At 34.6% G+C, this 72,089-nt stretch overlaps 6 protein-coding genes and 1 pseudogene across 11 annotated transcripts; 3 read left to right on the top strand and 4 right to left on the bottom strand.

Moving 5' to 3' along the window:
• Positions 1-2,871: 2,871 nt before the first annotated feature.
• Positions 2,872-3,717, top strand: LOC145953389 (putative F-box/FBD/LRR-repeat protein At4g26350). Its single transcript, XM_083067329.1, has one exon. It carries the CDS (start codon positions 2,872-2,874, stop codon positions 3,715-3,717), a length of 846 nt encoding a protein of 281 aa, XP_082923455.1.
• An 8,482-nt stretch (positions 3,718-12,199) lies between these two features.
• On the bottom strand, positions 12,200-13,474 carry LOC145953388 (uncharacterized). Its single transcript, XM_083067328.1, has one exon. It carries the CDS (start codon positions 13,472-13,474, stop codon positions 12,200-12,202), a length of 1,275 nt encoding a protein of 424 aa, XP_082923454.1.
• A 955-nt stretch (positions 13,475-14,429) lies between these two features.
• On the top strand, positions 14,430-19,156 carry LOC145953387 (putative trehalose-phosphate phosphatase H; annotated as a pseudogene).
• Positions 19,157-23,234: 4,078 nt separating this feature from the next.
• On the bottom strand, positions 23,235-23,827 carry LOC145953386 (uncharacterized). The gene is made up of 2 exons (XM_083067327.1): positions 23,628-23,827; positions 23,235-23,553 (listed from the first exon to the last, which is right to left on the bottom strand). Exons 1-2 carry the CDS (start codon positions 23,825-23,827, stop codon positions 23,235-23,237), a joined length of 519 nt encoding a protein of 172 aa, XP_082923453.1.
• A 6,054-nt stretch (positions 23,828-29,881) lies between these two features.
• HAP2 (hapless 2) lies at positions 29,882-47,274 on the top strand. 6 transcript variants are annotated; one of them, XM_083066253.1, is made up of 21 exons: positions 29,882-30,022; positions 30,650-30,958; positions 37,717-37,929; positions 38,830-39,100; positions 39,190-39,333; positions 39,601-39,692; positions 39,793-39,832; positions 39,998-40,055; positions 40,138-40,198; positions 40,928-41,006; positions 41,722-41,856; positions 42,493-42,687; positions 43,229-43,309; positions 43,400-43,500; positions 44,119-44,236; positions 44,750-44,782; positions 44,889-44,982; positions 45,085-45,173; positions 45,766-45,881; positions 46,486-46,586; positions 46,674-47,274. In XM_083066253.1, exons 4-21 carry the CDS (start codon positions 38,915-38,917, stop codon positions 47,156-47,158), a joined length of 2,208 nt encoding a protein of 735 aa, XP_082922379.1. In that variant the 5' UTR covers positions 29,882-30,022; positions 30,650-30,958; positions 37,717-37,929; positions 38,830-38,914; the 3' UTR covers positions 47,159-47,274. The 6 variants fall into 6 exon arrangements, 5 of the variants coding, with proteins under 5 accessions (XP_082922379.1, XP_082922380.1, XP_082922382.1 ...); XM_083066254.1 differs by lacking the exon at positions 30,650-30,958 and having other exon boundaries at positions 29,883-30,022; XM_083066256.1 differs by lacking the exons at positions 29,882-30,022; positions 30,650-30,958 and adding an exon at positions 36,496-37,028 and having other exon boundaries at positions 45,766-45,877; positions 46,674-46,810.
• Positions 33,111-33,776, bottom strand: LOC145953385 (uncharacterized). Its single transcript, XM_083067325.1, has 2 exons — positions 33,663-33,776; positions 33,111-33,569 (listed from the first exon to the last, which is right to left on the bottom strand). The coding sequence occupies exons 1-2, from the start codon at positions 33,774-33,776 to the stop codon at positions 33,111-33,113; spliced, it is 573 nt and encodes a 190-aa protein (XP_082923451.1).
• Positions 47,275-49,607: 2,333 nt separating the features above from the next.
• LOC109792739 (protein SRG1) lies at positions 49,608-53,062 on the bottom strand. Its single transcript, XM_083066257.1, has 4 exons — positions 52,353-53,062; positions 51,898-52,144; positions 51,270-51,595; positions 49,608-50,203 (listed from the first exon to the last, which is right to left on the bottom strand). Exons 1-4 carry the CDS (start codon positions 52,608-52,610, stop codon positions 49,946-49,948), a joined length of 1,089 nt encoding a protein of 362 aa, XP_082922383.1. The 5' UTR covers positions 52,611-53,062; the 3' UTR covers positions 49,608-49,945.
• Between the last annotated feature and the right edge of the window lie 19,027 nt (positions 53,063-72,089).

Below are 72,089 nucleotides of genomic sequence, written 5' to 3'. Positions count from 1 at the left end.
ATTTTTTTGCAGGAAAATTCGCAGGACAATAACATTTTCCTAGTAGTGAACTTATATATGTAATAATATTATTAATTTACATACATATTTTTTTTTAAAAAAATTAGTTATATATAATAAACACTTAACTTAAGTATCACACAAACTAAAATACTAGTTTATTATAAATTTTGTTATATATAATAATCATTTAGCATGTACAATACACATTCTAAAATACTAGTTAAACACACAATTTAAGATACTATTTATTTACTAGTATTTTAGTCTATATAATGCACAAGTTGAATGTTTATTATATATAACTAAAATTTATAATAACTTATATATATAAATAAATATTATACTCGAATATGTAAATTATATTTAAAATTTAAATAAATAGATATTTTAAATATATAAATTATTTTTTATTTATGATAAATATATTTTAGGTTTTGATAATTTATTTTAAAAGTATCAATTCTTTAATATTAAACATGAAACTTTATTTTGTGCAAAAGTATTTTTAAGAGTTTTTCTTTAAAAGAGAGTTTATAGGGATATTTTTTGACTTCTTATCTAGTTTGGTTGTTATTTATCATAATTATTATTGAATAAAATATTAATATTTCAAATAAATTATCATTAAATCAATCTTATGTATTAAACATGAATATCTATTCTACGCGAAAGTATTTTTAGGGATTTTTCTTCAATGAAAGAGTTTGTAAGATTTGTTTTAACTTCTTATCTAATTTAGTTATTATTTATCATGATTATTCTTGAATAAGATATAAATATTTTAAATAAATTATCAATAAATAGATCAATCCTTATAAATTAAATATGAATCTCTATTTTAAACAAGAGTATTTTTAGGGATTTTTCTTCAACAAGAGTGTTTATAAATTTCTTATCTAATTCGATTAGTATTTATCATAATTATTCTTCAACAAAATATTAACATTTGTAATAAATTATCAATAAATAAAATAATTTTATGTTACAATATAAATTATTTGTCATAATATGTGTAAAAATATCTATTTAATATTTATACAAATCTTACATATAATTTTATATTCAAACATAATACTTATTTATTTTGAATTTATTATAAATTTTAACTATAGATAATTAACATGTTTATTCATTACATATATTAAAATATTAGTTAATAAATAATTATAATAAATAAAATCAAATTAGGTATGAAGTTAAAGAATCTCTAAATACTCTTTGTTGAAGAAAAGCTGTAAAAATCGTTATCCAAGATTATTTTTGTTTATTGATAATTTATTTTAAAAATATTAAAATTTAATAAATAAATAATTATGATAAATAAAAATTAAATTAGATAGAAGTTAAAGAAATTTCTAAAACCAATTTTGTCAAAAAAGAAAGTCAACCCCTATATATTAAATATGAATTTCTATCTTACTAATAGTGTTTTTAGAGATATCTTCAATGAGAGAATTTGTAGAATTTTTTTTAACTTCTTATCTAATTTAGTTCTTATTTATCATGATAATTTATCAACACCTATATGTTAAACATAAATTTATGTTTGTAAGAGGATTTGTAAGATTTTTTTTAACCTCTTATCTAATTTGATTTTTATTCATCATATAAATAATAATTTTTTAAAATAAATTATCAATAAATTAAACTAATTTTTTATTCAAAACAAATTATTTATATATGTATGACTTATTATATATTTGAATTTTATATATATATATATATATATATATATATATATATATATATATATATATATATATATATAAACATACATGTTCATTACATAGATCAAAATACTAGTTTCTTAAAAAAACTCTTGCATAAAATAGATGTTTGTATTTTATATATAAGGTTGATTTATATATATAATTTATTTAAATTTTAGTTATATATAATAATTATTTAATTTGTGTATTGCACAAATTAAGATACTAATAATGAATATATAAATAAGAGACAATTTTCATTTTATAAACTAACTTTATCCTCTAAATTTAATTGATTTTTTTATTGAATGTTAAAATTAAGGGATTTTCATTATTCTTTGTTAGAGAGAATCACTTTGTACCTCTCAATTTGTTTTTAAAAAATATAAAATAAATATCATGGACTGAGTGATTATTGAGAGTGTTGATTGATAGTTATTAAAAAAATTAATATTTTTCTTATTAAATAAAGATATGATAATCTAATTAAAATTTGTGAAGATAAAAAACGGTTAAAAAAAATGTGAAAACAAAACTTCCATTAAATTTCTTAAATGCAAATGGAGTTATTGTAGATCTGATGGATATACATTTGCAAATATGATAAAGATAAAATTCTAATTCTAATTAATTAGATAATAATTTTATCTATACATAAGATACTATATCTAAATTTTTGTTAAAAAATATTTATAGATATAAATATAGATAATATTATAAAAAAAATATTTTATATATCTTAATTTGTATGTCAAGGATATTGGTTAACTTTTCCTTTTTGAGAAGCTTTCATCCTTCAAATTAAGTTCTGAGTTTTTGAGCGGCGCACTACAACCCAACCTTTTGCATATGCAAAGTACATTCGTTTATTAATTGACTTCAAATTAAACGCATCTCAATCACCACACCGGTAAGGATTTGAATTCAAACTGTCCAATTTAGCTGCTATTAAACCACTCTTCGCTCAAAATTAACCTAAATCTCTTTTTCTGTCTCAAAGCTTCTAATTTCCACAATTTGCGAATCAGCAGGGTGAGTGTGTCTTCACCGTTAACTCACTTTTACCCTTTTTTTCAATCTTTCATTGCTTAAGTTATTAGACAATGTTGTGTGCACCTAATTGATTTTCACTTCTTCTTTGTAGAATCTCAAAACCAACATGGACCCAGAATACTCAACTTTCCAAGATTCTACAACCATGATGCAAAAACCTAATTTTGACATGATTAGCAACCTACCCGACTACATCATTGGTCACATTCTCTCTCTTCTTCCAACCAAAGATGCTGTTATCACTTGTGTTTTATCCAAGAGATGGATATGTCTGTGGACATTCATGACCAACCTACACTTTGAAGATTCATCACCAAGCTTTTCAAAATTTGTGTCTAGGGTACTATTTCTTGTGAATGCTTCAAGCATCCAAAGTTGCTCTCTTTCTCTCTCAGAGGTTTATGATGCTCACCATGTTAATCACTGGATATCTGATATCATAAATAAGAGAGTCAAAGAGGTTTCTATTTACTCAAAGAATAGAAACTACATTTGGAACTACCTTTGGCAATGCAAATCCTTAGAGAAACTGGTGCAGAATATGAATGATTGTAAAACGGTCATAGTTCCTTCCTTTGTTTCTCTTTCATCACTCACTGTCCTCAAGTTGATCCGAATCGCGTTTCACTTTGATGATCCTGATAGTTATTATGACACTATCCGAATCGCGTTTCACTTTGATGATCCTGATAGTTATTATGACACTGAAAACCCCATCACCCTTAAATTTCCACTCCTTAGAGAGTATGAGACCAAGAACTGCATTTGGTCGAATGTAAAGCGTGTCACATTTGATGTGCCTATGCTTGAAGTGCTCTTTATAGAGCATTATACAAATGCATTCCTATTTGGGGAGTCATCACAATCTATTATCAAGTTTTGTGCCCCGCGTCTTAAAGAATTTGCTTTTAGTGGTGTTCCTGTGTTAGGATACACACTTCAATTATCCTAGTTGCAGTAGGTCTGGTCTTGGGTCTCGGTCTTCTCGTTCTGCCCGGGTGTCCGAAGTGAGGGGGGGGTTGCCTGCAAAGACACTCCGACGCTCAAGTGAGTACTCGGCGTAATAAATGCGGTAGGTCAAAAGTAGTTACGTACCTCTCAGGAGTTCTATTTATAGGTGTTCGTATTGGGCCTGATTATGGGATGGGCCCCGGGAAATTAGGGGACTAATCCGAGGTTTAAACTAATTAACTTGTCCGTAATTAAGCCGGTAATGACGTTGACCTTGGCCGACCGTACCGACAAGTTCCGTACATTCGTACGGGGTCGGTGGTGTCGGGTATTCGGCGGGTTCGGGTACGCCGAGCGTTCGGATAGCTCGGCCTAGTCGGCACCATACGGTATACAACCCCCGCAGCGTCGAGGACAGAAGAGACGAAGACGATAAAGAAAACTTAACCATTGAACGCCTGATGTTCGGTCCCGGCCCCTATTTCTCGCGAGGCCTGAATTCGGGGGGTTTAATCTCCTGAAGTAACGAGGCACCGAGCACTAGGCGTTTGTGAGCCGAACCCTCCTTAAATTACGTGTTGTGGAATCGACGTGTGGACTCCGATGGAAGGTTCTTAGAATTGACGAGATGGCCTGAAAATGCCCGAATTTGAGGTCGTGTCGAGGCCTTTTTAGATGTTGGTAGCCAATGCCGAGATCGCCGAGATGAGTGGACCTCACATGTTGGAGTGAATTGTTGTGCCGAGGCCTTTTCAGATGTCGGTAGCAAATGCCGAGATCGCCGAGATGAGTGGACCTCACATGTTGGAGTGAATTGTTGTGCCGAGGCCTTTTTGTTCGTTGAAGGTCATGCCGAGTCCTCAAATGCTCGAGTGTGACTTGCCATGTTGGCCTTGGCGGTTACCGGTCCAACGGTTATTTAATCTGGACCGTTGGATGTTCTAGATCGAACGGTCCCGGTCTCGCTAAGGCTTTTCACCTTCCCCATTTACCTTACCTATAAATAGGGGGGCGTGTGAGAATTTACTTGCTCTAAATTCTCCGAGCTCTCTCGTAATCAGATTCGACCGAGCTAACCGAGCAAGGTAATTTTTGTATTCGTTATTTTTTAGCAATAAATGGATAAGGGATATTCCTCGGCAAGGAGTTGGACGTCCTCGGAGGGTTCGGACACTAATTCCAGTAGAGAGGGGTCGGGGTCAAGTGAGATATCTAGGTTGCCGCCTCTGCAGTGCGAGGTAGTGTTTCCTTCCGACCACCCCGAGCCCGAGGATAGCGGGGATGAGGTGGTTGAGATCTCGCCACCGACGAATCTGGGTGTGGCTCTGGCGCGAGCTGTCGAAGTTGACATGAGGGGGGTGAGTTCGGTCGGGGTAGAGCCTGCCGACGCGGAGATTCAGGGAGGTGTAATGGAAGTGACCGGTGTTGGTCGAGGTAAACGTAAGGTCACTTCGAGACCTAAGCCGAGAGCGAGGATTGATTATGGCTCTCTGGAGATGCCGGGGTATGAATGGGTAGACGGAGAGGTCGGCATATATTTCTCCAAGTGGTCGGACCAAGCCATGCTAGACACCTTTGTTTCTTTGGAGAAGTGTTTTGGCAGCGGAGATGGCGAATTTCCCTTGCTTCCCGAGGCGTGCGAGGACGATGGGCCGAACACTGACTTCGTCTTTCTGGAACCAAGTGGCGACGAGGCCGACTACTTCTACGCCTACATGTGCTGGTTCGAAGATCTCGGGGTCCAACTGCCGTTTGATGATTTCCAGATGGGTGTGCTCCGAGTGCTAAATGTTGCGCCGACCCAATTGCATCCGAATGCCTGGGCGGCAATGCAGGCGTTCCGAAACCTCTGTCTATGCTTAGGACTCACGCCTCGGCCGTTGGCGTTTCTATATTTTTATACGTGTCGGCCGAGTAAACCGGTGAAGTGGGTATCGTTGTCTCGGGTACCGAAGCGTGAGTTTCTTCAAGCCTTTACCTCGTCCTACAAAGGGTTTAAGAGTGGGTTTTTTAAGGTTCGTTGGGGGTCGGACATGAGAGATTGTTTTTATGATCGCGAAAACACTCCCCTATTCCCCTTCTACTGGACGAGGCGTCCGACTCGTTACGAGGCTATATCGAAATCAAAACTCCCTGCCGAGGACATAGAGATTGTGGAACTCCTCGAACAATTGCCGAAGGAACTACCCGTCCGAAGCCTCCTGGATATTTTCGAGACGTCTCATTTCGAGATGGTCTTGCTAGGTATGTACCTTAGGCTTCGGTAATGTAGCGCCGTTTTTAATTGATGTTAAAATTTGCTTTGTTGTAGGATTGATGGCCGGAGGCAAACTCAACGTGGTCGCGATGCTCGCCAAGAGGGCAAAGGAAGCAAAGGAGAGGGGAAAGGTGCCGCCGGCGAGATCGGCCCTCAAGGCGCAACGAGACAAGCCTCCTCATGTTCTGATTCCGCTGTCCGATCCCAAAAAGAAAGGGGGGTCGTCTAGGGTTCGGGTTGCCGAACAAAACTTGGAGTCGGAACGACCGAGCTCTTCCTCCAAGCGGCCGAAGCAGCTATCACTGGATCAAGCCGGGTGTGGGGCCTTCGCCATTCCTGCTGTTGTTGCGGGGTCCAACTTCTTTGCTTCGGACGTGCAGGCCGAGAACTTGGTAAGTCTTGACGTTACCACCGGGGGAGGACTTCAATACCTGGAGGGAATGTCAACAGAGGCCGAGTACAAGCTCTTCTGTGAGCTTGATGCCCGGACTTCCCTTGTGGCCAAGCACGTGATGATGAGGTCGGCGGTCTCGGCCGAGAGGCTCCAAAGCCGTTTGAAAGATGCTGAGGCGACGGTGAAAGATGCCTTGAGTGCTAATGCCAAGGCCACTGAATCGGCTGAGGAATTGAAGAAGGCCGCTGATGCGTATCGCAGAGAGGCCGATGACCTCAAGCTGACCGTGCAAAAGATGAAGGCCGACGCCGCTGCTGCTGCAAACGAGATCACTCGGCTTAAGGAGTCGGCTGCGAAGTTCGAGGCCGAGGCCACCGAGCAAATTCTCTCCCAACATGACGCCGGCTTCAACCATGCTGTTCGGCAGGCTTACCACTTTTGCGACGTCCCGGCTGACTTTCAGTTTGATGTTAGTCGGGACTTCTTGGGTGGCAAGTTTATGAGCTATGCCGAGTTCCCCCAAGGGGCCGAGCCAGATGCCGAAGCCCCGCGCCAAAACATGTCCAGTCGGGCCCCGGTGCAATCAACTGGGGAGGATGACCAAATAATTGATGTTGTTGGAGACGAGAACCTGGTGGAGCCGGTGGTTGAATAGGGTCGGCTTGTATGGCCTGCTAGGGTTAGGGATTACTTGTAATTTGGCCGGTAGCGCCTTTTGTTAGCTCGGCCTTAGGTGTCGGGGGTGTAGGCTGATTTAATTTTTGTAAGTAGCCGTTTTGATCGACAATATATTTTTTTTGTAAGTGTCCGTTTTGATCGGCAAGGATTAAATAGACTGAATTTCAAGTTAAAACGAACCGAACGCATTTCAACCGAGGGTTTTTTCACAACGCGTTAGAAACGAAACCTTTGCGAGAAATCGGCTTAATCTGCCGCTATTAATAATGAACATTTGAATGGTAAGTTAAAATGAATCGGCCTCGGCTTAACCGAGGGTTTTCTTTTTCTCAACGCGATAGAAACGAGACCTTTTCGAGAGGTCGGTCTAATCTGTCATTATTAATAATGGAACCATTTGAATGGTAAGTTAAAATGAATCGGCCTCGGCTTAACCGAGGGTTTTCTTTTTCTCAACGCGATAGAAACGAGACCTTTTCGAGAGGTCGGTCTAATCGGTCATTATTAATAGTGGAACCATTTGAATGGTAAGTTAAAATGAATCGGCCTCGGCTTAACCGAGGGTTTTCTTTTTCTCAACGCGATAGAAACGAGACCTTTTCGAGAGGTCGGTCTAATCGGTCATTATTAATAGTGGAACCATTTGAATGGTAAGTTAAAATGATTCGGCCTCGGTTTAACCGAGGGTTTTCTTTTTCTCAACACGATAGAAACGAATCATTTTCGAGCGGTCGGCTGGATCGGCCATAGATGATGACGTCGCCGTGTTTGGTGCATGGCGGGCTCTTCTACTTACGCAGGTGGGAGGTAGCTTGGCCGAAGCGTGTTGGGCCCGACCCATCGGGGGTCGGGGCGTTGTGCTGGGTTTGAATGTGCCGATTCCTGGGGCGTTCTTAACCGAGGGGATACTCGGCAGGGAGACCTGTTGGGCTCGGTAGAACGTTGAAGTGGTCGGCCGAGGGTTGCTCGTCGTCGGTGCGTAACGTTCAGCCTAGGTGCATCCTTAGCCGAGGAGGGTACTCGGCAGGGAAACCTATTGGGCTCGGTGGAACGTTAAAGTGGTCGGCCGAGGGTTGCTCGGTGTCGGTGCGTAACGTTCAGCCTAGGTGCATCCTTAGCCGAGGAGGGTACTCGGCAGGGAAACCTGTTGGGCTCGGTGGAACGTAAAAGTGGTCGGCCGAGGGTTGCTCGGCGTCGGTGTGTAAGTGACGTTCGGCCTAGGTGCATCCTTAGTCGAGGAGGGTACTCGGCAGGGAAACCTGTTGGGCTCGGTATAACGTTCAAGTGGTCGGCCGAGGGTTGCTCGGCGTCGATCCGTGTCGACCGAGATCGAATCCTGCACAATTGCGGTTCACACATGCATAATATTGGATGAGGAAAGGTAATGAAATGAGTTATTTTATTAATTGAGTGCCTCGTTAAAAACCTTGCCGACCCAAAACCCTCCTTAGGGAAAAAAGAGTCGGTCAAGGAAAAGAGTGCACTAGTACATCAACTGTAATACATCTTGAGGTGAGTTGAGTTCCAAGTTCTAGGGATAGGTTTTCCGGACAGGTGCTCCAGTTTGAACGCTCCGTTGTTCATGTTGTGTCGGACTCGAAAGGGCCCATCCCAGTTTGGGGCGAGCTTCCCTTGCTTCGGATCTTTCCTCGCTTCGCCCGTGGCTCTCCAAACGAGATCTCCTTCTCGGAATGCTCGAGGCTTCACCTTGTTGTCGAATCTTCTCTTGTATCGTTGTTTGGTGGCCTCGGCCACAACCAGCGCTCGGTCTCGAACCTCCTCTATCGCGTCCAGGTTTGTTCGGAGTGCGGCTTCATTGTTTGCCTCCTCAAAGTGGGTTCGGCGGAATGACGGTTCCCCGATTTCCACTGGGATCATCGCATCAGACCCGTAAGCCATGCGAAAAGGGGTCTCCCGCGTAGTCGATTGGGGGGTACACCGGTATGCCCAGAGCACCTCGGGTAGTTGCTCGGCCCATGCTCCCTTTGCTTCCCCGAGCCGTTTCTTTAATTCTGCCAGGATGACCTTGTTGGCCGACTCGGCCTGCCCGTTTGTTTGTGGGTGTTCTACCGAGGTAAATTTGTGTTGTATTCCTAGGCCAGCCAGGAACTCGTTGAGCTTTCGATCGGTGAACTGAAGGCCGTTGTCGGTCACTAGTGTATGAGGGACGCCGAAGCGGGTGATGATGTTTTTCCATAGGAATTTTTGGACCTGGAGGGCGGAGATGCATGCCAGGGGTTCGGCCTCAATCCACTTGGTAAACAAATCCACAGCTACAATGAGGAACTTGCATTGCCCCTTGGCGATCGGAAATGGTCCTAGTATGTCGGCTCCCCAGGTAGCGAATGGCCATGAGGGGGGGATGCAATGTAGTTGCTCGGCCGGCTGGTGAATTAGGTTCCCATGTTTCTGACACGGCAGACACTTTTTCACAAACGCCGCACAGTCGGTGTTCATGGTCGGCCAGTAGTATCTGGCCCGTAAGAGCTTGGAGACAGTTGTCCTCGCTCCTGACTGCAAGCCGCAGATTCCCTCGTGCACCTCTCTCGTCACATAATCGGCTTCATGGAGGTCGAGGCATTTTAGCAACGGGGTAGAGAAACCACGTTTGTACAGTTGCCCGGCAATGATAGTGTATCTACTGGCTTGAGTTCGCAAACGTTTGGCCTCGGCCGGATCGTCTAGTGTGACCCCGTCAATGATGAAAGCTTTGATTTCGGCTCGCCAGTCTGGGGGATCTTTTGGTGCGGTGTGGTCGGCATCGACATTTGCTACCAATTCCGTGTCGACACTGGGGTGGTCGATCTCCTGCTGGATGATGGTTCTCAAGTGACCTGGTTTTTTGGTTGTGGCTAGCCTAGCCAACCGATCGGCTCGAGTGTTGTTCTCGCGTGGGATGTGCTCGACCGACACCTCCTGGAAGTTTGCCTTCAGCCCTTGATAAGTGTGGTAGTATTTCATCATCACGTGGTCCTTGACCTGGAAATTACCACCTACTTGTTCGGCCACAACCTTGGAATCGGTCAGACATTTGATTCTCGTCGCGCCCATGTCTTCGGCTAATCTGAGCCCGGCTCTCAGGGCTTCGTACTCAGCCTGGTTGTTGGAGGCTTTGAATCGAAAACGCAGGGATTGCTCCAATGTAATGCCTTTCGGCCCCTCTAAGATTACACCTGCTCCACTCCCCTGGCTGTTTGAGGAGCCGTCCACGTGGAGGGTCCACCATTGTTCTTCGAAGCGGCCAAGGGGGTGTAATTCGTTCACGAAGTCGGCCAGGGATTGCGCTTTGATCGGCCCTCTCGGCCTGTACGCAATGTCGAATTGCGAGAGTTTGACAGCCCATGCCATCATTCTCCCGGCGAGCTCGGGTTTGCCTAGGACCTTGGAAATTGGGCAGTCGGTGTGCACGACCACTCGGTGACTCTGAAAGTAGTGTCTCAAACGTCGGGAGGTATGTACCAATCCGAGAGCGACTTTTTCAATTAGTTGGTATCGGGTCTCGGAGTCCTGAAGAAGTCGGCTAACGAAATAGACGGGAATCTGAAAGCCTCCTTTTTCTTGTACCAGAATCGAGCTGATCGCTTCGTCTGATACGGCTAAGTATACCAGCAGTGGATTCGAATGGTCCGGTCTCGTCAGGGTCGGAGGGGTCACCAAAGCTGTTTTCAATGCTGCGAAGGCCTCTTCGCATGCTTCGTTCCAGGCAAAAGCCGACGCCTTTTTCAAAAGCTTCGTCATCGGGCTGATTTTGTCGCCTAGCCGAGGGAGGAATCGGGACAGGGCAACCAGTCTTCCAGAGAGGCGCTGCAATTCCTTCGGGCTGCTCGGGCTCCGCATATCTATTACAGCTTGGCATTTGTCTCGGTTAGCTTCTATGCCTCTCGATGATAGCATAAAGCCAAGAAATTTACCTCCCTTAACCCCGAAAGTGCACTTCTCGGGGTTGAGTCGCATGTTATGTTTACGCAATGCTCCGAATGCTTCGGCGAGGTCGGCCGCGTGATCTTCCATGGAATTAGATTTCACCACCATATCGTCCACATAAATCTCGATGTTGCGGCCGATTTGATCTCGGAATACCTTATCCATCAACCTCTGATAGGTTGCCCCAGCGTTCTTCAAACCGAACGGCATTACCTTGTAACAAAAATTGGCGTTTTCGGTGATGAACGTCGTTTTTTCCTCGTCGGCCGGGTGCATTTTAATTTGGTTATAACCCGAATATGCATCCAGGAAGCTGAAGATTGCGTGTCCTGACGCGCCGTCTACAAGCCGATCAATACAAGGGAGCGGGTATGCATCCTTCAGGCAGGCTTTATTGAGGTCGGTGTAGTCGGTACACATTCTCCATTTGCCATTCGACTTCTTGACCAAAACTACATTCGCCAGCCACGTGGTGTAGGTAACTTCTCGGATGAACTTTGCTTGCAATAGTTTTTGCACCTCGACATTCGCAGCCCTTCGTTTCTCGTCTCCCATTTTTCTTTTCTTTTGGGCTATCGGTCGGGCGTCTCGGCACACTGCTAATCGGTGACACAAGAAACCAGGGTCTATCCCAGGCATGTCTGACGCCGTCCAAGCGAACAAGTCTTTGTTGTCTCGGACAGTTTGCTTGACTCGGTTTGCATCAGTTTCGCTCAACTGGGATCCTACTTGGGTGGTTTGTTCAGGTGATCGGCCGAGCTGGAAAGGGACGAGGTCTTCGGCAGCCTCAATTCGTTCCACTTCCCCTAAACGAGGATCGAGGTCGATGCTCTCGGCTGTCTCTTGTCTAACCACGTTTACCCCTCTTACTGTTGCGGGTGGTTCGGCCAGAGGCTGTACCTTCAAACTAGAGAGGTAACACTCCCTTGCAGTTTTTTGGTCGGCATGCACGGTGATCACCTCCTGCTTATCCCTCGATGGGAATTTCATGCACAGGTGGGGGGTTTAGACAATGGCCCCCAACGTGTTGATCGAGGGTCGGCCCAATAGAACGTTGTACGACGTGTTGGCGTGTACCACGATGTATCGGATCTTGATCTCCCGGTAAGTCTTTTGGTCGAACCCGAAACGGGTATATAGGTCGATGCACCCCCTCGTCATTACTCTTTCGCCAGAAAAACCGACCAGGGGTTCGTGATATGGTTCTAAGCTCTCCTCGGGAATCCCTAGCTACACAAAAGTATTCCAGTACAAGATGTCGGTGGAGCTCCCTTGGTCGACCAGGGTTTTCTTCACGATGCAATTGTGCATCTCGACTGAAATCACCATAGGGTCGTCTTGGACGGGGTCGACACCACGAAAATCTCGGTCCGAGAATGTGATCGTCGGCATCCTCGGTGCTTTTTGTCGGTTCACGGTATTTACATCTCGGACTGCCCGGAGGTGCCGCTTTCTAGCCGAAGAGGTGGAGCCTCCTCCGGCGAAACCCCCGGCGATCGTGTTTATTACCTTTCTCGACCGAGTGTTGTCTTCTCTTGAATTTCGTGAGTGGTCTTTCCTTTCGGCCGAACGAGACATGTGACGTCGGTCTCTTGGTGGTGACGTTCGCCGAGTGTATTCATCTCTCCCTCTTGGTCGATGGTCTTGCGGTGAGACAAAGTTCTTCAGGTGACCTTGCTTGATAAGGTCCTCAAGCTTGTCCTTTAGCGCCGAGCATTCTTCCGTCGAGTGCCCCCTGTTTCGGTGGAATCGGCACGCTTTCGCCTTGTCCGCTCTTGGGGGCGTGTTCGCTCTTTTCGGTATTACCAAGATTTCCGACGAGAGGGCTTGCTCCAATATCCTAGCCCTGCTAGCGTTGAGGGGAGTGTACGTTGTGTATCGTGGTCCTTTCGGGGGACGGGAGTTTGAGGGGTCGGCATTGATCTTTTTTGTTGGTTCCCGGCTAGATTCCTTCCGGTTGTAATTCTCCTCGGCTCTAGCTTGATTCCTTGTTTCGGCCAACTCCTCCATTTGCATGTATTTTTCAGCTCGGCATCGGAGGTCATTCATGTCCACAGGTGGCTTTTTACACAAGCTATTGACGAATGGTCCCGGCCTGAGGGCAGTGCTCAATCGGTCCAGCGCCACGGCCGGGTTGAGATCACCGATCTCCATGGAAATCCTATTGAACCGGTCCATGAAACATCTCAGACTCTCCTTCTTCTCCTGACGCACTCCCGCTAAAGCCAACGAGGTCGTCCTGTACGGCTTGCTCGTCGCAAACTGCAAGGTGAACTGGGATGACAACTCGCCAAACGAGTCGATGGAAGAATTCGGCAACCTGGTGAACCAGTTTAGAGCTCTTCCTTTCAGTGAGGTGGGAAATATTCGGCACAGGGCCGAGTCGTCTTGGGTGGAGAGGGTTGCCTGCGTCAGGAAAACATTCAGGTGTTCGTCGGGGTCAGAAGTTCCGTCATATTTCTCAATTGGGAGGTTTTTCCAATGATCCATGAGGGTTGTTTCCATTATTCTCCGTGAAAAGGGGTGTCTTAGGGAATGGACGGTGGTTTCGGCCCTGTTCGCTACCAATGAGGTGCTAGGCGTTCGAGTTACCGGCTCAGTCGGGGCGTGATAGGCAGATTCTTCCACGGCTGTGGGGTAGACGGCACACAAGTTTGGTTCAGGTTCCGGAGTTCGGCATTCTGCCGCCGCAACTCGGCTAGCTCCCGGGCATCGGCTTCTCTTTGCCTGCGTATGGTGGCCATTTCTTCCCGCAACGCGCGGAGGTCGTCTTGTAAATTTGGTTGGGTTTGATCAGTATTCGGCTGGACCTGCTGTATCATGGGTTCCGGTTGAGTTTGGAGCATTCCGTACGGGTAACGCTCCTGATTAGTCATGGCGGGGTTGTCTTCGGTATTAAAGTTGTGAGTCGGTTGGGTCGTTGCTGATTGTCCTTTACGGGTCACTACCATATCTTGGTCTCAGTCGTAGAGTTAATAAAAGGGGCTGAAAACGTCTCTTCGGCCCCACGGTGGGCGCCAAATGTTCCTGTGTTAGGATACACACTTCAATTATCCTAGTTGCAGTAGGTCTGGTCTTGGGTCTCGGTCTTCTCGTTCTGCCCGGGTGTCCGAAGTGAGGGGGGGTGTCTGCAAAGACACTCCGACGCTCAAGTGAGTACTCGGCGTAATAAATGCGGTAGGTCAAAAGTAGTTACGTACCTCTCAGGAGTTCTATTTATAGGTGTTCGTGTTGGGCCGTGATTATGGGATGGGCCCCGGGAAATTAGGGGACTAATCCGAGGTTTAAACTAATTAACTTGTCCGTAATTAAGCCGGTAATGACGTTGACCTTGGCCGACCGTACCGACAAGTTCCGTACATTCGTACGGGGTCGGCGGTGTCGGGTATTCGGCGGGTTCGGGTACGCCGAGCGTTCGGATAGCTCGGCCTAGTCGGCACCATACGGTATAAGTGGTATCATGCTAGACACCATCTTGTTCGATTTAGACGTGTCTACAACACGTATTGCTTCAGCTGTTATTGATTCTGACGAGTTTTTCGAGGAACTTACTGCGTTTGTTTCCATTGAGCTTGTGAAACAATTCAATAATAATGTTGAATTCCTGAAGCTGGTGAATTCTGAGGTATGCTTCCTTGTTTCATCCTTTGCTAGCCATGATCCATATAGACAATAATGAAATTTAATGAGTTCTAAAGTGTGGTTATAGCTATTACAATTGTTGTGATGTGAGTTATGACTTAAAATTATTATATATTTGCATAGAAGATAAATGAATAATTCTATAATAATAAAAATCAATCAAATCACTATTTTTTAATATTTTATTCAAAATTTCTCTATATTTTAACATTAACATTTTATGCGACTAAACTTATTAGATTAATTAAAAGACGTATTTGTGTTTTTTTACAAAAGAAAAGTGGAATAAATGATGTTCTGGTCGTATTATGAAATTTTTAATGATATAAAATCATACCGCAATTATGAATTATTACCGTTGGAGAGAGTACTGCAACAATATTACAACAGGATTTGAGAATCATAATTTAGAATCTTCAATGACATCAATATATATTTTCCTGCTTCCATGTATATGTAGAGCATTTTACCTTATTAATGGTGTATTCATATATAATTATGTTGCGGCTTTTAATTTTATGAGAGTCGATCTGGTTGTTGTTATTAGTGTAGTTTATGTTTTACTTTGTTGCATTTTATACGTTAAATGTTTGCAACCGTACTGACGTATTTTTGTTTCTTGTTACTAATTAAGCTCCTTACAAGAGTGCAAGATGATCTTCCTGTATTTAGAATGTTAAGTCGTCTGGAGCTACGGTATATCACAGATGAATGTTTGTTGATGCTCCTTCGAAACACACCTTTTCTTAAGACTCTTATTATCAACAAGGTTAGTAATTGATTGATTAAAGCTAATGATGCATGTGAACCAATAACCAATGTGGCAAAGTTTGAATCGATGAACAACTCTGATAAGCAAATTACTTATATATTAATATAATGTATATTATATTTTTTAATTACGTGTTATTTGTTTATTTGTTTATTATCGAGCAATATAATTATTTATCTTTGACTGATAATCAGGCCATACACTATGGTTATGAAGAGTTCTTGAATCTCGAAGAAAACATGGCTTCAAGTGTTCCATCTGAATATGTGCCTTTTTGTTTTATATCTAACCTTAAAGTGGTAAATTTTGGAAGACTTCATGGTTCTTATCGTTATGAGCTAAGTTTCGTGAAATTTGTAATGGAAAATGCTCAAGTCTTGGAGAAGGTCAGTTTCATTCGTAATGATCTGGAGGCATCAATTTTTGAAAAAGCTAGAGAAAAGATACACTCCTTCAATACAAGTGTTGAATTGCACTTTACAGATTTTTAATCCTTTCGGAGTATGTTACAGAAGCTTGTTTAGAGGGTCAGATCTGCAAATGTCAGCATTTATGTATACCCTTTTATCCTTTTTTGATAAGCAAATTGATTTTCTTTAGAATGTTCGGATGAGCTTTCTTGTGCTTATGATATGAAACTTGTTTTTATGTATTTAATGTGATATGTTTCAACTTTTAAGATAATTTTCAGCTTATTTCTGTGAATCTTAGCATCATAAACCTGATATGAAAATAGTGTGACTTAATTTCTAATTTAATATTGTAATTACAATATGATAATACTTGTTAAATAATGCTTACATTGATTGACAAGTAGTAGTAATTTGTGTCAATTAATTAAGTTGTATAAGATTTAAAAATAATTATTTATGGTTTTCTAAAAATAATTTTTACACTACAAAAATGTTACATATAATAATATATAAAAATGTTATTATAAACACAATATATGTAGTTTTAAATCAATGACATATAATTACATAATTTTAATATTTTAAATGAGGTTCATAAATATTGTATGTCATTATAATTTATACTTATATTTTTTAATAATATATTAATATGTATTGTATTTTATAGTATAAATAAAAATAATTTTTAGAAATATTCAGTGTATCACTATAATGTGTGACACTAGTTACACAACAATTCCTTTTTTAGTATTGTTAAATAAACCTTGAAATAAATTAGTATTTAAATTATTTAATAACGACTCTATTTGGAGGATTCGATAATTAGAAAGAAAAAGTTCATTATGTCCAACAAAATGATACAATTAAACTCACCGGCATAAATTAGCAACTGAAAATATTAATTTATTTTGCTAGAGGCTGATATAATGGAAAGTTGATACACACTCTTCCAACTTCAAAAAGAAAAAAAAAACAATTGAAATGTAAATTAGGAGTGTAAGGGGATATAGATAATTTACAAATTAGAATTAACCAAAATTAAATTAATGAATTTAGATTAAATTTTTTTAAAATTCAGGTTAGATCAAATCTAATTCGATTAAAATCCAATATTAAATATATTTATATGTAAATATAATCAATCAATTCTTATATAAAAAATACTAAAATTTATTTTGTGTAAGAAACTTTTTAAGAGATTTTTTTATGAGAGTTTTTTAAAAGAATTAATTTTATATTTATATTTATTTTTATTTATCATAATTATTTATAAATTAAATTTTAATATTTTAAAAATAAATATCAATAAATAAAAATAATCTGCACTACAATATAAACTATTCAAATTTTAAATATAATTTATATATTCAAATATAATCTATATTAATACTAACATATAAAAAGGATATCATTTTTAGTAATTATCTTGGTTTCCACTTTTTTAGACTATTATATCCTTTTATTTTAAAAAATTAGAAAAAATATTTTTTAATCAAATTTAAAAATTTAAAATTAATAAATTAATCATAATACTAATTAGATTAATATACTTTTATTATTTAATTTTAATTTTATTTTTATTTTTAATAGAAGCACGAAATGTCTCGACCTCATCTATAACAATACATAAAGGGTTATACTTTTTAAAAATCAAAATCAAAATTAAAATTAAAAGTAATGATGTGATAATCTAATGAGATGACCTTTTGTGATTAGAGGGACAAGAGTTGGAGACAGAAGATTTTGATCCTATATAATAATATAATTAATTAAAAAATATTATATTTACAAATTTAATAGACACAAAAATATAATTGTAACACATTTTCTTATTTGAAATGAATTCTAACTATTTTTTTTAATATTAAAACACTTGAGAATGCAATACCGATCAGTAATACTTATGTAATATCAAGTAATTATAATTATATAGTGTAAAATATTTTTGATATATTTAAAGTATTATAATTGTAAAAGAATTAAATTTTATCATTATCAAAAATAATACAAATACACACACACACACACACACACACACACACACACACACACACATATATATATATATATATATATATTAAACAAAAAATACATATAAAGATACGAAGTGTCTTCTGCTAGTTAATTTAAATAAAATATAAACACGTACATAAAAATAAATACATATAAGCAGTTAAGCACCACGCACAAGTAACTGGAAAAAAAAACTGCCAGAATTGATAAAAACTGCCAAAAAGTCCATCTACCCCGGCAAAGGTAATTTTATTCAATAGAATTGGGATTTGGTGGGGCAACGTGTTCATGATGTTCTTAAAGACTATCCGCGTTTGCGCTTAACTCTCACGGGCGGAAGGTACTGCTTTTAGAGCCAAAGCCAACCTTTTGATGCATTTTTAAAGAGATTCAACGGTTGAATTCTTAAGAAAGAGGATTTGTTATTTATAATTTTTTATTACTATTTCTCAGGTTTTAGAGATCCGACCTGTGATTAACTGGGATAAGGGAAAAGTTGTCACCTTTTTACTTGAGTTACTTGGTGAGTTCATTAAAATGGTTACTTTCTTTAAAAATCACAGTTCAATGTTTTGCAGTAATTGACTTAGAATATTGTGATTTAGGTGCTTCATATATATATTGGAGATGATCGGACAGACGAAGATGCATTTAAGGTAATATTTAGCTTTCAGTGATGTTGTGAGTTGCACCTATTTCCTGTACTCTCACTTTTCTTATTCCTTTTGCTCTGTTGATTTCTTCAATAATGACATCAAACAATGTATTATAGGTTTTGAGAGAGGGAAATAGAGGTTATGGGATCTTGGTGTCTTCAGCACCAAAAGAAAGCAACGCAGTTTACTCTCTTCGTGATCCATCCGAGGTAAATCTCATTTTTAACTGAGTTCATATATTATGTTTGAAAATTTTCTTGTAGTTACTTGTTCATTAGGTGGTCTAATTCGTTGGTATTATTTGATGTGGACATAAATTTTCCTGTACTCTCACTTTTCTTATTCCTTTTGCTCTGTTGATTTCTTCAATAATGACATCAAACAATGTATTATAGGTTTTGAGAGAGGGAAATAGAGGTTATGGGATCTTGGTGTCTTCAGCACCAAAAGAAAGCAACGCAGTTTACTCTCTTCGTGATCCATCCGAGGTAAATCTCATTTTTAACTGAGTTCATATATTATGTTTGAAAATTTTCTTGTAGTTACTTGTTCATTAGGTGGTCTAATTCGTTGGTATTATTTGATGTGGACATAAATTTTACCTTAACAATCATTGTCATTGTATTTACAGGTGATGGAATTTCTCAAGTCACTTGTGATAGTTGGGTCGGGCCGCCACAAAAGTTTGTGATAATTTTATTTTAACAAATTATTTTCATTTTTAATATCCCACTATCGTTTGCTGAATTTTGCACTGCAGAATGAGACCCTAATTTGTGAATCGTGAACGCGTTATTTCATTTGTGCTCTTCTCTGCCTCATTACATAGAAATCTATCTCTATTTTTAAGTACGTATTTCTCCTTTCCTCTCTCAATTTCGTTTGCTTACATCGCATGTTAATTGCTTTTGCTTTCTTTTACTAACAAATTCATCGCATGTAAGTACTCAAAATGATATTTTGTTAGTTTTACAATTTTTTTACCGATTATTGTTTGTATGATTTGTTTGTGATTTTTGGTAAAAATTTGTGACTTAAATAGTGTTAGTGTAGATTAGGGATTGTTAACATGCTGTATGAACATTTTGAGATTTGCTGGGATTATGCATTTTAGGTTTTTGGATGTTTGCTTGATGTTGCTGATAATGCATGTTAAATGTTTGTTAAATAGTCAACTTGAATTTGTTAATTTGGGGGATGTAGGTTTTTATAATAGTGGGGCCTCTATCAGAGGAAATAAGATCACTCTTGGTCCACAAATATATATATCTATATCTATATCTTTAGATATAGGTGTGTAATTATTTTTAGTCTCCATTTTTTTATCTATCTATTTATACTTATGTATCTATATATATCTATACTTCTATTCTATATTCTATATTCTATACTTTCTATATACTTATTATAAAGGAGACAAGTAAGTAATTGTTTTTGGTCTCCATTTTTTGCACTATTATACCCCTCAAATGTTTGAAAAATTCTTATATTTTTTTTTAAATAATTACACACAATTTTTTAATATTATGTTTATGTATAATTATTAGAGGTATGAAGTGTCACGACCCCTTTAATATTATATATTTTATATTTTATATTTTATCTATACTTCTATATTAATCTATACTAATTTATAAAAAGAATATTACTTTCAATAACTATTTTTGATTTTCATTTTTACATGAATTATTTTATTCTTTGGTTAATATTTTTAGGTGAATGATCAAACACCCACCAAACATGACAAACCAGATATAGCTAACTAATTCACCATAGAGTTGGCAAAGTGGAGAAAAATTACATGATGTCATAGTTTGAGTCTTATAGAGACAGAATAAATGTTTAAGGAGTAAACGGGAACATAAAGATACTACTAGGCCATCATAATACAGTTCAGCTTTTCTGGTTCCTTGATTTAGAGAAAGTGAGATTTCACAAATACCTTTCAAACAATGCAAGTTGGTTAATAGTCTGATGGTTGTAGCTTTTGTTGACATTCAAACAAGGTTAACAAATATTATGGTTATCCATAGGTTTAACATTTATAATGAGTTAGTTAACCTCTCACACATACATTGTAGCATATTTAAGACCCTGATTTAGTGGAAGTAATATATTTTTAAAATAAAAATTATTATTATTATTATTATGGGAAGGATTAAAATGTGAGGTAAAATGAAATGTCTAGTTAAATGAAACATAAAGATTTTAAAAAGTTAAAAATGGAACAAAAGATAAGAAATATACGAGTCAATAAAAAATTATCTCCTTTATATAAAAAAGGAAAATTGTACTTAGAAAAAAGAGGTACAAAACTAGTATATACCATTGATTTCACAAATTAAAAAAAAATAAACATATTTATATATATATATATATATATATATATATATATATAATTTTTTTTTCCTTATTATTGATGACATCTATCACTTTCTCTTTTGTCTTTTTCTCTTTTCTTCTTATCTCTTATTTTCACCTTAATCCTCTTAAAATGAGGTGTACAAATATCATCACTTAATGCCAAATAAGAAAAACTAAATGAACTGGAACAAAATGATAAGATCTCCTTTTGTGCATTGGGCCTATGGGATCCATAGAACAAATGGCCCAACCCAATTAATTCTCTCTCTCACACGTGACGTCACACCGTTCGATTTTCCTTTCTTGTTGAAAAAGTTTGGTTAAAAACCTCTTTTCGTCCCTTATAATATTTAATAGTTTCAATCTAGTCCCACTTTAATTTTTGGTTTCAATTTAGTCCCCAATAATTAAAATGGTTCCAATTCGGGACTTCCGTCCAAATAATTTAAACGGTGTTAAGTCCGGCTGACGTGGCGGCCACTTGGATGCCGACGTGGATTAACCATGGGCACTGGGATGCCTACGTGGATTGACCATTGTCACGTGGATTCCTTCTTCTTTTCTTCTTCTTTATATTTTTGTGAATGGGTTTCGTTATTCTCAGCTGAAGGTTGTTATTGTCCACCCCAGTTCCTCTTCTTGTTCTTCTTCTCTTTTTTTTTGTTCTTCTTCTTCTTCTTCTTGACAAATACGTTTGTGTTGTTCCCATCTTGTCATTTGCAGGATTACCACAATTAGGGTTTACTGTTCAACAACGCAAATGTCCCGGATGTCTTCGAACTCACGCCCAATGAACTCCACGAATTCAAGTGGGTCTGAAAGTCATGCTAGTAGGTTTTTTGTTCCCTATTGCTATTGTGGGGAGGTTACTGTGTTGCGAACAGCAATGATAGCTGCAAATGCTGGTAAAAAATTCTGGGATTGTCCAAATTACAAGGTATGTTATGTAAATTAATTAAATTAATTTTGCCATAATTGCTAATTTTGGGGTTTTTTTACTTTGGTTTAAAAATTCTGTAGTTTGGTGATGTTGAACAACAAGGATGCAACTTTTTCAAGTGGTCTTTAGAGGAATATGTGGATGAAAGGGATTTGTTGATTGCTAGGCAAAAGAGAAAATGAACAATCTCCAGAGTTCTCTGAAGTCAATAAGATGCTGGATGAAATTGTTGATAATTGTTGTTGTTTATTTGTTGTTGTTCAATTTGGTTTTAATGTATGTTATTTGTAACAATTTGGTTCAATTTGGAAGGGTGTTTTATTTGAAGTAGTGAATTATGGTGTTTTGTATTTAAACACAACTTTTGGGATGTTGTTGTTGGATATTTTTGTAATGTTGGTTTAATTGCAATGGAATTATCAAGAATTAGTAATGATAGTATTGTCGCGGTGATAGTCGTACTCAAGCATAACAGAGGAACCGGATAACTAATGGATTCACGGGTGTGATTGTAAATCACGGCCGTGATTCTCACGGCTTCAACTTATGACTTTTGCACTGACGGATAACAGAGGGAATAACGGGTGTGATTGTAAATCACGGCCGTGATTCTCACGGCTTCAACTTATGACTTTTGCACTGACAGATAACAAAGGGAATCACGGGTGTGATTGTAAATCACAGCCGTGATTCTCACAGCTTCAACTTATGAAATTTTAAAATGTAATACTAACAGAGGGAATCACGGGTATGATTTTAAATCACGGCTGTGATTCTTACGGGTTCAACTTATGAATTTTTAACTGACGGATAAGAGAGGGAATCACAGGTGTGCTTGTAAATCACGGCTGTGATTGTGAAGGGTTGGAGTTACGTTTTTTTTACTGACAGCTTTGAATTAGTTAATAGTGTATTAGCACAGTTAGTTAATAGTGTGAAGTTAATAGTATATAAATCAAACAATGATCATAAACATAATATTGTCATATCATTATCAGTTACTATTGTCATGCAGAACATTATCTCAAAAATCTGCTACATCATAAATCCCAAATACAGTCTAAACACAAAATATTACAAAATATTACATCATAAATCCCAAATACAGTCCAAACACAAAATATTACAAAATATTACATCATAAATCCCAAATACAGTCTAAAAGCAACAAACAACAATCTTAAACTTTTTCATGGTTTCCAGTGTGGTCGTGCTTTCCTGGGCTTCAACTTCTCCCTGATCGGTTCAAAGGGTTCGGTGGGTTGAGATGGCTAGATGGGCTGAGATGGTTCGGTGGGTTGAGATGGTTGGATGGGTTGAGATGGTTGGGTGGGTTCATGTGTTTCATTTGGTATTGGTGTATGACTTGGGTTTCCCTTACAGGTTGATTTGTTATGACCAAAACTCTTGCACCTACTGCACTTTCTCCAACATCCAGTCCTTTTCAATTGAGTGTCATCCTTCTTCACTTCCCATGGCTCCAAATATCTTCTTTTCTTTGGGCGTCCTTGCATTCTCTTACAGGGGGTGGAAGAACATTAGGGCACCATGTCTTGGTCCAGAGTTGTTGGCCATTTACTGGATATATCATTGATTGATATACAGCTTCATATGTTGCCCTTTTGTAATATTGTGGCACAAAATCCTTTGGATCCAAATTCATATACCTCATACATGATATAGCATGGCAGCAGGGCAACCCAGTCAACATCCATTTTCTACAGCTGTATTCCTGCACTTGCAAGTTGACATTTTTGACCTCAAAAACTTGCTCTCCAACCCAACTGAAAATAATATGTTAAGTCATTATAAACCAATAATGTGTTAATTTAAACAATTCAAACCCTGTGAAATATACCTTGGTATCCACCATTTGCTGAAATTGCTTTCCTTTTCAATCTTCTTAAGTATTCTAGGAAGAATATCTCCTTCATGTAATGTAAGTTTTATCCTATTTTTAGCCCATCTGTTCATCAAGTACAATCGGATGTCTTCTAACATGGTAACAATAGGTTTTCCTCTAGCCTCAACAATGACCGAGTTAAAAGCCTCACTCATGTTGTTAACCAAAGTATCAAATTTAGGATTTGGCTTAAACCTTGACTTGCTCCAATACTCGAAAGCAATAAAATATAAACACCCAACCACATTTTTCGGGGACCACAGAACAACATAAAACCAATGGGATAACATTTTTTTCATACAATAACCAAAATACACCACAAGTTGCCACGGACCCATTGTTTGGGACCACTCAAACACTGAACCCCAAAAAGACCCTCAATCAAACGTTAAACGAATAAAACAAAAAACCCTAAACTAGATACTTACCCGATTAGAGCTTGTTCTTCTTCAAATCAATCGTCAATGCATGCGCCTTCTTCTTCTTCCAATACCTTACGCTCCTGTGAACCAATCGAGTTCTCTCTTCTCTCTTCTCTCTCGTGAAACCCTAAAGCAAAATACCTTCTCCCAAGCACGTGGGAAATTAACGTATCAATTAAATGAAATTATGACTTTTTTAATTTTTTTAATTTTTCCACGTGGCAATGGTCAATCCACGTAGGCATCCCAGTGCCCATGGTTAATCCACGTCGGCATCCAAGTGGTCGCCACGTCAGCCAGACTTAACACCGTTTAAATCATTTGGACGGAAGTCCCAAATTGGAACGATTTTAATTATTGGGGACTAAATTGAAACAAAAAATTAAAGTGGGACTAAATTGAAACTATTAAATATTATAAGGGACGAAAAGAGGTTTTTAACCAAAAAGTTTAAACCCTCTGCATAAACCCTCGACAACCACAAACCCTTCACTCTCATTGGACGTCATCAGAATTTGCAAGGTATTCCCCTTTCCATTTTCCGTTTCTTTCCCTGTAATATTTTCTACAAAGTAGCTTAGGCCATTTCTCGATAAGGCAATGTTTCAATTCTATTTATGTGCCAACTGTTTATAGTTTTCACTACATTCGATTAATCTTCTCCCTTTGATCAACATTTTCCTTTTTCTCAATTTTTTTTTTATCAAAATATGAACATCTCATTCTTTTCTTGTTTAATAAATGTAATTTTCCTGAATATATAAATATAATTTATTTATAAATAAATATGTTTTTAACGTACCTAAAAACATGAACAACGCATGCAATCGTTATGGTTCTACTGAAAAGTGAAGAAATTGCAAGCAAATGTGCAACCCTCGCTCGCGAACTCTCTCTGCGTGACCCAGCTCTCGCTCGCTCCGACCCCTCTTTCTGCGAACCTTCTCTCTTCCTCCCTCGCTCGTGTTAGACTCTTGTGAATATAAGAGATGAAAAAATAGAAGTGAAGTCTTATTCATTGAATAATAACTGAGGCTAATAAATAGCATTACATGAGGATAGAAAACTGCAAAACTACCTAAGCGAATATCACGCTCTGTTTCCTAACAATACGATGGATTTATTCAAAACATAACGGTCCTTAAACATGTGGACCAACCATATCACTTATTAACAAATCCCCCCTTAAACTAAATATATATTATATCAGTTTATACTAGATTCTGTGCACACTCCTAGTGATTTGCGTAACTTCAGGAAGGTATCCAGCTTCAGCGGTTTGGTCAAAATATCAGCTATTTGTTCTTGTGTCCCACAGTGCATCATCTTTACAGTTCCAGTCTTGGTAAGGTTTCAAAGGAAGTGAAATCGGACATCAATATGTTTACTGCGACCATGCATTACTGGATTCTTTGAAAGTTCAATAGCAGATCTACTGTCACAATAAATTACAGTAGTAGCTTGGTTTTGCATACCACACAATTTTTCCAACACCCTTTTCAACCATATGGCTTGACAAGCACATGATGCTGCACTTATAAATTCTGCCTCTATAGTTGATAAACTTACAATTGGTTGTTTTTTTGATGACCAAGAAACAGCAGCTGAACACAATAAGAAAACATAACCATAAGTACTTTTTCTATCATCCAAATCACCTTCATAATCACTATCAGTGTAAGCTAGAAGTTCATTGTCTCCTCCTTTTCTGTAGAAGATGCCAAACTCAGTTGTTCCCTTTAAATATCTGAGCACTCGTTTGGCTGCCATTAAATGCAATTCAGTAGGATTCTCCATGTACCTGCTAATTAAGTTCACCACAAACATCATATCGGGTTGAGTAGATGTTAGATACATAAGAATTCCTACAATTTGTTTATAATAAGTCATATCAACCTTTACACCAGAAATATCCTTTGAGTTTAACACCAGGAACAATTGGATTTTGTATTGGATTGCTTTTATCCATTCCAAATCGTCGCAACATTTCTAATGCATATTTCTTTTGACATAAGAAAATGCCATCTGTTCGCTGTATTACTTCAAGACCCAAGAAGTACCTCATTTTACCAAGTTCATGGAGCTTTTGAATTTTTCAAACATCAACTCATCATTGCCAGTAAAAATAAGGTCATCAACATACAAACTAACAATTAATATGGTACCTTCCTTTTCTTTCTTTATAAAGAGAGTATACTCATAGTCACACTTCTCAAATCCTTCTTTCAGAAAATATGCTTCTATGCGACTATACCAAGCACGTGGTGCTTGTTTAAGCCCGTAAAGGGCTTTCTTCAGCTTATATACTTTATGCTCAGCCCCTTTTTGCTCATAACCACAAGGCTGGTCTACATACACGGTCTCATCCAATTCTCCATGCAAGAAAGCTGACTTTACATCTAGCTGATAAAGTGTCCATCCCTTTTGAGCTGCAAGTGCTACCACCAAGCGAATTGTCTCCATGCGGGCCACTGGTGCAAATACTTCAGTGCAGTCTACTCCATACTCTTGTGCATACCCCTTCACAACAAGTCTAGCTTTGTACTTGTCCATTTCTCCATTCTCTTTGCGTTTGGTCTTATAAACCCACTTCACTCCAACTTTCTTTGCTCCTTCAGGTAGTTCCATCAACTCCCATGTGTCATTCTTGTTTATTGCTTTCATCTCCTCATCCATGGCTTGCCTCCATTTTGGAATTTGTACAGCAGTTGCAAAGTTTGTGAGGTCACTTTCACCAGATGCAAACATAGTCAAATTAGCTTCTGGACTGTCTTCAAAGAGTCCTTCTCTGGTTTCGTAGTCTGCCATCCAGCGGGGTGGTCTTCTACACCTTTGAACGGGACTAGTGGTATGTTCTACTATCATGCAATCAAAGGAAACAATATCTTCTTGTGAGATATTAAGATCATGTTCTGAGGTATCATGGCATACCTGATGTTCGACATCAACAACCTCATGCTCGTCATTTGCATCCACATCTTGATCACCCCATTCTAAATCACATGAGATGACTTCTGCATACTTCTTATCCCAATCCCAGCCTTTATCTTCATCAAACACAACATCCCTGCTGATGATGATCTTTTGTGAAGTTGGATCATAAAGTTTATAAGCTTTTGATACTTCACTGACCCCTAATAAAACACAACTCTTACTTTTATAATCTAGCTTGGTACGTGTAGCATCAGGCACATGAACATAAGATAAACATCCAAAAACTCGAAAATACTTAATTGAAGGCTTGACTCCACTCCAGGCTTCTTCTGGCGTTTTATTTCTCACTACTAATGTGGGACTCCGATTCAAGATATGTACAGACCAGGTGGCAGCTTCAGCCTAAAAAGTTTTAGGCATTTTTTTTCTGAGAGCATACTTCGCACCATGTTCATAATAGTTCGGTTCTTGCATTCTGCAATCCCATTCTGTTGTGGAGTGTATGCAGTTGTAAGTTATCGACGAATACCATTGTCAGAGCAAAAATTGGTGAAGTCTTGAGAGATAACACTACAAGAATTTCGCGGATTAGCGAGGGAATTTAGCAAGGGATATAATTCCTCTCTAATCCCTCGCTAATTAGCGAGCAAATAGCTTGGATTTATATCCCTAGCTAAATTCCCTCGCTATTTTGCGACCAACTTTGTCTCCTCGCAAATCCTTCGCTAAAGTTAGTGCTTCTTTAGCGAGAAACTTAGTCCCTCACAAATGCCTTGCAAATCCCTCTCCAAATTATGAGCCAAAATAAAAAAAAATAAATTTTTCATCTAGCGAGGGAGTTTTCTTGTCGCAAATTCCTCGCTAATGAGTTATAAGTATATCCTTCGCAAATACCTCGCAAATCCCTCGCAAATCCTTCGCAAATTAGTGAGGGAAAAGTATTGTCGCTAATCCCTCGCAAACACTGCAAGAATTTTGCAGATTAGAGAGGGAATTTAGCGAGGAAATAACTTGGATTTATATCCCTCGCTAAATTTCCTCGCTAAATAAGAACATTTTGCGACCAACCTTTATTTCCTCGTAAATCCTTCGCTAAAGTTAGTGCTTATTTAGCGAGGAACTGAAACCTTCGCAAATGCCTAACAAATCCCTCTCTAAATTATGACCCAAAATAAAAAAAAAATAAATTTTTCATCTAGCGAGGGAGTTTTCTTGTCGCAAATTCCTCGCTAATGAGTTATAAGTATATCCTTCGCAAATACCTCGCAAATCCCTCGCAAATCCTTCGCAAATTAGTGAGGGAAAAGTATTGTCGCTAATCCCTCGCAAACTCTGCAAGAATTTTGCAGATTAGAGAGGGAATTTAGCGAGGAAATAACTTGGATTTATATCCCTCGCTAAATTTCCTCGCTAAATAAGAACATTTTGCGACCAACCTTTATTTCCTCGTAAATCCTTCGCTAAAGTTAGTGCTTATTTAGCGAGGAACTGAAACCTTCGCAAATGCCTAACAAATCCCTCTCTAAATTATGACCCAAAATAAAAAAAAAATAAATTTTTCATCTAGCGAGGGAGTTTTCTTGTCGCAAATTCCTCGCTAATGAGTTATAAGTATATCCCTCGCAAATCCTTCGCAAATTAGTGAGGGAAAAGTATTGTCGTTAATCTTGCGCAAATAAGATATTACGTTGCTTGCAATACCCTAATGTCTCGCAAATTTAGAGAACAAAAGTCTTGCAAATTGACTAATATTATCTAATATTTTTAATTATTGAATATTTAAAAATATTTTTAGAATTATTAAATATTATCTAATATTAATTTTAAAAATTATTAAATATTATCTAATATAATATATTAAATAAAATTATAAATTATTTTTTATTAAATCCTAAACCATTAAAAATAATTTAATAACTAATAATTAATATATATAAAGAAAATCAATTTTATCAAACCAATAAGAGAAATTGTAACAAAATTTTTAAACCAACTCTTTTTAGAGTACTTGCATCAAATTTATAATATATATATATATATATATATATATATATATATATATATATATAAAAGCATTTATAGAGTATAAAATAGAAAAAAAAAGTTAAAATTAATTTATGTATTAGTTAATGTTTTGAGAAGTTAAAATGAATTTTTAACAATTAATTTATACATAAGCTAATTTTGTTTATAAACAAGTAAATTTTATAAGTATTTATTAAAAAAAATAATTATCCTTTTAGCTTCAAAAGTTTTTTAAACTGTATTTTTTTAATTTCTACGGTTAAAAACTCTTATTTTGACCATTATATCTTTTATTTTCTTTATTCTTTATTATCTATTGCTATGAAAAATAAAAGACACATTAATGAAATTATAAACACTATCAGGAGAAAAAACAATTCGTGCCTTTATTAAAAAATAAAATAATATTTTCCTAAAAAGTGAATAATTATTATTTTTAAAGAATACAATTATTTATATATATATATATATATATATATATATATATATTATTTTATCCTTAGATATAAATTAATAAAAAAATAATATTAAAAAAGTGGATAACGAAAAAATATATCTTCTAGATTAAAAATCTAAAAACAACTGTTTTTAACTATAAGATTTAAAAAATATTATCAAATCGTTACAAAAAATAAAAAAAAGTTTATCTGTTTAGACACCATACCGTTTTTGCCATCTCTATTTATTGTATCTGGTGGGGTATTATGTAAGCCAAGGCCCAAACCAGAGCCTCGTGGCAGCTGGATACACATGCCATGTGGAATCGAAAATCCAAAAAAGCGCGACCCTTATATTTTCTTTTTTATTTTCATTTTTTATATTATCCCACTTAGATTTGCACGGTTCCTTCCCTCTATAAGAACGGTTCGTTGATGCGTCACGCACGACTGTGTTGTGTATTGCAAATGAGAAAGACCCGTCACATTACTACTCTCTTCACAATCGCGTCTCACTCCCAAACCCTCTTCGGTACGCTTCCACTTTTCCATTCTCACTCCGCATCGATTCTTTTCCGTTATCGCGTACATGCATTCTCTTCTCTCTATTCTTTGCGTTTTTAATCCGTTGTCATCGTCGCCGCTCTAACCACGCTTCGCTCCACGGTTTGCGGATTGTTCTTTTTGTGTTCTTTATCGTATTTATGGAATCTTTTCGATGGTTGTTTGTTTCTAGTCCGATCAAACTATGCAGTCGTTGTTTGTATTGTGAGACGGGATTAAATCTTTTTTGTTTCGAAAATTTAAATTAGAAAGAAAGATGAATAATATTTTAGGTTAGGTTTGTTTGGACTGGATTAATAAAACTGGACTGAAAAAGTGAAAAGTGAAAACATATGTTATGCTGTGATGGTAGCGAATGTGCCTTGTTTTCCTTTTTTTAAGTGTTTCTCAATCAATTGCTTGATGGTTGTTTGGGATGAGGTTATTGTGTATTGTTGATTATGATTTTATTTTTTTAACTATGGGATTTAACTTTAGGGTTAGCATTTAAAGTTGCTGAATACTGATTGATGTTTGACAGTTGAAAGCTGTTTGTTTTGTTGTGTGACTATATTTACACAATGCAAATCGTGTTGTCTATTTTCTAATGTGACAGCGTAGTGTAGTAAATATATCGCCATGGGATTCAGTGATAAGCACAATAATGCTAATGGAAAAGACCCAGATTTTGGTGCAATCTTTATTTCGAATAGTGACACAAAGAGAGAAAGCTTCCGCAGGGGATTATTTGGCCTTCTGTCAACTGAAATCCAGTTTGTAGAGAAGGTTAAAGCCGGAATGATTTTTTATTCTTATTGAATATGAGAAGAGACAACTTCACGGTGTGTTTAAGGCTTCCTGTGATGGGGCTATAAATATTGTGCCTAATGCCTTTGCAGCAGTGGGGAAGCAATACCCTGCTCAGGTAAAAATCCACTCGCACCATTTTCTGAGTTTCTGTTCACATCAGTATTCAGCAAAGCCTTCTTTTGATTCTGAGTGTATTTTTCTTGCATTGATTAATTTTATGGTCACACTTTCACAACAATTTGCTGTAGGTTAAGTTCGATATTATTTGGTCCTGTAAGCCAATCCCAGAAAAATTATTTCCTGATGCAATCAGAGAAAATTACTTTTCAGCTAACAAGTTTATCTTTGGGCTATCTGAAAATCAGGTCTACAATCTTGATATTAAAACAAAACAATTATGATAGTTATAGTATGAAAAATGCAGGTAAAGATGAATATATGAATATTAAAAATAAAATTGCGACAAAATAGTGAGGGATTAACAATGATAACCAAAACATAACAGTAAGGGATCTGCTAGGAAATAGCGAGGCATATCATGTAAAAGACAAAATAGCGAGGGAAAAAAGAGCAAATAGCTAGGAAAATATAACTAAGGAATAGCGAGACAATTGCTAGGGAAATATTGCGAGAGAATAGCGAGACAATTGCTAGAGAAGTATTGCGAGGGAATAGCGAGGTAATTGCTAGGGAAATATTGCGAGGGAATAGTAAGACAATTGCTAGGAAAATATTGCGAGGGAATAACGAGACAATTGCTAGGGAAATATTGCAAGAGAATAGCGAGATAATTGCTAGGGAAATATTGCGAGGGAATAGAGAAGGGTCTGCGAGGGATATTCAGCGAGGGAATTGCAAGGCCTTAGCTAAAAAATATAGCAAGGGAATAGAGAGGGGTTTGTGAGGGAACATTAGCGAGGGATTAGCTACAAATTAGAGAGGGATATTTTGCGACTCCTTAGCGAGGGAATAGCGGGGAAGCTTGATCGCAAATTAGCGAGCAAATAGTAAGCATCCTTAATATAATTAGCGAGGAACTTAGTGAGGGATTGGCGATGGATTTTGCTACAGATCAGCGAGGGATTTAATCCCTCGCTAATTAGCTACCTTTATTTAGCGAGGGAATGGTCTCTCGCAAATTCATCACTATTCCGTCGCAAATCTGATTAGCGAGAGATTAGAGACGAAATAGCGAGGGAATAGTCCCTCGCTAATATGTAATTTTCTTGTAGTGTAAACTCTCCCCCTCTATCAGTGCGCAAACTTCTAATTAATGAGTTAGCTTCTTTTTCAACATGGACTTTAAAAATCTTAAAAATAGAAAGAGCTTCTGACTTTGCAATTAAGAAATAAATCCATGTCTTCCTACTAAAGTCATCAATGAAGGTGAGCAAATACCTTTTTTTGCTGTTAGAGATAGGCGTGATTGGTCCACAAATATCTGCATGAATTAGTTGCAAAACCTGTGTAGCCCTCCAATTACTCTTCTTTGGAAATGAATCTCGTGATTGTTTCCCAATCAAACAATCTTGACACAAATTTGTTGGTGCTTTCATCATTGGTAAACCAAATACCATATATTGCTGGTAAAGCGTATTTAACCCCTGGAAACTCAAATGCCCATATCTACAATGCCAAAGATGCATTTTATCCTTCGTAACACTGTGGAAACAAGTAGATTTGGCTGGGGGAGAGCTAACATGCAATAAATACATGCGATTGGCAGATATTTTAGTTTCTATAACTAAGCCATTTTCAAGATGAAACACTTTGCACTTGCCATGTTGGAACAAAATACTAAGTCCCTTTTCTTGTAACTGACCAATACTGAGTAAGTTGTTCCTTAAATCTGGCACAAAGATGACATCAATAACAATATATGTGGTCCCATTCATGCGTAATCGAACATTACCTTTACCAACTACTGTCATACTGGAATTATTGCCCAGTTTGACTGAATCTTTGTAAGTTTCATCAAGATCTGAAAAGTATTCCTTCTTCCCGCACATGTGGTTACTACATCCAGAGTCGAGGAACCACACAATGTCCTCTGTTGCCTTGGTTATGTCATTGTGGACCATCAATAGCATTTCCTCTTCATTCTCAACATAGTTGGCTTCTCTCCTTTGATTTGAACATTCCCAACTGAAATGTCCAAGTTGGTGACACGTGTAGCACTCCACAGTGGATTTGTCAAATCTATCGCGTCCTCTTCCTCGTCGTCCAAAGCCTCCACGACCACCACCACGATTGTGTCCCTGTGTTGTCTATTGATCTGCATGAGCAATCTGCAGGGCTTGCTCTTCCATCACCTGAGATGTTGACGTCATGCGGAGTTCATGTACAAGGAGACTACTTTGTAATTCGTCAATGGTCAGCGTATCGGTATCTTTAGACTCCCCAATGGAGCACACAACGTAATCAAACTTAGGCGTCATGGATCTCAAAATTTTCTCAACAACTGCAACATCACCTTTGTCTTCTCTATTAGCTTTCATCTTGTTGGCGATAGTAAGTGTGCGAGCAAAATAATCATTCACAGATTCTCCCTCCTTCATGTGAAGGATTTCAAATTCTCTTCTAAGTGCTTGCAACTGGGCGCGCTTGACTCGGGAAGTGCCATGGTACTTCTGTTTCAATGAGTCCCATATATCTTTTGTTGTATCTTTCTTAAGAATTGTCTCCAGAACCGGACGATCTAATGCTTGGAATAGATAGTTCTTCACCTTCAAATCTTTTAATTGTTGATCATCAATGTGCTTTTTCTATGCGTCGGTAAGCGTTGTGCCTTCTGTAAATTGAGGGATGCCATTCTGCACCAGCCCCCAATACTCCTTTGAACGCAAGAAATTCTCCATGAGCAGTGCCCAATGATCATAATGCCCGTCAAACTTCGGTATAGCAGGCTGCACAAACGAGCTTTCCGACGTCATTGCGTGTTATGCTGAGCAGACTGCGGTTGCTGCTTAGGATCAGGCCCCGTGATGGAGCTCTGATACCACAATGTTAGACTCTTGTGAATATAAGGGATGAAAAAATAGAAGTCAAGTCTTATTCATTGAATAATAACTAATGCTAATAAATAGCATTACATGAGGATAGAAAACTGCAAAACTACCTAAGCGAATATCACGCTCTGTTTCCTAACAATACGATGGATTTATTCAAAACATAACGGTCCTTAAACATGTGGACCAACCATATCACTTATTAACAGCTCGTTCTCTTGCTCGCTTTTTCCTTCTCTCTTTCTACTTCATGTTTGCCTTTCTTCTCTTTTAGACCCAGGTTCCGTTTGATTTCTTGATGATTAGGGTTTCATTTTCAATTGTTTGATTTTGTCTTTGATTTCTTATTGATCGGGGTTTCATTTTCATTTGTTTGATTACATTGACTTCATATATTGATTCTGTAAGTTTGTTTACTGATTAAAGATTGAGACATAAAGTGAATAGTAGTTATGTATCAGTCTCTCTGATTAGATTTTGTGGACTGTATTTTATTCATTTTCATGTTTTTGCTTCTATCTTGTTACAGGTAGAAATAAGGAAAATTCTCTTTGCAATTGTTTTATAGGAAAATTATTAGAGATAGAAAAAGTTAACTTCTAACGACTTCTTACAAAGAAAACTGACTTTTTCTATTTCTAATGAAAATTTGTAGAAACTGCAATAAGAAGAATAGATGAAACAGAGAATACACTAAAGCATAAAGAGACCAACAAAAATCATAAGCAAAATCATTAATAAAGATTTTGAGTTCAATAGTTATACTATAAACATGATTTGCTATAGAGCATAATAGGATCTTCTTATCTATATATGTTGTCAACCCAACTAATGGAAAAAAGTTTGGTTGTTATTTATTTGTCTAGGGAAATAAAAGAAAAGGTAAAGGATTCTAAAACAAAAGAACAGGAAAACGTAGACATAATCTAATATTGTGTTCTGATATTTCATTCAAGTTCAAGTACTCTAACCTCATCTATCATGATTTGCCCACTATTGGTTTATTCTAATGACGTGGTCTTAGAGATAATATTTATATTAATGTTCTAAGGAAATTAAATTAAATCAATAACAATGTCCTAAGGCACCTGTTTGTACCTATATAAATCATCTCAAATTATTCGGTATGTGTTGATATTTGTTGATTTGTTTCTTTATAACTCATGTTATTTTGTAAAATTCATTTTCCCTCAATCATGCTCTCTTTGACTCTTGTAAAAATTATATGTGTTGATATTTGTTGATTTGTTTCTTTAGAACTCATGCTTATTTTGTGAAATTCATTTTTCCTCTATTCCTTTTGTTTAATTCTCTAATATTACCTTTTTTTAATGAGGAACTTCTCATGCTTTTACTTTTTTCTATTTTACTCTAAAAATATTATAATTATTATTTTTCTTTTAATACATGATGCAAGCACATAGTGCCTTTTTCTTGTTAGTCTTTATTTATATTTTTTTTATTTGTTATATATACTAAATATTTAATACACAAGTTAAAATACTACAATTTAAAGGGTTTTTTAATATTTGAGAAGCTGTGTAGTACGATTTATAATAGTTTAAGAATTACTTATATAACTTTAGTACGATTTAATAATTATTTAGGAGAGAGTGATTCTTGTAGCCAAATTGATAATTTATTCAAAAGTTTTGTTAATTTTCAATTCTTATCGTCATGTCGAGGATAAAACAAGACGATAAATTTTGGAAAGATAAATAATAATAAGATTTAAACTCTAAATATTTTCAAGCTTTTAACATTGATTTTTCATAATAAGTGATTTCAATTTAGTTTTCAAAAGATTCACATGATATTATTTTGTATTTTATTATTATTGAATATAGCTATTATGATTTACTAGAAGAAACATCTCCAAATATTTTTAAAAGTAAAATAATAAATAAATAAAAATATAATACTGGGATCAATTATTCAAAATTAATAAACAGTGGTTACTAAAATTGTTAATTTATTTATTTTTAATAATTGAGAGTATTATATCGTCTACGAATTGTACAAATGAAAAACGGTATTTTTTTTAATAAAGTGAATATCTTGATTTGTTGTACATATTTTTTTTTAGATGATTTTATTCTTAAATTTTTAAATAATGAAAAGTAGTATTATAATATGTGCACTTTTTTATAAAATTTTTGATAAAGTATTTTAATTAATTTGAATTTATTTAATGGACTTTTAAATAATTTTAAAAAATTATAAAATTTTGTATAATGATATATTTAAACTGAAATAATGGATGATGTATTCTATAAAGAATTGAAATTTATTTTTGAAAAGTATGATATTATTCAATTTAATCATTTATTAATTTTGATATATGTTTTAGTTCATGTTAATGTTAACTAAAAATAATAGCAGAATGATATTTAATTTCTATCATAAAAGCTAAAAAAATCTTCCTAATGTGGAATTCTTATTTGATCTTCTTATTAAGAAAATTTTATGATTGCAAAACATTATGTTGTGTAAAATTATTTATATGATTATATGCCAACAAATTAATTTATTCCATAAATGAATTGTTTTAAATCTATACTAATATTCTATACTAATGAAACATTTTGGGCTTATTGTTCGCAGGATTATATACCATTATTTATTTAGCTTTTCATTATTTTACTTTTCAAAATCGCTTAAAACTATTCTTACAACTATAATTACAACTATCTAAAAATTATTCATATCTTTAACAAATTACTTTCGTTTTATTCTTTTAGATAGTTAATGATTCACTTTTATTTTACATTTGAAAAATGAAAGTGTTTTTTTTTTTACGTTAGTTATAAATAATAAAAATAAATAATAATAATCTATAATAATATTCAATGCTGCACTGCAAATTTTATTTTCGATTTAATTAAAACGCTCCAAAGATACAAACAGGGGATGCAGTGAGTCACAGCCAGAGACACAATTTCCGTCCAACAACCTCTTCCCTAACGCCGTCATAACGTTTCGTCTTTCCTTCCGCCAACTCTGAAACGGACGCCAACTTCTTATATATATAGCGCCTTCCCTTTCCGTTTGCGTGTTAATCGATAGAAGAACCTTTGAAACATAAATTTCAATACGATTGAACATTTCTGAACCACTGAAGAATATCTGATTCTGTGGGAAAAGCTTCTCAGTCTTTCAAGGAGATAAACAACAATGGTGCGAATTTCTTTTTAATTTTGTTTTTCACGTTTGATGATTGCGCGTTCACGATTAGGGTTTTTTCAATTCTATGCTTCTTAAATTTCGGATTCAATTCTGTCTTTTCTGTTTTGATTAGGGCTATTTCATTTTCATTATTGTAGTTTTGTATAAAAGAGAACCTTTTTAGTAATTATCTTGGTCTTTATTTTTTTTTAGATTATTATACTTTTTTATTTTAAAAAATTTTAAAAATATTTTTAATTAAATTTAAAAAATTGAAATTAATAAATTAATTATAATATTAATTAGATTCATATATTTTTATTATTTAATTTTTATTTATAATAAAGGCATGAAGTATCTCGATCTCACTAATTTAAAGATAATATACATATAGAGGCACGAAGTACATCGGTTCTACTAGAAAATTTATACTAATCTATATTAATATATAAGAGGATACTATTTTCAATAACTACTTTTAGTTTTCATTTTTATATGGATTATTTTGTCCTTTATTTATTTTTCAATAACTATCTTTTTTTTATGAGTACTTTCTCTTTATTTTCTTTCTTTATTTTTTGTTTTTAATACAATACAGGCAAGTGTATTTTTCTGCTAACAATTATAAGGAGTTATACATCTATCCCCATTATATATCTTGGTTTGTTTTTATTTTCTCTTTTGGGCTTATTGTTCGCAGGATTAAACAGAGATACAAACATTTTGGGCCTGGTGGAAGTGTGGGTCTAGTGTGGCAAGCCCAAACATTGCTTCCCTCCTTCAATTCAAAGTCATTCTTCCGTTTCATTTCGTTGCTGCCAAAATCGCTACCTACAGTGGCTCCACCAAACTCATAGCGTTGAGATTCAATTTCAAAGAATTTAATACTGTTTTTCCGAAATCTCTCTGTTAGGTAACCTAACTACGCTTTTAAAATTTTTTTTTATATGATTTGAATGTTTTTGTGATAGTAAAGTTGGCGTTTGTTTTTCGAAACACGTATGTGAGAATTCCCTATGTGTAAATGATATGTTAATTGGTACGCACTCGTGGTGTTTGCCATAATTCCTACACCACAAACATGCCAGATTCAATTGTTGGTTCCTCAAATTAGTGGCATTTTAGTTCTTAACATTTCGGCAATGAAAATTGACAATATAACATGGCATACTTTAATGTGTACAGGTTTTTCAGTTTAAAAAGTTACAAAATTTTAACACACATTAAAAGAACGAGTTCGAATGAAATAATTCGATTTTCACCTATATGTATATCTTGAACAAAGTGATAACCTTTTTATTATAAAATATATGAGAACTATAAATTTAATTCACATAAATATATGATGTATGACCAGTATTAAAAGATATTTAATATTAATATCTGCATGACCATTAAAAAGAATATCATATTTTTAGTTTAATTTTGACCGTTCAAATTTAATAAACTACACTCATGTATTTGTTTAGAGTGGTTTTGGAGTGGTTTTGTTTTGCTTTTGTTGTCTGAAGAAGAATAATCGCCAAATCGCTTCTCTCTATTTTGCATGTTATGTCACTTTCTTTCTTCTCTCCACATTCACTTTCATGTCCCCAAGAAAACCATCCTTACGTGTTGTTCTAGATCTATATAATTTCGATGGTAAAACTTGATTGTGCATGTATTTGAATAATTTATTAATGTCATTGAATACTCTTATTTATTTATTATTGATTATTGATACTTTTATTTGAATACTCATTAATTTATTTGGCATCTTGTTGATCATAATCAAGATCACATTAAATTTACCACTGCAACTTCACCATTTCAGAATGTAGATATATGTTGAAAGCTCGTTACTCTTCCTTAACCAATTAGAAGAGTACTCCACAATTCAAAACTGTAACCACCCAAAAATGGCATTGCGTTCGTGTGTCACCCTTATCATCTTCCTACTTTCTTTTTCCTTTCTCGCGTCTCATGTTGCTGGAACTCAAATTATCTCCAAATCCAAGTTGGAGAAGTGCGAGAAGAACTCCAACTCCGATAATCTCAATTGCACCACCAAAATTGTAGTCAACATGGCTGTTCCCAGTGACTCGGTAAATCATTCTCATTGTCTTCAATTAAGTGAATTAGCCACGTTATGCATTGTATTTTCTCGTTTTGAACTTGCTTTATGATGGTGTAGAGTGGAGGAGAGGCTTCAATTGTTGCAGAATTGGTGGAAGTAGAGGAAAATTCAACCAGAAAGATGCAGACATTGCGGATTCCGCCTGTGATAACGGTCAACAAAACTTCTGCATATGCATTGTATGAGTTAACATACATAAGAGTATGATACTCCTCTTTATTAGCCTTTTTGGCCTCTCTTTTCAACTAATTTTTCACGGTATGATGCATTCAAATACATATATATTTGCAATTGTATATACATGTTGGATTATATGAGTGATAATAATTATTTATTGTTACTATTGAGAACTAATCTAGCATTTTCTTTTGGTTTTGGATGATTCTATTTTCAAAGCGAATGGAAGCTAGACGATTAGTGTGGATATAATTTGATATTTTGTATGATTAAGTTAAAGTTTGTTCTTAGCAGGATGTTCCATATAAACCTGAAGAGTATTATGTTAAAACACGCAAATGTGAGCCAGATGCTGGTGCGAATGTTGTGAAGATATGCGAGAGGCATGCTACGTTTTATTGTTGTTTTATTTTTTGCTAGAGGTTAACTATAGTATTAGACAATGCTAATTTCACTGCTTAGTTTCTTGTACTTGTGTTGCAGACTGCGAGATGAAGAGGGTCATATAATTGAGAACACTCAGGTGGCTTTCTAACACCTAATTTTATATATAGTCATTGATGGTCATAGCTAACATACTTGCTCCACTTTTTACTTCATTAGTTGTTTATGTTAATCTTATTTTAAGTGTTTGAACAGTTATGAAACCATCTTGGTTAACATATCTATGTTTTTGTATTTAATGTAGCCAATATGTTGTCCATGTGGGCCCCAGCGGCGGATGCCTTCATCATGTGGAAACTTCTGTAAGTGCTTTGTTGTTGTAATATTCTGTTAAGTTTTCAAGAAACATAGAACTAACAATTATGAGTGAAATTGTTTAACTAGTTGACAAAGTAACAAAAGGAAAGGCCAACACTGCACATTGTGTACGTTTCCCAGGTGATTGGTAAGCTTCCACCCTCCCTATTCTTTTTTATTCTAATTGTGATTGATTTGGGCTATTTTGGTTAATATATGCTCTTTAAATGTATTTTGTGTTGGACTTAATGGGAACACATGGAAACCATGTTTACATTGAACCTTTTGTATATACAAATCAACACCCTATTCCATGCTATCTTGTCAAGATATTTTTTGAAATATTTTTGTTTTCATTGTGCATGATTATCCTCTTTTTTTTTTCCTATTTGTTTTAAATTTTTAAAAAAAAGTTTTAGTTGCAATAATCAAATAACTTTCATTAAGTTCGTTGTAATTTTAGGGATTTAGATAACAAAGGGAAAGAGAGAGAGATCTAGCACAATATAATTTATCAAAAAGATTTTAAATATTGACATATTATACCCGTAGCTATATTATGTTAATCATTTTGTTTACGAAATATAACTACCATAAATTCAACTCTTAACGCTCATAATGTACAAATATAGTTATAATTTAACTAAAAATTACTACTTAATAGTAAATAACCTGATATTCTAACAATTTTATGAGGAAACTTTGTTATTTAAGATTAGTTATATACTTATATTACATTGTAAAGTGTAGTTTTGTCTTGTTTCAATTGTAATTACCTCTAAAAATTGACAAAGTGAAACCAACTTCTTTGTTTTAGTCATCAGTTACAAGTTACAACTCAAACATCCTTCTCTCTTTTCTCTCTCAATCAATTTAGGTTTCATGTTTTTGGCATTGGGCGACGAACATTGGGATTTAGTGTTCGAATACAGGTGAAGAGCGGAACTCAAGTTTCGGTATGTAACTATTGGTTCCTTATGCAATAATATTAAATTTAAATATGCATGCATCTTTTTCCATAGACTACATATTTTGTCTCATAATACATGATACTCGATTTGGCTATTGCTCAGGAAAACCCTTGGATCGTAAATACTAGATTTTAATATATTTCTTTTCCTTTTACATTTGAATGAGAAATAGGCAGAATCGTTGGTCCTTCTTTTTTCTCTTTTCTTTATTCATTTGCTAAAATTAGAATAACATTTTGTTCTAAACAATTAAATAAAAAAATAATTCAATTTAGTCCTCAAGAATATTTAGTCCCTCATGTATACTCAAATTAATTTTTGAAGTTTTTAAACCCATGACATGATCCTTTTGTTGACATGACCCTTTTTTAAATAGACAGAATCACTTTGGTCCTTCTTGTTCTTGTTTCATCATTCTTCTGGTAAACTAATATCGTGTTTTGCTCCAAATGTTATGAAAATGAATATTTTCATTTTTCATATGTTTTTTTAAGATCATAACCTGTTAGGAGTGGGCAAATTGATTATAAGGATTATGTTCTTTTAGTTATCCTTTATATTTCGTATTATGATGTGCTTGCAATGGAAAATGAGCGTAAAAATGCTTAAAAGATGCATGCATACATATATAATATTATTTTTCTATTCCACTTTTGTATATCTAAAACATAACTTTGCCCGTCCATAATTTGGCTGGCAGGAAGTGGTGGTGGGACCTGAAAATAGAACAATGATCTCTGGTGATAAATTTTTGAGGGTTAATCTTATTGGAGATTTTGTTGGGTATACAAATATACCATCTTTTGAGGATTTCTATCTTGTTGTACCAAGGCAGGTACGTTGTTTGTGACATTTGAAGGCATATAAAATGTTTCCTCACGCACAACGTATATGTGATACAAAATATCATATGTGTTTGTTTTATTGATCAAACACATTGCAAGTCATGTTAATGGAAAAATATACTAGAGGAATTGATATTTAATTGAGGGCATTATGAACCTTTTTATCATGCCAAAAATGTTAACATTGTAGCTATATGTATATATAAGGGTTAGGAAAACATTTTTTTATTTACTTTCTAGAGTTTTCTCAATGAAGAATTCTTGCAACATGAAATTATATTAGAAAATGTTATAATTATAAGGAGGCTTGTATATTGCAATTGCAAGTTCATAGGATTGTGCTCTCTTAGTTTCAACGGTCTCCTCTTTGCACTAGGTTAGAAACTTTTTTCCCATTTTTAATCTAAGTCACACATTAATATTTGATAGGTTAATTTGGACCTTGATAGATTTAATACAATTGAAAATGATATTTGAAAATATTGGACCTTGATAGATTTTTATCAATCTTGACATTACTAGTTTAGTTAAGGAAGAAATTATTGATGAACTACTTTTACATATTTTTGGCATGACTCACAACTTTACAAGCTTAAAAAAATGTTTGAAATTTTTTCTTGTGATAGGGAAGCTTTGGTCAACCACAAGATTTGGGAAGAAACATTTCTATGTGGATGCTACTTGAGAGAGTGAGATTTACCTTAGATGGTATTGAATGTAACAAAATCGGTATTAGCTATGAAGCTTTTAATCAACAACCAAACTTTTGCTCTTCACCCTTTTGGACTTGCTTGCATAATCAACTGTGGAATTTTTGGGAGGTTAGTATTGCAACAATTTTTTTTTTCTTGAACTCTTATTCTCATCGTATTTTTTGTAAGTTTCATTTTTTGTTATCAATTTCTTTTTAGTTTTCAATTATATTTTTGCAACTATATAGATTCCATATTTGGAATGTTTCTTTGGTATTTTGCTTGTCTTTATTTCCTGCTCTGGGACCACATTACCAAGAGTCCCAAATGTTTAATTATTATTTTTAAACAAGGATCACAAAGGACTTTTAGTAACTTTAACACCTAAAATTGAGCATGTGGGTGCATACACACTTATCTATAATTTTAAGACATGTATGATTACATCAATAAACATAAAAATTATTTTGTATTAAAATGTCTCACATTGACTAAGAATAAGACAAAAATACTTCTTATAAGGATTGGACAATCCCTCGAGTTAATTATACTTCATTTCTGATAATTTCAAATCCTATTATTTATATTTATCTAATAGTTTAATTGAAAACTTATGTAAAGTTTCTTATAGTTTTTGAAAATTTGAAACAAAATTTTATATCCTTAACAGGCGGACTTGAATCGAATGAGAAGGAATCAGGTGCCACTCTATGGTTTGGAAGGAAGGTTTGAAAGGATAAACCAACATCCAGTTACGTTGCAATAATTTTGTATTTATATTAAATATGGTGTCTTTTATTAAAAATTATTATTTTATTTTATTTTATATTTTTGTTTGCAGAATGCTGGGAGTTATTCTTTCTCCATAGGAATTACAGAGGTTCTCAATACAAATCTTGTGTTAGAATTAAGTGCAAATGATGTAGAGTATGTATATCAAAGGTATTATTATTTTCTTGTCATATACATATGCTTCCAAAACAATATTTTTTTTATATAATTATATACCTTTGATATGATGGATTTGTCATGATTTTTCTTACACGTCTTTTTAAGCTTTGTATCATAAATGACTGAAAACTTTTCTTTTTCTAATATTTCCTTTCGAAAGTTGATGTGTAAGATTTATTTGTTAGCTTGAACGAGATTGTAAGATGACAAAATCATTTCTAGATTATAGACTTTGTAGTCAATTACTAACAAAGTTATTTTATGATATGATGATTGTTGAGCTCTATTTTTTGTTTTATTTTTTTGGGGTGGGTGTGGAAGACGTTTCCTTTCACCTTTTCATATGTTTAATTTGGATTACCAATAATGAATATTCTGATCCTAAATAGACATATAAATCTTGAAAAGTTTGTCATACTGTGAGAGGGGCAGAGAGAATATCTAAAAATGATGGTGAAAAGATTATTTAATGCAACCAATTTATTTTTTTATTGATACTAGGGAATGTCTTTTGGTTTGTTATAAACTTGTAATGTCCAACAAAATTATTATTTTTATAGTGAAAAAAACTTTTCAAAATTTGTTTGACATGGTTCTTTTTTTTTCTAGGAGCCCAGGAAAGATTATAAGTGTTAGTGTCCCCACATTTCAAGCCTTAACTCAATTTGGTGTTGCTTCAATCACAACTAAGAATACTGGTGAGGTGGAAGCATCATATAGTTTGACGGTAGTCTACTTCTCTATATTGTGCTACCTTGAATTTATTTTTGTTATCCAGTGCTCCTTATACAGGGACAATCGAACATTGATTTGATGTCAGATATGCTTTAAATTAATTTCTATACTTGTGGCACTGTTCTTTAAGGCTTGAAAGAGTTGGTGGAGTTCTATTCCATTTCTTTGCTTATGATATCTAATTGAAAACTCGAATGTTATAAAAGAAATTATAAAATCTTCTCACATGTACTCATTGTTTACACTAGCACCATATCACTTCTTCATTGCATACCCATATGATTCAGGAGCAAAACTATTGTTTATTAAATTATCTCTAGTTAGTTTAATTGATAGAATGAGAAGAATAGGAATTTAACAAATGCATGCTACTCCAGATGCTTTTGTGTTATAAAAGTTGCAAAATTTGGTTCATATATATTTGAGGCTTGCAGCATTTCAATAATATTCCCTAAGTGTCCAACAAGATGTAGTTTTAGCTTTGCTATGTTGTGTTGTCTTGCAGTTTAATTGCTCCAAGGATATCACCCTGATGGAGGTATTATTCTAAAACGTATTTCACCAATTTATTTTTTGCCACTTCTTGTTCAATACTTTTATTGGTTTTCTATTATGTTTTCCTTTTGCTTGTAAACATGGTTCAGGAGCAATTTTTAATAATGAGGTCTAACAAGATTACGACCCGATCATTCAAAATCTACCCAAACACTGATCAAGCTTCAAAATATTTCTGTATAGGTAAAGTTGAAGCTTAGGATTAATACATTTTTATTTTGACTGAGGATAAGGAACACATTGATGTTTACTTTGTGTCCTTGTTTTTGGGTGTTTTGAATGAAGCCATACTAAAAGATTCTGATTATAATGAAGTTGATAGAGCTGAATGTCAATTTGCTACTACATCAACTATTCTTGACAATGGAACAGAGGTTTGTCTTTTCCTGGTGCCTGAATTTAGTATGTTTTATTTTCTCTGACATGAACATAATAACCCTGTTTAATTCATGTAGTTGTATTCCCATATAACATGAAACTCATCCAAATTTGGATATTATGTTGTTATGGTATCCTTAAAGGCTTCAACCGATCATATTATGTGAAAAGGATTTTTTCACACTAAAACAAGAATAGGACCTACTGTATAGATTAATTCACACATAAAATGCCTTCATACTCTTAGGAATTTTAGGTTTAACTCTTGCATGAAATGTGATCAATAATGCATTGTATTGATTCTGATGTGGCTAAAAATTTATGCTTGACCATCTTACTTTTCTAACTTATTTGATGTTATTTTTTTTCTTGGTGATGTATTGGAAATTTTGCTAGCCAACATGAACATTATAAAATGCTATCAATGCTAATTTGACTTTGTAAAATTGTTCCCCGTGGTTATATTAAAGTTCATTTAAAAGTTAGTCTTTTGATTGCTTCACAAAAAATATCCTAGTTATTGGTGATGATGTTAAGAAGTATGTTATAACAACAAATTGTGAATCACTAAATCATTTGTTACTACAGGGCATGCCTTTTCAACCACTAGAGACCGGTATAAATGGTTTTTTTGATTCTATCGAAAGAATATGGAATAAACTATGGAAAAGCTTAACAGAATTTATCAGTGGAAAAAGTTGTAGGTATTATTTTCTACTATACTTTGTATTTGCAAGTTATACAATTTAAATTCTCACATAAAATGTACAAAACGTCAATTTCTTAAAATTTTGTACACATGATTACATTGATAAGAAATTCTACTTATTGAACACATATGAGTAGCACTCACTATTCTGAACATATGGAATGCATTTTATTAATCATTCGAATATTCTGTCATTAGTATCATAAAGGGTTAAAGCTAGGATTATTTTATGCAAAATCTATTATTTTACAATCTAGTCAATAATAAACAAAAGTTGCTACACTTATTTTTCCTTATTTGCATGTGAATCAAGTCTTTCATTATGTTCTTCATGTTCTATTCTTGGCAAAATTTTGGCATGTTTCCACTCCCAAAAACTGATATTGAGTTTTTTTCCTTCCATGTTTCTATTCTTAGTGATTTATACATTTTGTTATAAATGTAAGTATAAAACACTACACATTGAAGCATGATATTGGAAGATTAGTAACTATGTTGCTTTCTTAACCATAACCTTTGTTTAATATTTTGATTCATTTTTCTTGACTAATTATTTGATCAAATTTCTTCCTTGTCCCTCAATTTGGGTGGAAGAACAGACAAAAATGCTCTGGATTTTTTGACTTCAAGTGCCACATACAGTATGTATGCTTGAGTTGGGTGATGTTGTTTGGTCTATTTTTGGCAATTTTTCCGACAGGTATGACTTTTGTTCAATGTCTATTAGTATACTATATTTTGTAAATCTAGCATAACAACTTAATAAACACTATTCTTCAAATTGCAGTGCTTGTGTTATTATGGCTTTTGCACCAGGAAGGTTTATTTGATCCTTTTTATGACTGGTGGGAAGATATATTAGGTGCTGATGAACAGACCATTGTGGATAAACATAAACTCAAAATTGACAAGGGACATCACCATTTTCATGATAACAAACATCATCACAAGCAAGAACTTGGGCACCCTAACTATAGTGCTCAACATAGGCAAAAGACCAGTTATGAGCATAAGCACAAGCATTCTGAAAGGAATTCTGATTATTTTGATGATTTACACCATATTCATAAAGAAATGCACAAGCGTGGACATAAAAAAAAGAATATGGATAATGTGCAACATGTTGTTGACCATCTTGCACATCACAAACACAAAAAGAAACAAAAAAGTTCAAAGAGACTAGATAAAGTGATGGAGCTAAAGCATGATAAAGTGAAGCGAGAAAATCATGACAAACATAAACAAGTTCTGCTAGAGGAGCTAGAGGCTTAGTAGATTGTAGCTCGAATGAATAATTTAATGTATATTTTTTTTTAATTTTGGACATGAATGTTTAACCGCAACTTAATATTAATTTCACAGAATCATAGTGACACTTTATCCTTTTATTGTTTTCCCCCTCATTTCCACTAGTACTCTTCTCCTTTTCTGATACTTTCTAATAGGGTGGAGATGATAATAATTTAGAAAAGAAAATTATAGAATGGTAAATTTAGAATGTTATGTGAGACATTTTTATGTAAAGGAAACATTTATGTTTTTGAAAACCTCTATTTAACACTAAAATATTATGTGAAAGTCATTTGGAAACTGTAAACCAAGAGTTTAAATGATGTTTTCTCTTTTGATGGATCGCCACCTAAAATATTCAAATGTTATAAAAAGAGACTTTGCATCTCAATTTAATACGTAGGATGTCATTTTATAATCTTATTGGCATTTCATTACCAAGCTATGGAGAAAAATAGTCATTTGAACCTTAGTGAAGTTTGTTCCAACACAATGGATTTTCATGTGATTACGAATCAATCATTTATATAACGTTTTTAATAATATTATAAATTACTTTCCAAAATAAATACTATTTCATAAAGTAATATCTAGAACTATATATTATTTTTATTAAAATAGTTTTATAAATTAATTTTTAAAATAATTGGACTTGTGCCCTACGTTGCATAGAAAATAAATTATTATAATAAATAAATTATACCTTAATAATTAATATATATGTATATATATATAATTGTGAAAATTAATTGTGTAACATCCCAAATTTTATTTAATGAAAAAGGTTATTTTTTATGTATTTTGAATAATTATGGGATTATTATGTGAATTGTATTTTATTCATATATTTTACTATTTTACTATTTACGTATCTTACTATTCACGTATTTTACTATTTATGTATTTTACTATTCATGTATACGTATTTATAAATAGTATTTCACTATGCAATTGCATAGTAAATGGCTGCGGAACCGAAGGAGGGGCAGCGGATTTGATTTCTAAAATTTAATTAATTTGAATATAATAATGAATAGTGCATAGTAATTATAATATTATAATAATGAATAGTATGATTTTGAAAATTCATAATTCTAGAGAGAAGGAAATTTTAGAGAGATAGAAAGAGAGAAAGAAGAGAGAAAAAGAGAGAAAGAAAGAGAGGAGGTTCTGCCCAAGTTCTAATAACCGCTTAAGAAGAAAGAAAGGAGATTCTGCCCGAATTCCTTTTTATCCAGGAGGTAAGGGGGGAGTGGGAAACCTCGCTTGGGAGTGTGGGAATAATTGTTAAATAGTTTGTTTGTTGGATTGGCTCCCAATCCCTTGCCAGTTGTTTGTTCTTTGAATATGTATTATTGATGTGTTTTGTTTTATATCATATTTATTTGCATATTAGAATCTGTTATTTGAATGGAAGGCTGAGCCTCCTAATTATTTATAAATTTATAATTTATTATTAAATGGAAGGCCGAACCTCCTCATTTTCTTTATTTTCTTTTAAGTCTCCTATTTTACTTAAGAATCTTAATATATCATTATAAATGAAAATTATATGATAATCTGAGTTGTAACATATTTTATGTTTTACATCAAATTTTAACATTTCAATCGTTAAATTAAAAGTTCATAACATATAAATCAAATTTATTTTAAAAAATTTAAAAATTATTTAATATATCTTTTCATTAATTCAAATAACTATATTATCATAAAAATATTTTATATATTAATTTGAATTTATATAACAAACTATCATATTGTTTTCAAAATTTTAAAAAAATTCTAGACTTGATTTATACGTTAAGTATTTTTAATTCAATGATTAGATAATTAAAATTTGATATAAAACATGAATTATTAAGTGAAATAAGTCTACCGATATTTACTTTTAGGGTAAGTGAATCTTCTCGCATATATATGTGTGACACCATCTTCCCTATATAACAATAAGTATAATAATAAAATATTTTAACAAAAATTGGGTTGATATATAAATAACTAACTAAATAAAAAAAAAACTCTATTATAACCATTTTTATAGATTTAATATACTCTATCTATGGATAATAGAAGAATACATTGAGTTCAACATAATAAAATAAACAATTAAAATATTTCATTTTCGTTAAAATTGTTCGTTTAAAAATCTCTAGAGAAGTTAATCACAGGTTCTTATTTCCATGAAAACAATGAAACCGTTATACTCATTACTAAACTTATTAAACAGATAAAATAAAATAAAAACAAATTTGATTAGAAGTTGAATCAATCATCTTAACAACTGCACATGTAAAAGATACCAATGATGTACCAAAACTCAATTTTTTTTTACCAAATATTATGAAGCTCTAGAACAAATACCTTTTAATATCACCATATTTTGACCTCAATTTTTGCCGCATCTTTTATGAATACTTTTAATGTGACATTATTTAGTATTATCACGAGGATGTGCTTCTTCAAGTCAATTTAAATGCCACAAAAAAATACCATCATCTAAAATTATATAAAAATATTTTATCCTTTCTCCACACAGTAAGTTCACATTTTAGTAGTAGCAACTAGCTTCTTGAGGTCTCTATAGATCAACTAACAAAATAAACTTCAACAAAGGAGTAGTTTTCCCTTTACAGTCATACAGTGATATAATGAACTACACACATAACTCACATAAACTTATTTTAGGTCATCAACATATATAACTTTCTATTGTTCACATTCAACCCAACTAGTGCAAATATATTTTTTTTCTTCTACTTATTTTTAACTTTAATCATGATTATGCTCTATTCTCAAGGCATCTCTGTAAGCCTTTCCTTCAAGTTTACGTGCGAAAAAATTCTTGAAGTACTCCATTGTTTGAATTCTTTTGAATTGTGCTGGTGTTTGTTTAGTGATAAAACTTGGCCAAGGACCTATCACTGCATCATGTCTTGGGCTATAGAATGTTGCAATCGAAACTCTTTCCTTCTCAGAGTTCACTGTTCCACGGTGTTCAATACTTCGGTATATAACATTAGTAATAATCTGTCATGTAAAACATAAAAGAAAAATGTCAGTAAATGTCATTAAGATAGAGCACACAGACAAAGAAAAAGAAAATCATTTCAGCAATCTATATAAATAAAAATAATATTTTGTCCTTGGACTTTAAATATAGTGACCAAAGTTTATTAGTTCTCAAATTATTTTTTGGTTCAACCAAGGGTATACTCCATTCTGTTGAACCAAGATTAATCATTACCATGGTATTTTAATTGTTTCTAGCATATCGAGTTTTATATCCGACAAGAATCAAATAATAATTGATAGTGTGTTTAAATGAAAAATTTAAATAAAGTAATTTTTTTTTAAATTTAAATATTTTTAAATGAAATATTTTATTTAAATAGAGAATTTACAAAGTATTTAAAATATAAATATTTGTAAAATTTTTTAAAATAATAAAATTTTAATTTTTTTAAAAAAATATAAAGTTAATTTTTTTAATATTTTTTCATTCTTATCTCATCTATATATTTTTTCATTAATCTTTCCTATCTCTTAATTATTAAATATTCAAAAATATTTTTTAGATTATCAAATATAAATTTAAAACTATTAAATATATAAAAAATAAATAAAATTTATTGTTTTAAAATTTAATCTTAAAATCTCTCTCTCTCCTCTCTCTCTCTCTCTCTCTATATATATATATATTTAAAATCAAATTTATTCATGATAAAAATTAAATCATATCTAAAGTAAGAATTTAAATTAAAATTAAAAAATTAAATTAACTTATTCAAATAAAATATTTAAAAAAAATAAAAAAAATTAAATCAAAGTAATTTAAATTTTAAAAATTTTAAAATTTTAAAATTATTAAAATTCCTTATCCAAACACATCATAAAAAAAAATTTCTTTTATTATATATATCATCCGCATGAAGTTTCATGATGCTTAACTACTAAAATATTCCAACAGGTTATGTCTCCCATTGTTTGTTTATAATTAGATGTATTTATAAAATTTATCTTAATTGTACGATTTTTTTTAAAAGTCTATTGTCCAAAAAATAAATTATTAAACAACATGAATGACATTATTTACCTCCAAGATGTCCCCAACATTAACAACAAAAGCGTTAGGCAAGGGAATAACAGGGACCCACATGCCATCCTTCTTTATCTGGAGCCCTTCTACTTCATTAATTTGTAATAGTATAGTTATAACTGATGCATCTGAATGATTTGTGAGGCCAATGACCTTTTCTGGTTGAGGAGATGGAGGGTAATAGTTCATCCTCATACTTTGTAGCCCATCTTCACATAATTCTCTTATTTCAGTTTCTTCTATCTTCGATGCTTTTGCAATATGGGCAATAATATCCATGGCTAGATTTTTCATCTTTTGTGAATAAAGCTCTAGAGTGTCTCCTCATGCCAGAGAGCAATTAAGGAATAATCATGCAAGATCTTTGAGACATGGATATGTAGATATATAAATATTAACAATACATACTCTTAATATATATTTTTCTAATACTTTCTTTATTTTTAATTAAAAATCACAAATTTTAAGAGATCTTATCAATAACATTCACAACTAACAAAATTTATAATTTTTAATAAATTTTAACCAATAATAAAAAAAGTATAAATGTTAAAAAGAGTGTTGCTGTCTCTACATACATATAAGCATACACATGTAAGCCGTTTTTAAGTATAGAAATATAACCTAAATGGAAGAGGGAATTGTGGAAATAAATGGGGCATTCTTGAGTGCTGTGGAAGGGTGGTCATAAAGAACATATCACTCCAATCAAGGTTTTGTTCTTCACTCATAACAAATGCTTGTCCAAATCCCTCCATATGTTGTGGGGTTTGCCAAAAATTTTTCTTCTCTGACATTGGAAGGTTGAAGAAGTCTTCAATCTCCAACTTTAATTTGTCTAGAAAGGATGAACTTACTCCATGGTTTATCAACTGCAAAAGAATATTAAAATTCCAATCAATTATTTAAATATTTAACATTCCAATTGAGAATACATCATGTAATTAACTGATCTGCTTCTTTATAACCAAATTTTAGATTACAGATTGTGGAGGAAAAAACATATCTTATCAAGGTTTAATGAGGTTTTTGTAAGACACTCCAAACAACCAGAGTATAACAAGAAGAAATTAGAAAGACCTGAAAGAATCCCCATTCTTTGCAAGCAAGGTGAAACTTATCCAATTCTGAAGTTCCAAATTCTTGAGAAAGCAATTTGTGCATGTCAATAACTGGAATCTCGAGATCACCATTAACTTCTTTAGAGATGACCACAATTTCTTCATGTTGTTGAGGTTGAATGTATCTTTGTGGAACCTTAGACAAATTGTGTTTAGCTAACTCTTGAACCGATGGTACCAAAAGAGAAGTTCCTGAAGGGTTGAAGAACTCTTCCATGACTTCACACTTCAAGCCAATAATTGTCTGAATTCCAAACTCTACACTTTTATGATATCTCTCCTACGCTTGTGGTCTAAAATAATTCAACTGGCTGAGATAAATATTTGGACAATTTGAATTAATTTTGATAATAAAGTAAATCTTGATGGAAGAATTTGGTGTAATTTATAAAGAAACTGCTGAAACTCCGATCCTTAATATGTTAATGATGGATTTAATTTTTTTAATATAAATCAATTAGTATATTTTGTTCTAAATTATCAAAATAGATTTTTTTTAATAAATTATACACATTATGTAAGTCGACTTTATATGTCATCTTTATTTTTCATTTAAAATTTAATAAACATCATAAAAACATTTTTAATTACCAGAAACTAACTCTACAAAACTAATGTCAAATTTTATCTAAAGAATATAACTCAGTTATTAGAATAAAGTGCATAAGTTGTTATTTACTCAATACTATTGAGTTAGATTCCAGAAAATAAAGGATAGAGATAAAATAAATAAAAAAGGATTTTGATCCTTATTATTTATTAGTGAAATCCCATGAGTCTTGTCCATTCAATTTATTTTATTACATAATAAATTAATACTAGTAATTTAAGTTGGAGAATGTATACGATAATTATTTATTTTACATAACTAAATTAATTTATAATAAACAATTATTTTAATATATAAATTATAATTAAATTCAAATTAAATAAATATTTTGGAAATATGAATTTTATTTTAAATTTATGATAAATAATAAGATAAAAGTTACTTTTAATCTCTCTAAAAAATTATTATGTTTTTAGTCTACTAAATTTTTTTATATTAAACTAGTCCTTATAAAAACAAAACATGATGAGGTATGTTCTTATTTACTAAAAAATATGTGCAAGACCAATTCATCTAAGAGTGTGTTTGAATGAAGAATTTAAATGAAGTAATTCATTTATTTGAAAAATTTTAAATTATTTGAGCTGAAATATTTTGTTTGGATGAAGAATTTACAAAAAATTTGAAATTCAAGCATTTGTGAAATTTCTTAAATAGTAAAACTTCAAATTCTCCCAAAAAATAAGAATTTAAAATTTCTTATATTTTTTTCTTATTTCACTTATATATTTTATCTTATCTCTTTATTTTTTTAATTATTAAATATTTTAAAATTATTAAATATTATCTAATATTAATTTTTAAAATTATTAAATATTTAAAAATTGACTAATATTTATTTTTATAAAATTTAATTTAAAAATCTCAACATACAATTACATTTTTAAAATCAATTTTATCATGATACTATCAAATTACCATATCCAAACTAACAATTTAAAATTCAAGAAATTTGAATTGACTTATCTAAACAAAATATTTTAAGAATAATAGAAATTGAAATCAAAGTAATTCAAATACCAAGAATTTCAAATTTCTTGAATTTGTAAAATTTCTCATCCAAATACACCATAAAAATACAAGTAAGGATCATTGTCAACATGTTTTATTTTTCAAATTAATTTAATAAAAAAATTAGAAGACTAAATTAATTTAAAAGATTTAATAGGTATTAAAAGTAACTTTTACTCTAAACAATATACAAAATTATTTTGTCTATTGAGATGTTAGAAAATTACACCCAAGGAGCATGCCCAAGGCTCATGAAGCATGACCATGTTGGTGCTCACAGGAAGCACACCTATGCTGTTGACTAATTCACAAATTCCATTCCACAACCTCACCTCCCGCAACTGAGCTATATTAACAAAATCACCAATCAGAATTATAGTACCCTAAGGAACCAAACTTATAATGGCAGCATCAAACCATCGTGTCAATTATGCTACAAATTCAAGTAGAACATTTGAAATCATAGTTCAGTGTCTATTTGATTCAAATTTTTATTATAATAAATCACGTTAAAATAAAAATTATTAATTATAATTTTTATATTTTAAATATAATTTTTATTCTAAATAATATTTTGAACGTGTAATCAAACATGCACTCAAATATTAAACATGGAGATAATACATACGAAAATATAGAAGAAGAAAAAAATAACTTGTAAAGGCAAAAATATTTTCCACTAACAAAAAGAAATGGATAAAGATGAACAACAGATGTATGTTCTGAGCCTCACATTGTACACGTGTCTTAAATTGCGGTCCACATGGTGTTTGCAGGCACAACAGTGCGGTTGCAGAACTTACAGTGTTTAAATTGCATCACATGTTATGGAAAAGTTCATGAGTGAAAAAAGAACGAGAAAGAAAGCCAAAATTATATTTGAATAGGTTTCTCCCACATTTTAAACTATAAAAAATATACTTAAAAAATTAACATTAAACACTTTAAAAATCCAAAAAAACTATAAATATGTAAATTAATTTTTTTAACTGAATTAAAAAAATAAATATAAAAATAAAAAATACCCATCTCATACTATACCAACTAAAATAAAGTTATTAAAACTACATTGACTATAAAAATATTTAATAAAAAATGAACACAGCAAGTTTAAGTCTTGAAATATCTTGCACGCGTCTGCTGCAACTGCAAGCTGTCTTGCACCACCAAATGTGCAGTGCATACAACGAATATATAAAAAAGAATTTTTTTATTGCTATACATTATTGACAATATAAATTTTTTTATATTAATAATTAATTATATTTTTTAATTATGTTATGTTATTATTAAAAGTAAATATATTTATAGTTACATGTTATAATTAAAAGATATAATTAATTATTACTATAAATTTTTATTACACTAATAATATATAGATGATTAACTTAAAAAAAAATATTTATTTTTATAAGATGCATAAGTTTACTAAACTAATTAATAAATAAGTTATTAAATAATTTTATAGCATTGTGATTTTTGCTGCAAGAACCGTAATCGAGTAGCAGCAGACGTGATCTTGATTTCTTTAAAGTTGATTTGGTTGCTATAGTTTTTGTTCCTGCGTAAGAACACTCTTCTTGTCGTTCTTTTCTTGCAGTCTTCGAAATCTTCTAAGTTTTCGGTACCGACCAAATGCTAACTCCGAAGGTTGGGGGAGGGTACCTGCAAAGGCACTCTGACGATCAAGTCAGTGTTCGGTTCAGAGCAATAAAGGCTTGATAGTTAGTAGTAACGTACCCCATTTATGTCACATCACCTGTGTATTTATAGTGACATGTGTGGGCCTGGTGGGCTTTCATTCTTAGGAGATGGGTAACACTTGAGTTAACCTTAATCCCTTCTTAATTTGGCACAGTAATCAGTGCATAATAAGTATCTGATTTGCCACGTGTTTATCATGAACTCTGGGTCTTCGGCTAAGCATAAGGCCGAAGGGGTAGTCGGCCTATCTTGAGGCCGAGAGGGTGTTCGGCCTAGCTAGGGGCCGAGAGGGTGCTCGTCCTGGCTAGGGGCCGAGAGGGTACTCGGCTAAACTTTTTGTCGAGGGGTTTCTTGAGTAATTTCAGATCCCTTCTCTTTGGGTCTTTGGCTAAGCACAAGGCCGAATGAGTGTTCGGCCTAGCTTGAGGCCGAGAGGGTGTTCGGCCTAGCTTGAGGCCGAGAGGGTATTCGGCCTGGCTCCTTACTGAAGGGGTGGCGTGCTTCATCGGCTAGGGCACCCCTTTCGGCCTATCGTCTGACCGAAGGGGTGCCAGCTGGTGCGTTTCCTCGGTTCGGGCACACCTTCCGGCCTATGGCCTGACCGAAGGGGTGCTAGCTGGTGTGTTTCATCGGTTAGGGCACCCCTTTCGGCCTATTGTCTGACCGAAGAGGTGCATACTAGTACACTACCCCCCCAAGCCCAAGGATGAAAGACGAAGGGGTTTTGTGTTGAAGAGGCTCGGGGTTGTTTAGGGTTTTGATTATGGGGAGGCGCGCATTTTGGGGAGTTGTGTCGTCTTGATAGTGACCGTTGCATGCTACGGCCATTTTTGGGTTTCACGCCTTAGGGTTGTGTCTTTTCACGTTCACGGGCATTTATTACCAACCTTTTGGGTTGCCGTGCGTAGTCTATATAAGTTGTTGGGGTGGGGTTCCATTCTTCACGCCTTCTCTAGACGACCCAGTATTTTTTCGTCTCTGAGCCGAATACTCCCAAAGGTTGGTTTTTGTCTTTGATCCATTTTGTGATAATGGCCACCGAAGGTGTCACATTGTCGTCAGGGTCCTCGGCTAGCGGTAGGGTATCGGCACAAGAAGTTGAAGCCGAGATGTTAGCATTTAACGCTGAAGTAGAGATAGTTGGGGGTCCCAGCGGGTCAGGACCAGAGCGTAGTGGGGAGACGGGGAGTTCCACCGGGTCAGAATTGCCCGACGCCGAGATGAGCCCTAGGGATTATAGGCAGAAATACCCTCCTTGCAAGATCCCCAGGTACGATTGGGTCGATGGTGAAGTGGCGGCCTATTTCTCTCGTTTTCATGAGAGGGCTGCCATGATACGCCTTCTCGGTCTTTGCACAATGGGCCGATGGGAGGGTTTGGATCCCTACCCTATCATGTTGCGTCGATGCCGGGCCGAAGGTCCGGGGGAGCTCGATCTGGTTTTTCTTGCAAAATGGGAGGATCAGGGAGATTTCTTTTATATGTATGAGTGTTTCTTTCGAGAACTGGGGATGTCGCTTCCTTTTGACGAATTCCAGATGGGGGTCCTTCATGTGTTGAACGTGGCCCCGACCCAGTTGCACCCGAACGCGTGGGCTTACATGCAAGCGTTTCGGGTGCTATGTAAATACCATTATGTAGAGCCAACCGTAGGTTTATTTTTGCATTTTTTCTGTACTCGTCCGTCTAATAAGACCGTGAAGTGGCTGTCGTTGATTCGGAATCCCGATCGATCGCTGTTGACGCCCTTCACATCGTCCTTTAAGGGTTTCAAGTCGGGGTTTGTGAAAGTAATCATAGACCCTGTAGCCGGCCGAAATTATTTTTACGATGTCGAGCGGAAACCCCTCTTTCCCTTTTATTAGACCCGGCAGCCTCGGAAATATGATGACTTTTCGGAGGATATGATGACCGACGCCGAGTTGTCAGCCTTAAATGTTCTTAAGGGATTGTCGAAGTGCATCCCCTCTCGGTTTCTAGTGCTGCTCCCCAAGTCGCCTCGGCCTCATTTTGAGTTAGAGGGTATGTTTTGTTACTTCCGATTGATCGTGCTTGTTAAGTTGATGTGTGACTTGTTTGATTTTCGCAGGTTGGATGGTGCAACAAGGTTTGGGTTTGTCGTATCGGCAACTAATGAGGAACAAAGCTCCGGTCGGGTCCTCTACCGAGGATCATCGTAGTGTGGCCATTGATCAACAGCCACAAGTCATGGAGGCTCCTCGGCCCACGCCTCCTGTCATCACCCTTCCCGATCCTAAGAGCAAGAAGAGAAAGGACAAGGGGAAAAGAAAGCCTGATGCAGGCAGTCCGGAAGCTTCTCGGCCCAACCAACGCCGGGTTGAAGGGTCCTCGTCGGATTTGGCCATTCCTTCAGCCATTGTGGCAAAGGACTTTCTTTCGGAGGAAATTAGGCCAGCGCGGATGATGTTGTCGGATCTACTGTCGGCCCAAGGGCATGGCATGCTTGATGCGGCCACTCCCTCGGCCCAATGGGCCATGGCTTGCGAATTGCATGTCCGGGCCACTGCCATATTTAGGAAGATGGCCCTGGAACTAATGGGCGATCTGCATAATCTCCAGAAGAGTCTGGATGACACTAAGGCGGCCCTTCAACAATCCCTTGTGGCACAAAAGGCGCTTTCAAATGACAAGGTTGCGTCCGATGCCAAAGTTGCCCGGTTAAAAGAGGCTTTGTCAGAGATAGAGGGTCGAGCCTTAGCAACGGAGGAGGCTGAGCAGGCGAGAATGCGAGAGGTGGAAGAGATTACTGCTCGGGAGCAACAAGCCAAGGCTGAAGCCGATGCTGCTATGGCTGCCTTCCAGGCTGAATGCGAGGGCAAGATTGTGAAGGAGCACGAGGAAGGGTTCTGGCATGCTGTTCGGCAGGCAAGTCACTTCGGCGTTTTCCCCCCAGACTTTTCCTTTGCGCTAAGCAAAGACTTATTTCAGGGTGAATTTATGGATTTTGCCGAGGCGCCGGATAACCTTGAGTCGGATGAAGTGGCACCGCCCCGATCGGCCCCAGCAGAAGATCCCAGGACCACCGTAATGACGATGAGGAGACCGAGCAGACCACCAATGCCGATTAGGCCATTTTTGTTCCTTGTTTTTTGATTCATACATCTATTTTGTTGATGATGTATAGATATAGGGTATACTTGTTTGATTATTATTGGCCATTTGGGCCATAGAACCATTGTACCCTCCGGCCGTTAGTGCTGCTTTTGGCCTCAAAGCCCTTAATGAATTTTCTGTCTCTTATTTGGATATTACTTTCTTTCTTGCTATGCGACTATGTACTGGGCTTCGCTTTAATTCTGCTTTAAGTTCTTTTATACGACCGAATCGAGATTTTATCTTTGGCCGAACGACGTTTGTTCGGAAGGGAGGTTTAACACTCACCTTTGGTCGAACGAGGTTGTTCTGGAGGAAAATGAATACTCATCCTTGGCCGAACAAGGTAGTTCGGGAGGGAAGTTGATGGAACTAGGTGAGGAGATTGATGATTCCTTCACTTGCTCCATGCTTAGGACCGTGAATGCTATTGAGGTTAAGACTCCAATGACTCTTTGAAGCTCCTTGAAGTGTTCTTCAATGGAGAAGAAGCCTTGAAGTGGCTCGGTTACTCCTTAGCTTGAGGTAGAAGCTTAAGGAACCAAGGTAAGGTTGAAGCACCTTTGGAGAGAACTTAGGAGAGAAAGTTCTCTTCGGTTTTTGTGACTCTTGATTTAGAGAGAAAATTCAGATTTCATTTCTCAAATTGGTCAAAAGTGTTTTACAATCAAAGAATTACAAGTTTATAGGAGTAGGAAACTTAGAGAGCAAGCTAGTCTTGACCATGGTTCACTAGGAACCATGGTTGAGTCTAGATAAACCGTCCAAGGTCAAGAGGCTTGGAGAGCAAGCTTCTCACTTGGCTTGCTTGGTAAGCTAGCCAAGGAGAAGCTTGTGCTTCAAGCTTCCAAGCTTAAGAAACTCCATGAATTTTGTCCAAGTGTTCACACAAGTGTTCACACAAGTGTGAACACAAGTGTGAACACACTTCTAAGGTGGGTGGCTTCTTGGAATTAATTTACTCCTTTTGATTTGAAAATGGTTAATTTGGTTTAGTTAGGTTCATTCTATGGGAATGGAACCTAGCTAAATCAAATCTATGAAAAATTAGGAGTAAAATGAGTCCAATATGAAAAATTTAGCCTAGGACCACCTTTGGCTAAATTGCTAGGAGCACTCTCTAGCTTACTAAGGACACTCTCTAATTTGCTAATGCCACTCCTACTAGAAAACTAAGAAAAGAATGTATTTCTAGGTTAGGTTAAATGGAGTCAAAGTGTCCAAGTAACCTACCCTAGAATCAATATACAATAGCTACTAAAAAGGGAAATAAAGTGCCTTACAAATACAAAGGCAAAAATAACCTATACAAAAGAAACTATGTACAAGATATTTACAACATATGAAAAAGGTCTTCAAAATCATCCCATTCCTCTTGGTTCTTTTAATGTATCTCCTCTTGGATTCCTTGGCCTTGGCCATAGTCTATCATCCCCTCCCTCTTGAAAAGGATTTGACCTCAAATCTCGAGGGTCTTCATGATAATCATCCACACCTACAAATATATAATACCATTCATTAGAGGTGATATTGTCAATCAATAAATGTGAAAGGTATATCCTAAGAGGAATCCTTTCATAGAACCTAAAGAAATTGATGATACTAGACCTTCTAAAATAATGAATAGGATTCTCTCCTAAACATAGTCTAGGTATATTACTAAACCCTAAGAAAGTGCTAAAACTAAGACTATAACATACTAAAGACTTAATCCTAAAAACTAGAACATTTTGCCTAAAGTACCCTATGTGGTAACCTAGGCATTTCCTAGAAAATAAGGAAAATACTACTAAGAAATTTCCTAAACAATTTTGGATTATATTATTTGTTGGATAGTTATGAAAAGAATTTGTCACAAGGAACCTTGAAGGTTCAGATGTTATATCCAACAAATAATATATTCCATAAATTGGGTGCATTACTGACACAACTAAAGTAGGAAAAGTCCTACACAAACGAAGGCTATCTACCTTGGGCACCACCAAGGAAGTAGCATGAGAAGTGGAACTAAGTGAAGTCCACTTCTCCTTCACCAAATCTTGAAGTTGAGACTCTTTTTCTTTAAAAATAATGGATTTATGAATTTCCTCCTCAAGACCAGTGGCAGAATGAGGGCAAGAGTTAAGATCTTTATGAATAAAGAGAATTTTTTTCATAGGATTTTTAGTACTAAAACAATTCTCTTTAATCACAAATCCTTTAGAGGATATTTCTTCCTCTTTACTCTTCCCTGCACAAAGCTCTTTCTTTTTTTCTATTTCTTCTTTTGTTTTGATTTTCATTTTTCTTCTTCTTTTGTGTTTTCTCATGTCTTCTTTCAATTTTTCTTCTTCTTGTTTAAGAATTCTCAACTTCTCATCTAGGATAGCAAGTTTAGCCTCTCTTTCAATTTTCTCCTTCTCTTTTTGAAAGGCCTCTTGCTTCTTCCATAGTTTAAGTGATTTTAGCTCTTTTGTTAAGTAAGAAATGCTTTTAGGAGAGCTATCACTTCCACTATAGTTGGATTGTTGAGACATTTTAAACAACAAGATTTTTTTTTTCTCTTCACACAAAAATAGATTTTAAGAAAATAATATTTTTGAAGTGCTTAGACTTGGCACTTAGAGGTCTAAGAGTACAAATTGAACTATGGAGGGAGGTGAGCTACTATCGAGCCACTTAATAACCAAGCCTCTTCAAGTAAAAATCTCTAAACCCCTTTGTACTTTGCCTTGCACAAAATGTTTTCACAAAGTTCTTTTCAAAAGAAAAATAACAAGCAAGTGCCTAATGTGTACAATTAAGCAATGCAATCAAGACTTTGGAAACATAAATTTCTTGAAAACATAAATTGCTTAAAACATAAATGGCAGAAAACATAAATTGCTTGAAAACTTAAATGACTGAAAACATAAACTAGACGTTGAAAGCAAGTAAACCTAAGTGAGAGCTTGAAAGGTACCAAAGACCTTCAAGGACCACTCTCACAAGTACTACACGTGATTAGCTATAAGAGTTCTTAAGGAGAGATGGAGATACACCAAAGGCACTCCAAGACACTCCTTAACAAAGGCCTTGTACAAAAATTTAGAAAGCAAAATTACAAAGAAAATGAAATTCACTTTTTTTCTTCAAATGAAATGCAAATTCACACTCTAAATGAAATGTAAATTCACACTCAAATGAAATTAGTGGCTGCACCTAATTTTAAGAAAAACAAATTAGCCACTAATTAGAAGCAAATGTTAGTCACGGATTTTGTAAGGAGAAGTAGGTTTTAGAATCAAAAATTTCCGTCACTAAAATTTGTTCTAAATTTTCACAAAAAAATTTCACAATTAGCTTTGTTCTTTCTTGCTCCAATTCAGCCACCAACTGCAGCCTCACAAAGGTGTTTCACTCCTTTTTTTAGAAGTAACCTTGAGGTTAGTCACTTCTAGGTGTATTCAAGAACCTTGCCACCAAGAGAGAACAAACTCCCTAAGCAACCACCAAAGCCTTCAAGTAGATATCCCTTGCCTTGGCCTCCTACACCTTTTAAGAAGCACTCAAACACCTTCAAGACTAGAATATTAGTGCTAAAACTGAAAATGAACAATTTAGAATGGCTACACCAAGTGGTAGAAGAAAATGAGACAAGACTAGAAAGAGTTCCACAAATTGACAAGCAAAAATTAAGGCAAATTTGGAAGCTAGCACACACAAGAGTATCCTAGGAAAGGCACTAGAATGGATTACAAAATTAAAAGCTAAGATTATGAACAAAAACAAGACACAAATAGGTGGCTGGACCAACTAAAAATGTAAGCAAAAATTCATCAAAACCGAGAGCAATTTTAAGCAAAATTTTCACTCCTTTTGGCTTTTTCTTTCTTTTCTTTTTAGTAAAATATTTTTCTCTTATTTTTCTTTCAATGTTCAGGAGTTTTAAATGCCTTTTGATCACTTAGGAGTCTCGGTTTTAAGGTAGAAAAACTGCAGCAAAATTGGACACAAAACAAGAGGTGTTCACATGCAATTTTCAACTAGTGCTACACAATTTTGTACTATTTTTTTGTCAAATTTTTAAGCACTCTTTCTCTTGTTTTTCTAATGCATTTAAGACACTCACACCTCTGTTTTGGTTCTGTTTTAATGTTCAAAAATTTCAATAAGTTTCAGCCACTCAACAAGACACAAGAAACCTAATAGGAGTAGTGTTTAACAATTTTTTTTTTGACAAACTTTTAACAAGACATAATAGAAACCTAACTCTAGGAAATTTGCTAGGACTAATAGCAAATTAAGAACTCAATGATGTAAAACAAAAGCATATATGGTGAGGTACAGATTCAATAAGAAAATTCCACAAAAATTTCGGACTCAATCAACACAACACAAAAACTAGGTTAAAACAAGCTAGTCTAGGAATCAATGACATTCAAAGGACTACACATGACTCTAGACAAAACATATGATTCAAAAACAAAAACATACACTAAACAAAATCAATGTCCAATCACGGACTCATGTATAGGAATAGAGAAGACTTAAACAAAAATCAAAACGCACAAGTATAGGAACCTAGGCGCACCACAAATTGATTCAAGAATAAGGAACAAGCAAAACTATGAATCAATTACTTCATATGTGACATAAGGATCCATCAGCATATTTATTAAAACTAGATCCATGCAGCAACACAAAGAGACATGTAAAAGGAGGAAGATACAACACGGATTCAAGAACAAAAAGTTAGAAACAAAAACCTCAAGAGCACTAGGCTCTAGATACCAAAAATGATGGAACTAGGTGAGGAGATTGATGATTCCTTCACTTGCTCCATGCTTAGGACCGTGAATGCTATTGAGGTTAAGACTCCAATGACTCTTTGAAGCTCCTTGAAGTGTTCTTCAATGGAGAAGAAGCCTTGAAGTGGCTCGGTTACTCCTTAGCTTGAGGTAGAAGCTTAAGGAACCAAGGTAAGGTTGAAGCACCTTTGGAGAGAACTTAGGAGAGAAAGTTCTCTTCGGTTTTTGTGACTCTTGATTTAGAGAGAAAATTCAGATTTCATTTCTCAAATTGGTCAAAAGTGTTTTACAATCAAAGAATTACAAGTTTATAGGAGTAGGAAACTTAGAGAGCAAGCTAGTCTTGACCATGGTTCACTAGGAACCATGGTTGAGTCTAGATAAACCGTCCAAGGTCAAGAGGCTTGGAGAGCAAGCTTCTCACTTGGCTTGCTTGGTAAGCTAGCCAAGGAGAAGCTTGTGCTTCAAGCTTCCAAGCTTAAGAAACTCCATGAATTTTGTCCAAGTGTGAACACAAGTGTTCACACAAGTGTGAACACAAGTGTGAACACACTTCTAAGGTGGGTGGCTTCTTGGAATTAATTTACTCCTTTTGATTTGAAAATGGTTAATTTGGTTTAGTTAGGTTCATTCTATGGGAATGGAACCTAGCTAAATCAAATCTATGAAAAATTAGGAGTAAAATGAGTCCAATATGAAAAATTTAGCCTAGGACCACCTTTGGCTAAATTGCTAGGAGCACTCTCTAGCTTACTAAGGACACTCTCTAATTTGCTAATGCCACTCCTACTAGAAAACTAAGAAAAGAATGTATTTCTAGGTTAGGTTAAATGGAGTCAAAGTGTCCAAGTAACCTACCCTAGAATCAATATACAATAGCTACTAAAAAGGGAAATAAAGTGCCTTACAAATACAAAGGCAAAAATAACCTATACAAAAGAAACTATGTACAAGATATTTACAACATATGAAAAAGGTCTTCAAAATCATCCCATTCCTCTTGGTTCTTTTAATGTATCTCCTCTTGGATTCCTTGGCCTTGGCCATAGTCTATCATCCCCTCCCTCTTGAAAAGGATTTGACCTCAAATCTCGAGGGTCTTCATGATAATCATCCACACCTACAAATATATAATACCATTCATTAGAGGTGATATTGTCAATCAATAAATGTGAAAGGTATATCCTAAGAGGAATCCTTTCATAGAACCTAAAGAAATTGATGATACTAGACCTTCTAAAATAATGAATAGGATTCTCTCCTAAACATAGTCTAGGTATATTACTAAACCCTAAGAAAGTGCTAAAACTAAGACTATAACATACTAAAGACTTAATCCTAAAAACTAGAACATTTTGCCTAAAGTACCCTATGTGGTAACCTAGGCATTTCCTAGAAAATAAGGAAAATACTACTAAGAAATTTCCTAAACAATTTTGGATTATATTATTTGTTGGATAGTTATGAAAAGAATTTGTCACAAGGAACCTTGAAGGTTCAGATGTTATATCCAACAAATAATATATTCCATAAATTGGGTGCATTACTGACACAACTAAAGTAGGAAAAGTCCTACACAAACGAAGGCTATCTACCTTGGGCACCACCAAGGAAGTAGCATGAGAAGTGGAACTAAGTGAAGTCCACTTCTCCTTCACCAAATCTTGAAGTTGAGACTCTTTTTCTTTAAAAATAATGGATTTATGAATTTCCTCCTCAAGACCAGTGGCAGAATGAGGGCAAGAGTTAAGATCTTTATGAATAAAGAGAATTTTTTTCATAGGATTTTTAGTACTAAAACAATTCTCTTTAATCACAAATCCTTTAGAGGATATTTCTTCCTCTTTACTCTTCCCTGCACAAAGCTCTTTCTTTTTTTCTATTTCTTCTTTTGTTTTGATTTTCATTTTTCTTCTTCTTTTGTGTTTTCTCATGTCTTCTTTCAATTTTTCTTCTTCTTGTTTAAGAATTCTCAACTTCTCATCTAGGATAGCAAGTTTAGCCTCTCTTTCAATTTTCTCCTTCTCTTTTTGAAAGGCTTCTTGCTTCTTCCATAGTTTAAGTGATTTTAGCTCTTTTGTTAAGTAAGAAATGCTTTTAGGAGAGCTATCACTTCCACTATAGTTGGATTGTTGAGACATTTTAAACAACAAGATTTTTTTTTTCTCTTCACACAAAAATAGATTTTAAGAAAATAATATTTTTGAAGTGCTTAGACTTGGCACTTAGAGGTCTAAGAGTACAAATTGAACTATGGAGGGAGGTGAGCTACTATCGAGCCACTTAATAACCAAGCCTCTTCAAGTAAAAATCTCTAAACCCCTTTGTACTTTGCCTTGCACAAAATGTTTTCACAAAGTTCTTTTCAAAAGAAAAATAACAAGCAAGTGCCTAATGTGTACAATTAAGCAATGCAATCAAGACTTTGGAAACATAAATTTCTTGAAAACATAAATTGCTTAAAACATAAATGGCAGAAAACATAAATTGCTTGAAAACTTAAATGACTGAAAACATAAACTAGACGTTGAAAGCAAGTAAACCTAAGTGAGAGCTTGAAAGGTACCAAAGACCTTCAAGGACCACTCTCACAAGTACTACACGTGATTAGCTATAAGAGTTCTTAAGGAGAGATGGAGATACACCAAAGGCACTCCAAGACACTCCTTAACAAAGGCCTTGTACAAAAATTTAGAAAGCAAAATTACAAAGAAAATGAAATTCACTTTTTTTCTTCAAATGAAATGCAAATTCACACTCTAAATGAAATGTAAATTCACACTCAAATGAAATTAGTGGCTGCACCTAATTTTAAGAAAAACAAATTAGCCACTAATTAGAAGCAAATGTTAGTCACGGATTTTGTAAGGAGAAGTAGGTTTTAGAATCAAAAATTTCCGTCACTAAAATTTGTTCTAAATTTTCACAAAAAAATTTCACAATTAGCTTTGTTCTTTCTTGCTCCAATTCAGCCACCAACTGCAGCCTCACAAAGGTGTTTCACTCCTTTTTTTAGAAGTAACCTTGAGGTTAGTCACTTCTAGGTGTATTCAAGAACCTTGCCACCAAGAGAGAACAAACTCCCTAAGCAACCACCAAAGCCTTCAAGTAGATATCCCTTGCCTTGGCCTCCTACACCTTTTAAGAAGCACTCAAACACCTTCAAGACTAGAATATTAGTGCTAAAACTGAAAATGAACAATTTAGAATGGCTACACCAAGTGGTAGAAGAAAATGAGACAAGACTAGAAAGAGTTCCACAAATTGACAAGCAAAAATTAAGGCAAATTTGGAAGCTAGCACACACAAGAGTATCCTAGGAAAGGCACTAGAATGGATTACAAAATTAAAAGCTAAGATTATGAACAAAAACAAGACACAAATAGGTGGCTGGACCAACTAAAAATGTAAGCAAAAATTCATCAAAACCGAGAGCAATTTTAAGCAAAATTTTCACTCCTTTTGGCTTTTTCTTTCTTTTCTTTTTAGTAAAATATTTTTCTCTTATTTTTCTTTCAATGTTCAGGAGTTTTAAATGCCTTTTGATCACTTAGGAGTCTCGGTTTTAAGGTAGAAAAACTGCAGCAAAATTGGACACAAAACAAGAGGTGTTCACATGCAATTTTCAACTAGTGCTACACAATTTTGTACTATTTTTTTGTCAAATTTTTAAGCACTCTTTCTCTTGTTTTTCTAATGCATTTAAGACACTCACACCTCTGTTTTGGTTCTGTTTTAATGTTCAAAAATTTCAATAAGTTTCAGCCACTCAACAAGACACAAGAAACCTAATAGGAGTAGTGTTTAACAATTTTTTTTTTGACAAACTTTTAACAAGACATAATAGAAACCTAACTCTAGGAAATTTGCTAGGACTAATAGCAAATTAAGAACTCAATGATGTAAAACAAAAGCATATATGGTGAGGTACAGATTCAATAAGAAAATTCCACAAAAATTTCGGACTCAATCAACACAACACAAAAACTAGGTTAAAACAAGCTAGTCTAGGAATCAATGACATTCAAAGGACTACACATGACTCTAGACAAAACATATGATTCAAAAACAAAAACATACACTAAACAAAATCAATGTCCAATCACGGACTCATGTATAGGAATAGAGAAGACTCAAACAAAAATCAAAACGCACAAGTATAGGAACCTAGGCGCACCACAAATTGATTCAAGAATAAGGAACAAGCAAAACTATGAATCAATTACTTCATATGTGACATAAGGATCCATCAGCATATTTATTAAAACTAGATCCATGCAGCAACACAAAGAGACATGTAAAAGGAGGAAGATACAACACGGATTCAAGAACAAAAAGTTAGAAAAAAAAACCTCAAGAGCACTAGGCTCTAGATACCAAAAATGATGGAACTAGGTGAGGAGATTGATGATTCCTTCACTTGCTCCATGCTTAGGACCGTGAATGCTATTGAGGTTAAGACTCCAATGACTCTTTGAAGCTCCTTGAAGTGTTCTTCAATGGAGAAGAAGCCTTGAAGTGGCTCGGTTACTCCTTAGCTTGAGGTAGAAGCTTAAGGAACCAAGGTAAGGTTGAAGCACCTTTGGAGAGAACTTAGGAGAGAAAGTTCTCTTCGGTTTTTGTGACTCTTGATTTAGAGAGAAAATTCAGATTTCATTTCTCAAATTGGTCAAAAGTGTTTTACAATCAAAGAATTACAAGTTTATAGGAGTAGGAAACTTAGAGAGCAAGCTAGTCTTGACCATGGTTCACTAGGAACCATGGTTGAGTCTAGATAAACCGTCCAAGGTCAAGAGGCTTGGAGAGCAAGCTTCTCACTTGGCTTGCTTGGTAAGCTAGCCAAGGAGAAGCTTGTGCTTCAAGCTTCCAAGCTTAAGAAACTCCATGAATTTTGTCCAAGTGTGAACACAAGTGTTCACACAAGTGTGAACACAAGTGTGAACACACTTCTAAGGTGGGTGGCTTCTTGGAATTAATTTACTCCTTTTGATTTGAAAATGGTTAATTTGGTTTAGTTAGGTTCATTCTATGGGAATGGAACCTAGCTAAATCAAATCTATGAAAAATTAGGAGTAAAATGAGTCCAATATGAAAAATTTAGCCTAGGACCACCTTTGGCTAAATTGCTAGGAGCACTCTCTAGCTTACTAAGGACACTCTCTAATTTGCTAATGCCACTCCTACTAGAAAACTAAGAAAAGAATGTATTTCTAGGTTAGGTTAAATGGAGTCAAAGTGTCCAAGTAACCTACCCTAGAATCAATATACAATAGCTACTAAAAAGGGAAATAAAGTGCCTTACAAATACAAAGGCAAAAATAACCTATACAAAAGAAACTATGTACAAGATATTTACAACATATGAAAAAGGTCTTCAAAATCATCCCATTCCTCTTGGTTCTTTTAATGTATCTCCTCTTGGATTCCTTGGCCTTGGCCATAGTCTATCATCCCCTCCCTCTTGAAAAGGATTTGACCTCAAATCTCGAGGGTCTTCATGATAATCATCCACACCTACAAATATATAATACCATTCATTAGAGGTGATATTGTCAATCAATAAATGTGAAAGGTATATCCTAAGAGGAATCCTTTCATAGAACCTAAAGAAATTGATGATACTAGACCTTCTAAAATAATGAATAGGATTCTCTCCTAAACATAGTCTAGGTATATTACTAAACCCTAAGAAAGTGCTAAAACTAAGACTATAACATACTAAAGACTTAATCCTAAAAACTAGAACATTTTGCCTAAAGTACCCTATGTGGTAACCTAGGCATTTCCTAGAAAATAAGGAAAATACTACTAAGAAATTTCCTAAACAATTTTGGATTATATTATTTGTTGGATAGTTATGAAAAGAATTTGTCACAAGGAACCTTGAAGGTTCAGATGTTATATCCAACAAATAATATATTCCATAAATTGGGTGCATTACTGACACAACTAAAGTAGGAAAAGTCCTACACAAACGAAGGCTATCTACCTTGGGCACCACCAAGGAAGTAGCATGAGAAGTGGAACTAAGTGAAGTCCACTTCTCCTTCACCAAATCTTGAAGTTGAGACTCTTTTTCTTTAAAAATAATGGATTTATGAATTTCCTCCTCAAGACCAGTGGCAGAATGAGGGCAAGAGTTAAGATCTTTATGAATAAAGAGAATTTTTTTCATAGGATTTTTAGTACTAAAACAATTCTCTTTAATCACAAATCCTTTAGAGGATATTTCTTCCTCTTTACTCTTCCCTGCACAAAGCTCTTTCTTTTTTTCTATTTCTTCTTTTGTTTTGATTTTCATTTTTCTTCTTCTTTTGTGTTTTCTCATGTCTTCTTTCAATTTTTCTTCTTCTTGTTTAAGAATTCTCAACTTCTCATCTAGGATAGCAAGTTTAGCCTCTCTTTCAATTTTCTCCTTCTCTTTTTGAAAGGCTTCTTGCTTCTTCCATAGTTTAAGTGATTTTAGCTCTTTTGTTAAGTAAGAAATGCTTTTAGGAGAGCTATCACTTCCACTATAGTTGGATTGTTGAGACATTTTAAACAACAAGATTTTTTTTTTCTCTTCACACAAAAATAGATTTTAAGAAAATAATATTTTTGAAGTGCTTAGACTTGGCACTTAGAGGTCTAAGAGTACAAATTGAACTATGGAGGGAGGTGAGCTACTATCGAGCCACTTAATAACCAAGCCTCTTCAAGTAAAAATCTCTAAACCCCTTTGTACTTTGCCTTGCACAAAATGTTTTCACAAAGTTCTTTTCAAAAGAAAAATAACAAGCAAGTGCCTAATGTGTACAATTAAGCAATGCAATCAAGACTTTGGAAACATAAATTTCTTGAAAACATAAATTGCTTAAAACATAAATGGCAGAAAACATAAATTGCTTGAAAACTTAAATGACTGAAAACATAAACTAGACGTTGAAAGCAAGTAAACCTAAGTGAGAGCTTGAAAGGTACCAAAGACCTTCAAGGACCACTCTCACAAGTACTACACGTGATTAGCTATAAGAGTTCTTAAGGAGAGATGGAGATACACCAAAGGCACTCCAAGACACTCCTTAACAAAGGCCTTGTACAAAAATTTAGAAAGCAAAATTACAAAGAAAATGAAATTCACTTTTTTTCTTCAAATGAAATGCAAATTCACACTCTAAATGAAATGTAAATTCACACTCAAATGAAATTAGTGGCTGCACCTAATTTTAAGAAAAACAAATTAGCCACTAATTAGAAGCAAATGTTAGTCACGGATTTTGTAAGGAGAAGTAGGTTTTAGAATCAAAAATTTCCGTCACTAAAATTTGTTCTAAATTTTCACAAAAAAATTTCACAATTAGCTTTGTTCTTTCTTGCTCCAATTCAGCCACCAACTGCAGCCTCACAAAGGTGTTTCACTCCTTTTTTTAGAAGTAACCTTGAGGTTAGTCACTTCTAGGTGTATTCAAGAACCTTGCCACCAAGAGAGAACAAACTCCCTAAGCAACCACCAAAGCCTTCAAGTAGATATCCCTTGCCTTGGCCTCCTACACCTTTTAAGAAGCACTCAAACACCTTCAAGACTAGAATATTAGTGCTAAAACTGAAAATGAACAATTTAGAATGGCTACACCAAGTGGTAGAAGAAAATGAGACAAGACTAGAAAGAGTTCCACAAATTGACAAGCAAAAATTAAGGCAAATTTGGAAGCTAGCACACACAAGAGTATCCTAGGAAAGGCACTAGAATGGATTACAAAATTAAAAGCTAAGATTATGAACAAAAACAAGACAGAAATAGGTGGCTGGACCAACTAAAAATGTAAGCAAAAATTCATCAAAACCGAGAGCAATTTTAAGCAAAATTTTCACTCCTTTTGGCTTTTTCTTTCTTTTCTTTTTAGTAAAATATTTTTCTCTTATTTTTCTTTCAATGTTCAGGAGTTTTAAATGCCTTTTGATCACTTAGGAGTCTCGGTTTTAAGGTAGAAAAACTGCAGCAAAATTGGACACAAAACAAGAGGTGTTCACATGCAATTTTCAACTAGTGCTACACAATTTTGTACTATTTTTTTGTCAAATTTTTAAGCACTCTTTCTCTTGTTTTTCTAATGCATTTAAGACACTCACACCTCTGTTTTGGTTCTGTTTTAATGTTCAAAAATTTCAATAAGTTTCAGCCACTCAACAAGACACAAGAAACCTAATAGGAGTAGTGTTTAACAATTTTTTTTTTGACAAACTTTTAACAAGACATAATAGAAACCTAACTCTAGGAAATTTGCTAGGACTAATAGCAAATTAAGAACTCAATGATGTAAAACAAAAGCATATATGGTGAGGTACAGATTCAATAAGAAAATTCCACAAAAATTTCGGACTCAATCAACACAACACAAAAACTAGGTTAAAACAAGCTAGTCTAGGAATCAATGACATTCAAAGGACTACACATGACTCTAGACAAAACATATGATTCAAAAACAAAAACATACACTAAACAAAATCA

The sequence above is a fragment of the Cajanus cajan genome, chromosome 11, assembly GCF_000230855.2.
Source record: "Cajanus cajan strain Asha chromosome 11, NIPB_CcT2T_4, whole genome shotgun sequence".
Taxonomy (NCBI): Eukaryota; Viridiplantae; Streptophyta; class Magnoliopsida; order Fabales; family Fabaceae; genus Cajanus; species Cajanus cajan.
Note: the sequence above shows the minus strand (reverse complement) of the source record. Positions and strands in the feature narration are given on the sequence as shown.

Coding starts and splice junctions, on each gene's coding strand:
- LOC145953389 (XM_083067329.1), top strand. CDS start 2,872: ATGGACCCAGAATACTCAACTTTCCAAGATTCTACAACCATGATGCAA.
- LOC145953388 (XM_083067328.1), bottom strand. CDS start 13,474: ATGGAAACAACCCTCATGGATCATTGGAAAAACCTCCCAATTGAGAAA.
- LOC145953386 (XM_083067327.1), bottom strand. CDS start 23,827: ATGAGTGAGGCTTTTAACTCGGTCATTGTTGAGGCTAGAGGAAAACCT. Junction 23,554..23,627: donor AGCAAATGGTGGATACCAAG/GTATATTTCACA, acceptor TATTATTTTCAG/TTGGGTTGGAGAGCAAGTTT.
- LOC145953385 (XM_083067325.1), bottom strand. CDS start 33,776: ATGACGTCGGAAAGCTCGTTTGTGCAGCCTGCTATACCGAAGTTTGAC. Junction 33,570..33,662: donor CAAAGGAGTATTGGGGGCTG/GTGCAGAATGGC, acceptor AAAGATTTGAAG/GTGAAGAACTATCTATTCCA.
- HAP2 (XM_083066253.1), top strand. CDS start 38,915: ATGGCATTGCGTTCGTGTGTCACCCTTATCATCTTCCTACTTTCTTTT. Junction 40,056..40,137: donor TTCATCATGTGGAAACTTCT/GTAAGTGCTTTG, acceptor TTGTTTAACTAG/TTGACAAAGTAACAAAAGGA. Junction 46,587..46,673: donor TTTGGCAATTTTTCCGACAG/GTATGACTTTTG, acceptor TTCAAATTGCAG/TGCTTGTGTTATTATGGCTT.
- LOC109792739 (XM_083066257.1), bottom strand. CDS start 52,610: ATGGAAGAGTTCTTCAACCCTTCAGGAACTTCTCTTTTGGTACCATCG. Junction 52,145..52,352: donor AAGAATGGGGATTCTTTCAG/GTCTTTCTAATT, acceptor ATTCTTTTGCAG/TTGATAAACCATGGAGTAAG. Junction 51,596..51,897: donor ACAATTCCCTCTTCCATTTA/GGTTATATTTCT, acceptor CTCTGGCATGAG/GAGACACTCTAGAGCTTTAT.